This window comes from Periophthalmus magnuspinnatus, chromosome 11 (assembly GCF_009829125.3).
Source record: "Periophthalmus magnuspinnatus isolate fPerMag1 chromosome 11, fPerMag1.2.pri, whole genome shotgun sequence".
NCBI classification, from domain to species: domain Eukaryota; kingdom Metazoa; phylum Chordata; class Actinopteri; order Gobiiformes; family Gobiidae; genus Periophthalmus; species Periophthalmus magnuspinnatus.
The window spans coordinates 27821136-27893224 of NC_047136.2; positions in this window are offsets into that span (position 1 = coordinate 27821136).

Consider the following 72089-nt stretch of genomic DNA (forward strand, 5'->3'; position numbering starts at 1 on the left):
TAAAACTCTAAAAGTCTGTGTTGCTTAATATAGGCCATTTAATTCTTAACAACATATTGATATAATTGATGCTTGCTGGGCTAATGCATTGCAAACACTTTGTAACCGGAGCACTTGTGATATGTTTGTTCTCGCGAGTTGCATTTCACTGTCAGAGGGGAAAGCTTTTGTATCAAGTGGTCCTTCTGCTACAAGAGCCCCCTGTCTCCCAATGTCGTGCTAATGGCCATTTCTAAGACAACCTAAGTAACCCTCCAAACGTGTGGGAGACCCAAAGTGGAATAAATTGTTCTCTAAAAGCCATTCAGGATGTTTTGTCGGAAAATATATCTCTCCCCTAACTGATATTTTCATCTCGCCGATCTGCCACATGAAACATGGTCAGTGGTTTGTATCCAAGCTTTTAGATACAGTAACTGAAAGTGAAAGAGAAAAATAAATACATGAAAAGTCATAATTTTAAGAAAAACATGAAGGGAAAAGAGACTAAATTATGATTGGTCATAACAGTAGCAGGGAGGTTTTTCTGTATAAGCAGATGAGGCACACGCACAGCCCTGTAATATGTGCACTTCACTATGGGAATCAGTGAGGCGCAGGTCTCTGTTTTGTGCTGCTCTGACCTACCTCAGCCTGCCCCACGACATCGAGGTACCTATTTGTTCAGCCTTGTATCCTTTGAAATGCAGCCTAATTAAATGGACAATGGTTTTGATTGAGTAAACTGGTAAAATATAACACTTTATGCAATAAAGCATTTTATGAGTTCATAGAGTAATGTAGACCAATAATCCTTTAAAATGAAATGAGTTAGCAATACAGAGGTGTGCAGGGGGCAGAGCGGACTCAAATGGAAAGCAAAATCAGAGCACACAGAGAGACCATCCACTGCACAAATGTGTTCTCTGTAAGTTCAGTGCCTAAATGTGAAGATGCATGTTTGTACCACGATGATGCGGCAACGTTTCAGATGACAAGCAATACATTCTTCTCAATCTCCGAGTCTTATAAATAGCATGAATATATGGTATGCATTATTAGATCCGAACACCAAAAGTTGGCGAAGGGCTCTTAGTATTGTAAAGCTGTGCAAAACGCAAAGTTTACACGCTGACGAGCTCGCCATTCACCATCTCATCGGGGTCACCGACCTCCCACTGACTTTCATTCACTTTAGCAGTTATAAATATGGTCCATGTCTTCGGCATGGGTGCTTGGATACTACCTTTAAGGCTGGAGACAACTGAAAGGACGAAGTTGACAAAGATGAGTGAATGGAAGAAACCCACAGGCCCTACGCCCTGTAGGGGCTCAGGCCTAAACACAATTCCAGATATGCTTTGATGGGAGAACACTGTTATAACATGGAGAAAAAATGTGCATAAGTATCCTTTAAAAAGAAAATGATCCTTGGTTTGGTCTATGAAACCAAGGATCATTTAAAAGTTTAGAAAAATATATGGTTTTTTTTTAAGTTTTATTACTTTACTCTTAAACCTTGTGTTGAATACTGTGTGTTACAAACATTGAGCTGTGAACTTGTTTCTCTGTAAGAATGCGACACATACTTATTTTAAGATGTCTACACTGGAACCTGCTACTTTGGTTACATGATATGGATTGTCATTTTCAGGCTGACAAGAAGTCTTGTAACACATCTTTTCAGTGACTGCAAACATCTTTTTAGTGACGTATCCTGCCTTCATGTAAACAGTTGACTGTATATCCATTTATGCACATGCACTGACAGTTTGTAAAATCAGTTAAGTCCTTATAGAAACAGCGATGTATAGATAGTACTGGATGGCTGCTTTGTAAACACACACTCTCAGTCCCACTCACACACAGACTCATTCACAAACACAGACTCCCTCACAAACACTCACACACACACACATGTGCCTGCTGTGTGTGACTTCATTCAGCTCATAAGTTAAACTTCTTTCAACTCTCTTCCTGGTCTGCAATCTCTTCCTTCACAATTACAGTCTACTTTAATGAAAGGTCTGACCACCAATTACTCACACAGCGCATCCACACATTGCATCCACGAACCGCATCCGCACACTGCATCCACACATTGCATCCACACACAGCATCCACACACTGCATCCACACACTGCATTCGCACACTGCATTCACACACTGCATCTGCATTCACACACTGCATCCACACACTGCATCCACACACAGCATCCACACACTGCATTCGCACACTGCATCCGCACACTGCATCTGCATTCACACACTGCATCCACACACTGCATCCGCACACTGCATTCGCACACTGCATCCGCACACTGCATTCACACACTGCATCCACACACTGCATCTGCATTCACACACTGCATCCGCACACTGCATTTGCACACTGCATCCACACACAGCATCCACACACTGCATCCGCACACTGCATCCGCACACTGCATCCGCACACTGCATCCGCACACTGCATCCGCACACTGCATCCGCACACTGCATTTGCACACTGCATCCACACACTGCATCCGCACACTGCATCCGCACACTGCATCCGCACACTGCATTCGCACACTGCATTCACACACTGCATCCACACACTGCATCCGCACACTGCATCCGCACACTGCATTCGCACACTGCATTCACACACTGCATCCACACACTGCATCCACACACAGCATCCACACACTGCATCCGCACACTGCACTCGCACACTGCATCCGCACACTGCATCTACACACCGCATTCACACACCACATCCACACACTGCATCCACACCCAGCATCTACACACTGCATCTGCATTTGCACACTGCATCCGCACACTGCATCCGCACACTGCATTCACACGCTGCATCCACACACAGCATCCACACACTGCATCCGCACACTGCACTTGCACACTGCATCCGCACACTGCATCCACACACTGCATCTACACACCGCATTCACACACCGCATCCACACATTGCATCCACACACCGCATCCACACACTGCATTCACACATTGCATCCACACACCGCATCCACACACTGCATTCACACATTGCATCCACACACTGCATCCACACACAACATCCACACACAGCATCCACGCACAACATCCACACACAGCATCCACGCACCGCATCCACACACTGCATCCACACACAGCATCCACACAGGCAATGTGTGCCAGCGTCAGTGTTTTTGCTAAACTCTCAAATGGAGAGTTGTTGGAGATGCAGTTTGTCGTTAAAATGTTTTTTTCTTTTTTTTGTGTGTCTTTTATGCTTGATGTGACAGAAGGTGGGACTGCATTTGCAAAAGTAAAAACTGTGCAAAGATAAATCAGCCTTATGTTGGAATCAAGTTGGAGAATATGGTCAACTTTGAATCCAAATTCCTAGCATCCCTCTGGATTTTGTGCGTTTTCATCCAATTTCCAAACTCATCATATCTCAAAATTACTACTCATTTTGGGGATTAAGCGAACATATTTGCTTTCATTTCATTTCTATTACTTACAGTGGAATAGTATTGAGCTTCCTTGGTAACCGTCCAACTTAAGAGAAAGTCTTGGCTGGAGCAAATCTCTTTTCCATTTTGTAATAAATCTTCAGGCCATGGAGTGAAACCATCTGGAAATTGCCTTGCTCTGAATAAGTGATGAAGAGATGAGTGTACTGTCAGTGGTAATAATGTGTCTGTTTTAAATGCACTGGCACCATTGCTTGTGTAATTGCAGTGATGGGATCAGAACATGTACTGCGGATTGGCTCAGTCTTTTCACAAGTCGTGTAGCTGTCTGTTAGGGCGCTCTGTTATGGTATTAGTGTCAGACAGATGTGATGTGGATAAGTATTCATGAGGTAGTAGTTACACCACTGTGATATCTGGACAGTAGTTGCGAAATTAGGTTTAGTTTCTGACAAATTTGATGTTTATAGTATTTTGACATTAGTGGTCAATAATTATTGAAAGACAGATGCAAAGTTGGCAATTATGGTCTTTTAATGTTATAATTGTTTTATCTCAGCGTAAACGTACATGGAGTTGTATAACTGCTTATTTGTGAACCACAGTTCTTCTGATTTGTTTTTACAAGTTTCTGTTATAAAGTGTGTTAAACTATCCCATTTCTCAAAACTCTCTTTTGTCATAGATCAAAATACTCAAAAGTATGTCTTTTTACAAAAGTCATTTTAAAAATATTTTAAAAGTAGTCTTGTAATTGTTAAAGCACGAACGTTCTGGAGGTTGCACGTCACCTGCATGATTCCATTGAAAACTAGACATTTTGTGATGTACTGTGGAATATTATAGCCAATGGAAGGCAAGGCAAGTTTATTCGTACAACACAGTTCGTACACAAGGTAATTCAAAGTGTTTTACAGAATAAGAAGGACATTAAAATCACAATACAACAAATCAAAACATAAATAATCACAAATAATCATCATAAAATTAACATTAGAAGAGAAAAATGCAGAATAAAACCCTTTCAGTCATATGCACAGATAAAGAGAACTGTTTTGAGCATGAGATTTAAACATTGTCACAGTAGAGGCCTGTCTCACATTTTCAACAAGGTTTTAGCTGCATTTTAAAGTCCATTCTCTGAGCCACAAGAGTCAGAGACCTGAGCACAGGACACATGTGTAAAGTACTTCCTGGTTCTAGTCAGGACTCGAGCAGCAGTGTTCTGGACACATGCATGCATAAGTCTCTCTAAGTCTGGTTTTGACAGTATACCTTTGATTTTTGCAATGTTTTAGGTGGTAAAAAGCTGCAGATGTTATTGATTTGATGTGGCTGTAAAAGTGAGTCCATTATTACCTCTAGATTTCTAGATGTTTCTAGGGGGGGGAAGACTATGACTTTAGTCTTGTCTGAGTTTATCTGGAGGAAGTTGTTTTGCATCCACACACTGATCTGTTGGATGCAGTGGCAGAGTGAATCCACTGGTTCATATTCACCTGCTGCAGTGAAACAGATCTGAGTGTCATCTGCAGAGTGGTAGGACACATTATTGCTGTGTATTAACAGACGTAACGGCAACATGTAGAGATTGAGCAACAGGGGTTCTAGGACTGACGCCTGGGGCACCCCACAGGTCAGGGACATTTTATCTGAGACAAATTTTCCAATTTCAACAAAGTACTCCCTGTTTTCTAGATAGAATTTGAACTAGTTTAGTGCAGTATCAGACGAAACACATTTCCATGTGTGGAGACAAGCAGGACGAGGCCCTCCTCCAAATGGAGATTCAAGCCCACTCACAGTAAGTACACATGTTTTTCAGTGCAATGAAAACATCCAAAGTTAAAAAAATAAAATTAAATTAAAGAAATAGAAAAAATGCAGTGCAGCTTCAGGTTAACATGTTAGCATTGATAATTACATTAGTTTGATATTGCATTTCCATACAAAACATACCTGATCAGACTCCTTTTGTTCACAGTGTTTTAAACCTATGACACCGGAGCCCTTTAGAGACGAGTGTTCCGTCCAGGTGCAAACGGCCTCCTGGAGCGCTCATAACCTTTGGGCTGATTATCCCAATTAGAGCCACAGCGGGGGGAGAACATTCATTCCGCTCCACGCCATTTTGTTTGTTTATTTACCTCTGTGTGCGCACCGCAATGAGGTAAACAGAGCCGCTATCACAATAGGGTCATTGTTTTAGCTCAGAGCCTAATGGAACTAGTGCGTGTGTGGGCATAATGAAGGCAAGTGGGCTAACTGGTATGCAACATGGATTATCTGATAACAATGGTGATGAATAATGCACACATTTCACAGTTTTTAACAAGTTTTTTTTTTTCTTTTTTTTCTGAAAATAAACAAGATTATATTGATTTAATTCATAATTGCCTGGGATCCATAATATACAGGTCTTGAATACTTCATGAAGCTCTCTGAATCACTGAAATAAACATATCTGAATGCATTACATAACTGCAAATGAATCTAAATGTTTTAAAAATATTTCTACTTATCCATCTCCATGGAGTCAAGAGGGCAAGGTCACTAGAACAAATTACAGGTTAGATCTGTGGAGAGGTGAGCCAGCACACAGTAACAATGCACAAGGTATTTTTGGGCAATACAAACACCTGTAATGAATGAAATGTATATACAGATGTCTCAATTGTTGCTTTTACATTTCATTTCTTATTATATATTACCAGGCTATGATTATAGCAATATGATTATAATTTATACACTGTGCATAACAAAGCACATTCCTTCAGTCTTTAGTGTTCTTGTTTTGAATAAACTTCACATGGCTGCAAGGCATGTTTCCACCCCACAAGGTACTTCTTCATAAACAACACAACTCCCTTATGCAATTACAATCGAATTAACTCACTTGATGTGTTTGAGTGTGGCTCAAGGTGCGTCAGGGGGAGTGGTGACCTGACAAATATCCCTCTATATTAATTATGCTGCCAATCTGTGCCATCTTCCCCTCCAACCACTACCAATCACACACTACATTCTTACTAGGTAAACTGGGTGAAGTGTCTTGCCTAAGGACACAACTGCAGTTTGTATTAGAGCCACTGCTGCCCCACTGTGCCTTCTGGTATTCCCAGTATCTCCTATCCAATTGAACTAACCATTACAATTCCTCTGTGGTCTAACCCTTCTATTCAAATATATATCCAGACACTTTTTCTTTAAAATGATTGTTCTTTTTGTGTTGCTTTTGTGTGTGTACAGTTGGCAAAAAAGTCACTCACAGTCTTTATTGGTTTTGAATCTCCGTATTACCAATCACTATTCATCATCAATACGTGGCATGGAATTTCCCTGTCCTCTGTTGAATTCACTACAAATTCCGACACTCAACCCACAAAAAATGTATGCTCCCCTGCCGCCACTCCTCACTCCCCTCCGCACTACTGCCAAGAAAACAATACCAGTTTGTCACCGGTAGCCGACTGGAGCCTTTCTTTCTGCACCCAGACATCTGAGAGAGGAAATGTTGCTTTCCCATTCTCTGCGGCCATAATGCAGTCTTCCTGTGAACCCATGTAATTCCCTTCCCGACGGACCCACAGTGTTCCACATGAGCTGGCCTTCTAATAACCAGCGCGGGCCTCCCAGTGAAAAATCCATTAGGCTCCAGTCATGCATAGTTGATTGAACATCTCGTGTGGTGGTCCACTAAGGAGTGCCCAGAGTGCGAGAATACGGCATTAATCAGAGACAAAATGTTTTTATGCTTATAGGTCTCTACGCCATCTTTAGGGGACTCTGCGCCACATTCGTATCATTAGCGGCGGGTTGATCGAAAGCCGCAGATTTCCTGGCTGTGACCGCAATGTAAACAATGGAGAGGTTGTTTAGGGTTGGTTGTTTTTTATCAAGACCTGGGTGTAAAGTCTGACTGGGGACCTCCGCGAAGGCATTGGCTCTCTATTGGAATGAACAAACACCACTTGGTCACAGAATGCTTCTCCCAATGTGGCACAAGAAGTGTGGATTTTAAATTGCTTTTTGTGAGTTTTATATTGGTGTGGTCTGATTGGAAGGAGTGCTGAGGTTCACCAAGGCACTGACTGAGCCCTGAAGAGTCCCTGCCTACAATGAGAATAGCGTTCAACCTGTTTTTAAAGTAGCTGTAGTTGCTGGTGACCTTCTGCTCTTTGCTCTTTGGTTGGAGGCCTAAACAGAGGACACACAAAGACTGGATGATGAATCTGACCTCCTGCACTGTATTGTTTCATTAGAACGTTTACCTTTGATTACTGTTGACAATTTTAGTATATATTTCTATCTAGTTTTAGCTATTTTTAATTTTATTTATGGGATATTGGGGAAATCAAAGATACAGACTTGGAGTAGAAGTTTGACAGTTTATTACAAAAAGGGAAATGTGAATGTTGGTTGACGGAGCCGGTAGTACGAAGCGGGAGTGTAGGATGACGTCTTCAAACTGGTCATAGGAAGTTGGGTCGGAGGCTGAGGTGTTTGTACCGGTCGTGGAGAGCTGGGTCGAAGGCGGAGGTGCAGTGTGGGTCCAAGAACTGGGATCACGGAGGATACACGGACGATCAAACTGAAGGATGACATGTAGAAACACAGAAAGATGACATGACGATCTTGCGGAGTGTGTATCAATTCTCAGCCCCCTTGTGCTCCTGAGGTGCAGGGTTGATCGCTCATGGGCTACAGGTGTGTAGTGGGTGGTGCCAGAGTCTCCGCACAACTCCAGGTACAGGAGTGATGGGGGAAGACGGCACAGAAAACACAAACAGACTGAGATCTTGACAGTTCACAGAAAACACACACAACAAAACAAATCCTGACAGATATTTGATCATTTTACTATTGCTTTTATTTATTTAACTAATTTTATGGGGACTTACACAGCATTTATAACTCCATCCTCAGACCTAAATCAAAACAAGGAAATTAATAGTGCTAACCAGTATGCTAATAGATGTGAGGACACCCATTAGGGGCCTGAATGATTATGCTAAATATGATTCAGGCACAGTGCACACTTAGTGTAGCTCATTCGGCCTAACCTACAAACAGAAACTGTAAACGATAGGTGTGTTAGCTTCAGTTTAGTTAGCTCCTCTCTGCAGACAATTCTAAGACAGTGTCCTCCAGCGATCTGACCTGAACTGAAGAAGCGGGTTGGATGAGTAGCGAAACGCCTTCAAAACTACAACTTTTTATCCAGTTGACAGAACTAAACTAATTTTACCATTTTATCTCTGAGTTTTATTGTTTGTACCACATACGTCTCACTTCAGTTTTATTTTACAACAGCTTATTCTTTTAATTCGCCCACTCCATATTCCAACCCCTCAATAATCAGCTTTTCACTTTTGACACAGTTGATCCTTTAATAATGTAAAACAAATTAAACCTCTTAACATTAGAATAAATGGTTTAAAAAAAAAAAAAAAGTAATTTCATTATTTCCTGGCCATACATTTTGGAGACAATAGCATTAGCATTTACTGACTGATTATAGTAACTCTTATCTTAAGCCATGACAGATACTTACATTATTATATCTCCATGGAAACAAGAACTTAACGCCCCCAGTCCAAGTTACAGATCAAATCTTTGGAGATACAAGCCTGCTCACGGTAAGAATGCATGTTTTTCAAGGTAATTTTGAGCAATATCACTTTTAATTAATTGTCGAGGAGAAAGGCATTCCAGGCAAAGCAATAACATTCCCATGAAAGCCCGAAAAGTTACATAGACTCCTCAGTAACGGTGCCAATGAACGCTCACCACTCTGCCACTGCTTATCCCTGATACCTATTACTGTTATACCTCCCAAATATAACCTCTACTACTTTATGTCACAACTGTATTCCTTTTCCACCAGTTCCTAAAAAACACCCAATTTGTCATCTCTTTCGGCAGTATTTCAAAAAACACTCCCCAAACCCACTTTCCCACTTCCCACCATCGCTGCTAATGACCTCCTAGCTTGGTAACACACATTCTGTGCTAAATTGCCTCATGGAACAGTCTAAAGGGAGCCTCCTCTCTCTGGGTAGCGCCTGCAGCTAGCACCAGTAAATTTTCCTCTTGACAATTGCACTCTCCCAAAAGCAAAAAAAAAAAAAAAAATCCCCATTCCCGCTACGACAGTTAGCTTGTGTTGTGCCGTACCAAAGAACGCATTCAAGAGCACCCTGATTTCTCCTCCACCTCCTTCTATTCGCAGCTACGCCGTCCGCCCTGCTCCATTAGTTCAGACGGAGCATCCAGAGCACGAGGGAGTCACGGGCAAGGACGTCACTATCGGCATTGTGGGTGTACGTTGAGTATAGCAGTAAGCTAACGGTGTAGCCAAGCGTGAAATCACCTCTTCAGCTCTAAAGGGCTAACATGGATTTTAATGATGAGGCCCTATCTCTTTATATGGCAAATATGCTCAATGACTGCGTTCTCCATAATGCATATTTAACAATAGGAACGAGATGGGCTGAGGTGATTAATGGGAGAAGCACAAAGACGTCATCAGTGTCTTTATGTTGAAAGGTCATTGTTGCAGATATATACATATGAATAGTGTAGGAGGCATTCTCAGTAGTAAAAAATATTTGAAAATCCTAAATGTGTGAGAAATGTTTTGTCTTAGCTCCGACTTTGATTTATTTGTTAAAGCAGACATATTCTGCTTGTGTTACGTCCCAAGAATGGATCAAAACATATTAAGAAGGGCACAGGAGAACAGAGGTAAGAGGTTCAAAGCTGTTTATTATTTTCGTAACTTCTGGTTCTTCTTAAGTTTTTAAAGCTGTTTAAGGAAAAAACTAAACTTATCAAACCCCCTGCCCCCCCCAATAGAACAAAGTAACAATGGAAAGAGACCATGGGGAGCCGGCCAACATAAAATAAGGACAGTGCGCTGGTCAACCTGATGCAGAGCTGTAGGAGCTGCCAGCACACCGCTGTCACTACCCTAAGGAAAAAAAACAATCCAAACTTTCCCTACGCAAAATAAAGAATGAAAACCGGACGTCCGGACTCACCAGGCAAAACAAAAGAAGCTAAGCTAACTAAAGCTACGGCATGGAGACACCAGCAGGGGGCAGCGCTGGAGTGCGTGGAGTAATGTGCATGCAAAATATACTCACAAAAACAAGGCAAGAATTCTCAGCTAACTAGTAACTAAGTAAAAAAAAAATAAAATAAAATAAAAACAAAACAAAAAAATACAAAATATACAGAAAAAATAGGAATAACTTCTTATGAATTAAAACTTGGGGAAAAATGTAGGAAGGTGAACCATGATATAGAATCAGGTCGTCTGCAAGTGATTTAGCACCAGGTTCTCCACAAACATGAGGTGTGAGATTTATTTATCTATTTGAAGGACAGTGTGAAGATACATTAAAAACATGGCTGCACCAGATTTAGCAAAATGCTAATTTCCAGATTGGAAAGGGGCGACCCGTTTTGCCCCAGCCCTGTCGCGATCGGCTCTGCACACTGACCCCTGCGGGCCCGCTATCGTTGACTCCACTCAAAGATCCACAGCGCTACGGTATCATCACGTTTAGAGGTGCTCAGTCATAATCCCACAGATGGTAGCTTCGCCCTACTGTATACACCTGTGGATAATTATGTTACATTTTGCACATTTTAAATTGCAGCATTCATCTAAAACGACTCAGTAAAAAAAAAAAAAAAGCCTGTTGACTTCCACATTCAAAAACTGAGGTGCCCAATGGGAGCTGACAATGTGATTAAAGATGGCTCCAAACATGTACAAATTACTCCAAATACAACTTTGGGTGAGTAAATAGTGAAGGGAAACAACTATAACAAGGTTAAAAGCTCTGAAACGTCGATTTTGCATAATAGGTCTGCTTTAATAATGCATTTGCCCAGTGTTCATTACTCAGAGCAAAAGCAGAGCTGTGGCACTGGTAACATGATAATAATAAGTGACAATTAAAAATGACTGAATCTCGATCCCGATTAAAATGTGATTAAAAGGCCCTAAGAGCAAGTCTTGTTTTATTTTAATCAGTGCAATAGTGATTCATGACTTTTAATATTAATTGGATTCTTTAAAATAAAATTATAAGAGCTGGAGAATCACAGTGACCTAAATCCTGATGTTTGAAGCTCTTTGTGACTTAATGTGCAGGTTTTTATTTTGTACAGCCCCTTGACATGTGCCATCAAATCTTCAAAGGAGTCCAAAGAGTTATAAGGGACTTTTTTTCCAGGTCAGAAGTATGTATTCCCTGTAAGAATCTTCAAGTTATTTGGAGCAATAAAAATATCTGTAGCCTAATGAAAATTGAATGCTTTACTATACTACTACACTCAAGTAAAAAATACTGGCATGGAGACAAGCAGGTGGCAGGTCCCCCACCAGAAAAGTACCATACAATAGGCCGTGTGCACAACAGCGCCTCCAACCTCACTGTTAGTGCCACTACTTCCAGTTAAATTGTCTGTATGAGTTTTTGCAGAGTCACGCTAAAATGAATAAATATTTAAAGATCAGACAGTGGACAGGGAGCTGTGTTTGGAGGTCACTGACAACATGTTAAAAATTACACAGATACAATTAATACATCACCCAAGGACACAATGAAAATTTTGAGGCATAATAAATATTAAAACAACGCCACAACCTGAAGTATTCTATGTTTAAAAACAATTGTGTAGTCTTTGTTTGAATTAGTTAGAATTTTAAAAGGATACAAGTGGCTGAAATGGGTTTCCTCCTCAGGGTGGCTGGGCGCTCCCTCAGAGATAGGGCGAGGAGCTCGGTCATATGGGAGGAGCTCAGAGTAGAGCCACTGGTCCTTCACATTGAGATTAGCCAGTTGAGGTGGCTCGGGCATCTGCTCAGGATGCCTCCTGGACGCCTCCCTGGAGAGGTGTTCTGGGCATGTCCCACTGGGAGGAGGCCCTGGGGAAGACCCAGGACACACTGGAGGGACTATGTCTCTCGGCTGGGCTCTGAACGCCTCGGGGTTCCACCAGAGGAGCAGGAGGACGTGTCTGAGGTGAGGGAAGTCTGATAGTCCTTGCTTAGACTGCTGCCCCTGCAACCTGGCCCCAGATAAGTGGAAGAAAATGGATGGGTAGAGAATTTTAAAAGGTTGTTTATTTTTATGCTTTTAATAAAAGTTAGCATACACTTTGAGACACATCGAGCTAGCCAGCCTGTTGCTTTGCACAGACCCTATTACTGAACACTGAAATCTCTAGTTTTCTAAAACACAACAGACAGTGAACAACTGTAAAAAATAGATAAAGATACAGTTGTCATTGTAACTTACTAAAGATCACACTGCGTTTTACCAGGCATCATACAGTTATAATGTAAACACTGTGCAGAGCAAATCCCCTTTTAATCTTCACCGCTCCTGTTTGGAATAAACTTCACATGGCCACGGGGCATGTTTCCATCCCACAAGACACCTCTTCACAAACACAACTCCCTTATGCAATTACAATGAACTTAACTCACTTCACTTATTGTGATTATATGTATGTGGGGCGTATCACTGTTTAAATTATGCACCCTTCCACCTTGTTACATTATTGTTTTGTTTATCCAAGCAGGGAGAAGGCACGACAATGAGCGCGCATTAGGCAGCACAGAGGTAAAATTACACTTTTAAACAGCGTCAGGGGGAGGCAGCGTTCCCATCTGCTTATCACAGGCAAAAGGAGCACGCCGGAGGGAACAACCAATCATATTAATCACTTACCCTCCACCCCGGGGACGAGCTGTGTGAACCAACTGTATGCATAATAGTGCGCGACCCGCCACTAAGTGAATGTCTTAATTATTAGGAGGCAGGAGTTGCTTGCGGCAGTATCGGAACTCAACAATCACAAATCCTTGGAAATTACAATGAGATTTTGAGGGTATTATAACGGTAATGGGCAGCTATTGGAATGACAGAGCCGCGGGAGCTAATTGTGTCAAGAAGAGATGGAGGACAATGGCTAACAGTGTCCTATTTTCACTGTGGAATTTAGCATGCAATGGTAGTTTGTAGAAATAGCTCCTGCATTGGGCAATAACTGAGTAAACAACAAAACAAACTGAAAAAATCATATACACTCACCTAAAGGATTATTAGGAACACCTGTTCAATTTCTACTTAATGGAATTATCTAATCAACCAATCACATGACAGTTGCTTCAATGCATTTAGGGGTGTGGTCCTGGTCAAGACAATCTCCTGAACTCCAAACTGAATGTCAGAATGGGAAAGAAAGGTGATTTAAGCAATTTTGAGCGTGGCATGGTTGTTGGTGCCAGACGGGCCGGTCTGAGTATTTCACAATCTGCTCAGTTACTGGGATTTTCACGCACAACCATCTCTAGGGTTTACAAAGAATGGTGTGAAAAGGGAAAAACATCTAGTATGCGGCAGTGCTGTGGGCAAAAATGCCTTGTTGATGCTAGAGGTCAGAGGAGAATGGGCCAAGTGATTCAAGCTGATAGAAGAGCAACGTTGACTGAAATAACCACTCGTTACAACCGAGGAATGCAGCAAAGCATTTGTGAAGCCACAACACGCACAACCTTGAGGCGGATGGGCTACAACAGCAGAAGACCCCACCGGGTACCACTCATCTCCACTACAAATAGGAAAAAGAGACTACAATTTGCACAAGCTCACCAACATTGGACAGTTGAAGACTGGAAAAATGTTGCCTGGTCTGATGAGTCTGGATTTCTGTTGAGACATTCAAATGGTAGAGTCAGAATTTGGTGTAAACAGAATGAGAACATGGATCCATCATGCCTTGTTACCACTGTGCAGGCTGGTGGTGGTGGTGTAATGGTGTGGGGGATGTTTTCTTGGCACACTTTAGGTCCCTTAGTGCCAATTGGGCATCGTTTAAATGCCACGGGCTACCTGAACATTGTTTCTGACCATGTCCATCCCTTCATGACCACCATGTACCCATCCTCTGATGGCTACTTCCAGCAGGATAATGCACCATGTCATAAAGCTCCAATCATTTCAGATTGGTTTCTTGAACATGACAATGAGTTCACTGTACTACAATGGCCCCCACAGTCACCAGATCTCAACCCCATAGAGCATCTTTGGGATGTGGTGGAATGGGAGCTTCGTGCCCTGGATGTGCATCCCACAAATCTCCATCAGCTGCAAGATACTCCTATCAATATGGGCCAACATTTCTAAAGAATGAATCAGCACCTTGTTGAATCAATGCCACGTAGAATTAAGGCAGTTCTTAAGGCGAAAGGGGGTCAAACACCGTATTAGTATGGTGTTCCTAATAATCCTTCAGGTGAGTGTATACCGTAAATTTCGGACTACAGAGCGCACCTGAATATAAGCCACCCCAGCTAAACTTGAAGAGAAAATCAATTTTGTACATATATACGCCGCACCTGAATATAAGCCGCAGGTTTTCATATTGTAACATGAGATATTTACACAGAAAGACGGTGCACCGACACACTTTTTTTAAAACTGTGCCTGAAAATTGGCACCAACACGACAACAACACGGGATGAACACATCTGCAGGTTTAGAAAATAAAGCTGCACCAACACGGAAAATCTGCTTTTATTTCCTCTGAAAACTTTTGTCGTCTTTTTACATTGACCAAGTTGGATTCATTGATGTCGAGCTTACGTGCAGTGGCTCTATTTCAGGAGTCGGCAACTCGCGGCTCCGGAGCCGCATGCTCCTCTTTCAGCCTTATACTGCGGCTCTGCGTGGCTGAAGTGTATTTTATTTGTGTTAGCTCTTTTTTGTTGTAGTTTAAAATGGAAGATTATTATGATCTTAAAATAAAATTATATTTTCTTATTTTTCGTTGCTCAAAATAAGCGTCACACTCGCGGAACAATGTTTAAAACAAACACGGCTCACGGCTCACAGACACAGACACAGCTCACAGTCCTGCGTAAAGAGCCCTGATTTTCAGACGCTGTGCGCACAGGAGTCAGGAGCAACTTTCGCCCGTCCCTAATGACACACTAATAAGCTCGTCCGTAGATGTATCATGAAAATCCTGCTGGAAATCGCCACAGAAATCTATTTGATGTAGTAGCAAGTATATTATCTGCTCTTGTCTCCGCGGTGACGTATCACGTATAACACATCAGACACGTCGCCCAAAAGTAGAGCCACAACTGAGTGAAAATGAGCCAAAACAAAAGTCTTTGGAGAGCTTTTAACAAAGGGGAAAATGACAACTGAGGAGCCGGAAGAGGAGACTACGACCTCCAAGAAAAAGAAAGATAAATTTAACAGACAATACCTACTTAAAATCTGGATTTGTCGCTACAGGTGACTCTCACGCCCAGAGTCCGCTCTGCGTAATATGCGGGAAAAGCAAATGAGGCAATGAAGCCTTCAAAACTGCTTTGGCACATGGAGAATAAGCACCTGGGATTAAACGATATGCCTTTAGAGTTTTTTTGTTGTTGTTGTTTTTTTAAGAAACTGCGGAGCAGAGTACACATAATCACATAATCAGCGCGATGCATGATGCAGCGGTTTGGTGAGTTGTATTTTTTTAATGCACTTAAATTATTTTTGCCATATTTATCTGCCACGTGTAAAAGGCTTGTCCGTGAAAATAAAACCTACATTATTCCGTTATATTATTATTATACACAGTGTTATCTTCATTTTAGATGTCAAAAAGTATTTGCGGCTCCCAGTGTTTTATTTTACGTGGAAAGTGGGTCCAAATGGCTCTTTGCGTGTTAAAGGCCGACCCCTGCTCTATTTCCTTCTTTATCTTAAAAACTGCATCATATCCATTTCATGATGCGCAAAATGATCATTCAAAATCAAAACTAGTGAATTCTTCAGAGCAGAATCTTTCCCCACGTCTGTCTCACTTTTACGTTTACAGCTAGAGAGCGCCCCCCAGGGGCCGTTATCCAGTAAAAATTCCATAAATAAGCCGCACTGCTGTATAGGCCGCAGGGTTCAAAGCGTGGAAAAAAAGTAGCGGCTTATAATCCGAAATTTACGGTATATATCAAGGGTTGAGAGCAGCAGTAAGATTATACATTTAACAACACATTTTTTTCAGTTTTGGTGGACAAATTCAAAATTTTGTGACAGTAATGGCAATAATCTGATAAAACACTGCTAAACATAAATCATTTAAATTATGCTATCCCAAGATTATGTTTATTGAAAAAAGAAAAGTAAATACAGTAAGTTCATTGGAAATACATAAGTCGACATCTTGAACTCGCACAAATTGTTGAACAAGAAAATGCTTTTCCTTAAATGTTTTTTCTGACACTGGGGGTGGGTTAAAATAAATTGTACTTCTCCCCACTCCATTTTCAGCATTAATGTTTCATTTTGTAAGCTTCCTTTTCTTAGGACTTGACCTGTGTGGATTATATTCCGTCTGTACAAGTTTCTCGTTGCTCTGCTTGGGGCATAACTAGTGTGAAATAAAGATACAGCAAATATGCAAAAAAAAAAAAAAAAAAAAAAAAACTCCAAACAAACAAACATTAGAATTAGATAATTGAATAAAAAGGATAACATATTAACTGTATAACTATGGGGGAAGATCTTAAGCAACAGTAACATCTCCAAGGCTAAATATTCGAAAACATGTAGCTGTTTTACAAAACCCAACTCAAACACAACATAGTAATTGTCTGTTAATATTTGCATACTATTTTGAAACCTGTACTCTCTGCACAGCTCAGGGCATTGTGGGTAATGCGGTCCCATGTTATGTCTCTCTCTCCTCCCCTGGTACATACTTCAGGTCACATCCGCGCTGTGAGCTTGTATGCTAATGTAACCTTCACTCAAGACGCTCATTGCAATTTAGAGCTGATCGTTCAATTATTTCTGAGACTCAATAATTGTTTGACCTGGTGAACTGTAAGCCACTCCTACTGAAGAATATTAACCATCACGTCACTACACCCCCATGTTTAACTACCACACCATGTGGGATTTTATGTACCCTTCACTTAAAGTGGAGCCTCCTTTGCCACAAATGATGCAGCATCACAGGCTTCAACAGCCTGATGTACTGAAGGTCATACAAAATAATATATATGGAGAATGTTCTATAGCAGAGGTGGGAAAACTTTTTGACACATGGCCACAGTGGGTTCTAAAATTTGACAGGGGGGACGGGCCAAGATATATATATATATATATATTACATTAGATATTTGGCCTATAACATGCCACAAGGCATGTTATAGGCCGAATTCTTTTCCAAATGTATTAATTCAATTAATAATTAATTTATTAAATTTCAGTTAAATAAACATAGCAGAAAAACTCTGAATAAGGTTTACCCTTACCTATTGTAATATAAGTTGGTCACGTTCGGCGGCTGTAGTTTGCCCATGTCTGTTCTATAGTGTGGTTTTCACATTCTATTTCCATGAATTTCCCTGCAGCTCACCTCAAGAAAATTACATAATGTTGCTTTAAGGGTATTTTTATTCAGTTTTAATAAATACAGAACTTCAACCCAGACCTATCCAGACATTTGAAAATGTACCAATCGGCCCACTTGTAAATGCATTCATTATGCACTTGTGTTTGACCCCACAGTCAGATCATCATGTGTGGGAGCAGCTACTGGCTGTAAAACATTTCATAGCAACTGCCTGAAAAGTTGGTCAAATGTTAGTTCAGTTTGACAGAAGTTTGGCTGTCAATGGAGTGAAGCCTGTGTGGGAGGCTGGTATCAAGCAGATCGACTCAATATGATTTATGACCTATGAAAGGCCCTACATCAACACTAGTCTCTGTAAACACTGTCATGACATGCTTTGGTTAGATACAATGTTATTTAACAGTTCTACAATAATATGTTTGCATTCCACTAAAAAGAAAAAAGATAACTCCAGGGGAAACAGTGGATGCATTTGTTTACTACTTTTAAATATTACCTGTAAAATCGATGTCTGAAAAAAGATCTTAACGTTAGTGCTTAGGAAAAAAAGTACTCTAATTCCTCCACACAGTGATCTAGTTCTGCTTGTTTTAGGCAGATCAAAAGAACAGTGGAAATGACAAAACAATCCACCTATTTCAGAGTTCAAATGGCCTTATCTATAGACAGCCAACTATTTCAAATGCTACAGATAATTTGAATTGCTTAACTCGTCAGTGTGCCAGTTCTTGGACCATCTGCTGATCTTTTGTACACATCATGGCTCTGGAAATACAAAGGTCTGAAATATGGAGTGAATACAAAGTAGTGAAAGTAATGAGTCCAAAACTAGGACCTTTAACTAATCTTTTAATACTTCTTTTGCAGTTCTGGTGGGATTGTTGTGTTTTTGCCAAACTGTAAATGACTGAATAAACTACTACTACTACTACTACTAGTACTACTACTACTACTACTAGCAATACTACTACCAATACGACCAATACGACTACTACTACTACTACTACTACTACTACTACTACTACTACTACTACTACTACTACTACCAATACTACTACTACTACTACTGCTACCAATACTACTACTAGTGATGTTTTCTTAAGGGCAGACCAGACCATATAAACATCTGCTTCCTTTCAAGGACAGATAAATCTGGTGCAAAAATCTCAACCAAAGCAGCTATAATTACCCATATACACTGGAACTGGCAAACACAGGAACACACTTGAGTCTGTTGTTTTGGTCTGAACAAGCCTTTAGTGCACTTGACTCCTGTACATCATGCAGACCGTGACAGTTAAAGAGCACATATTATGCAGAATTAACCTTTTTGACCTTTCCCATAATGTTGTCCCACCTGTACTTGTATTTACCCTTGTTTCACTGATCCACTGATCCAAAGTCATATTCCATGAACACTCAAAAATGCTCTGCTCACACATTGGCTTATTTTGTTGCGTCGTAGATAAAACAGCAGACTTCTCCTGCACAGTTTTATGCCCATAAGAAATTTCTTAAATGTTGATTCCACTTCTCCAGTGCGTAAAGGTTTCAACAGAGGAAGCAGAGGTGAAGTTTATAAAGTACATTGTCCAAACACTGACATTACAACTTAAAAAACTGAAATACTTATCCCAAGGTGACCGAAAGCATACTAAAAAAAATTAAAGCCAGAACAATGCATAATATGGGCTCTTTGAGATTGACTATGGCACACGGGCTTTCTTCTGGCTACAGTGTAAATGAGAAACTAGTGTTCTGTCTGCAGCACACATGAGATGGTGCTAAATAATGTATATTAAATATATGCATGTTCTCACGGCATTCTATTTGCAAGAGGATAAACTGAGTTCACACCTAACACCTAACCCATACACTTTGCTAATGTGTAATTTATAATGCCGGCCTTGCATGCATGAGTTGAACTAATGGTTTTATATATATATATATATATATATATATATATATATATATATATATATATATATATATATATATATATATATATATATATATATATATATATATATATATATATATATATATGTTTATGTAGCTATAGACAATGTTAGAAAAAATTTTGACAAGAAATTTGACAGCTCAGAGCAGCACAACATGTGTGACAAAGAAGCTGGGACTTGTTTACAATATATACACAAACAGAGTACCTCAGGGTGCAGCTCGCAAAATCTGACTTTAGACCAGTGGAGTCTATGTATTATCTTAACTAACACACTGAGGCGCTGTGTGTGTGTGTGTGTGTGGGTGTGCGTGTGTAGGGGTGTGTGGGTGTGTGTGTGTGTGTGCAGACAAGGGCTTGCTCCCATTGTTCCTCTGAGATAGCAGTGCCAAGTTCTTCCTCCCAGGCGTGCCTTAAGTATTGCACAGTATTATGGCCATTAAGATGGGACAGTTTATTGTGTAGGATTGATATGCCCCCTCCAGCAGCAGGGTTATTCAAAAATAATGAATGGATGGCTGTTTGTGCTGGAACCCTTGGGTAATTTACATCATTATGTTTAACATACTTTCAGGCTGGCAAATATTTTTAAAAAGGGAGAATTTGGTAAATTGAATTTTTCTTTGAGCAGTTCAAGCCATCAATGAAAAAGTCCATACAATCACAAAGGCCTAATCTAAAGCGGCAAAGGTGTCATTTCCGAGAGAGGCTGATTTTTTACAATAGGTCCCAGCAGTGGAGTGTTGGCCAAAATGCCGTACAGTTTGTTTTCATATTCAAAGTGAATGAGACTACAACATCATTTGTGCTTCTATCCGATATTGAAGTAATTACTGCAAAAACAAATGCTCTAAGAGAAGAAGGGCACAGCCATTTTGTTCCATCTCCATCCAGCATGGAAAATTCTTCTGAATCCAATACGACACATTTTTTAGATTGCAAACCCAATAACAGTATTGCAAATGAGGTAACTCCATTCACCCTGAAGATTTCGTGTCTGTAACAAATTCCTTTCTTCTTGTTCAAGCAATTTTCTTGTTCCAAACAAATTCAAGAATTATCCTATTTTTTTTAAGAAACATTTTTTCAAACAGAAGGGGAAGCTTTGAAACAAAAAGACATTTAGGAAGTACTGTCATTTTTACTATGTTTACACAAGCTGCTAATGAAAGGGGCAGAAAAGACCATCTTTCACAATCTGCAACAGTTTGTTCCACCAAATTCGAAAAATTTTGATTGTAGAGTTTTTAAAGGGACGATGAGATGGTCATTCCTGCTTATTCAGGTGCTTAAACTGATCTTCAGGGGTAAATGAAAACCACTGATTGGTGATTGATCATATTATACTTTTGTCACTGTTTAATTTATAACCAAATATTTTAGCACTGATATCAGTGGATTTAAGATTTACAGTTGAACATCAACATAGCGTGACACTCGATGTTCAAGTCTAATAATGCCTGTGTAATCATGCACGTAGTGAAATGAAAGTGGCTCAATGGCAATCACAAAAAGCAATGGTGACAAAGGACAGCCCTGCTCTGTGGACCTGGAGGAGAGGACACCAAGAATTCACATTTCGCACTGTTGGATCTTAAGAAGATTCTAAGTAGTGGTTCAAAATGCAAAAGGAAGAAATGAGTGTGACACAAAAAAAATTGAGTAAGCAATTTATTGCAAACAACCATTAAACTGAAATAGGCTGTTGATCAGCTGATCAAAAGTTTAAAACCACAGCCTTTAAAAGCCCAAATCTTTGCAAAAATGTGGATTCACTGTCATTCTCTGTCAGGTATCCAAACTGTATCCACACACAACCTCCTGCTGGCAAAGGCAAAAAAGCTTTCTCTCTTTGAATGTGCTCGGATTGTTGAGCTGCATCAGGTGTCTTGCAGTGTGACATTGCTGCTGAGGTTGGACGCAGTAAGACATCTTTCATTTTAAACTTCTTAAAAGATCCTGAGGGATATGGGAAAAGAAGTCAAGAAAAATTTTCACCGGCCCTGAGCCGGCTGTCTGTCAAGACACAGGACGATCCTCAGCCCAAATTAAGCTTGTCACTTGTGCCAACTGCAGTCCCATAACCATTAGACGGCATCTGCGAGGGAAGGGTTTTAAGAACAAAAAACCTCTTCAAAGATCTCATCTCCTTCAGCAACACAAAACTGCCCGTTTGGAGCACCAAACATGAGACATTGAAAGGTGGAAGAAAGGTTTATTCTCTGATGAGAAAAAATGTAACCTTGATGGCCCTGATGGCTTGCAACGTTACTGGCATGACAAGGAGATCCCACCTGAGAGGTTTTCTACACGGCACAGTGGAGGGGGTGCCATCATGATCTGTGGGGCTTTTTGCTTTCATGGAACAATGGAGCTTCAGGTTGTGTAGAGGCGTAAAAAAGCAGCTGGCTGTGGAGATGTTGCAGCATCCCTCATGACTGAAGGCCATCACCTGTGTGGTAATGACTGGGTTTTTCAACAACGCTGTAGTTCACAATGCCTGCCTGACAAAGGACCTCTTCCAGACAAATAACATCAACATCACCATCCTGCATGTTCCCCTGATCTAAATCCAATTGAGAAAATTTGGGGTTGGATGGCAAGAGAAGTTTACAAAAATGGACACCAGTTCCAGACAGTGGATGCCCTCCATGAAGCCATCTTCACCACTTGGAGCAACATTCCTTTTAGCCTCCTGGAAACACAAGCATCAAGCAGCCCAAACTAATTTTTAAGATGATTAACAAGAATGGCGCATCTACTCATTACTGAGTCCTATTTTGAAAAATCTATTTCTATTTTAGGGTAAGGTTTTTTATTTTATTATTATTTTATTTAAGGTTTTGAGTTTTTTTGAGATGCAGTCTTAAACGTTTGATCAGCTGATGATTAGTTTGAACTGAAGTGACAGGAGAAACATACAGTAACTTAAGCCAGGAGGCAAAACCATCTCCAAATCCAAAGCTTGACAGGATGGAGGAGAGGTAAGACCACTTCACCCTGACAAAAGCCTTCTCTGCATCCACAGAGATAAGCAGTTTGGTTGAGACTTTGAATTACGTGCATAAATAATATTAAAAACAGTGGAACAACTGTCTGTTTTTTATAAATCCATTTTGGTCTTCATGTATGTCTGTTGATATAAGAATTTCTAATCTGTGACTAGATCTACATTTAAACAGCTAATTGGCCTGTATGCAGAAAAATCTTGTTGCTCTTGTTGCTTTTTCTCTTTTTTATGGATCAAAAATATTGTTGCTTGATAAAATGTTGGGGGAAGTTTATCAAAGCTAACTGATTCTGAAACTAGACCCATGTAACAGCATGGGGCTAATTTGTTAATGAACATTTATAAAATTCGGTTGTGTAACTGTCTGGACCTATATACAGGACTTTAAAGAGCTCTTAAAGTCCTGTATATAGGATTTAAGAGATCGTATGACCTCTTTCGGAGCAATTAGATTATCCTCACTATTTTTCTGACAAATTAAAGGAATGTGTACATCTTTAAAAAGATATTTAAAAGATTAGGATCCATTCTATTTCAGCAGAGCACATTTTAAAATTTTTAATTCATTGTTTATTTGCTAGTTGGACGTCAATTTACCCGTTTTGTGAATATTTCAGAAATTTGGTTTCTTTCTTCCATTCCTTTTCCAATTTCCTTCTGATGAGCCAAGAGTCTGTCAGGTTTTTCTCCATGTCCATAAAATTGTTGTTTACTTCATTAAATTTATTTGATTGCTTCAGCATTAGAGATTAGATTGAATTTGGTGTGCACCAAGATGCATTTAGCTAAAATTTCAGGATCTGGACTTGTGTTGTGCTGTGCATGTTGCTGATTTCTAGTTAATATTTGTTGGATTATTGATTGTTTCACTTGTGTTTGCCAGTATGAGGTGTGTTTCTTATTCTGTGGATCTCATTACATTTTAGTGCACCATTCAGGCCATTACAATTTCAAAATATAATAATGATATATATATATAAAAAAAAAAAAAAGAAACAAAGGTGGTCCACTTAGTCCACAAATACTTAACATTAAGCAACAGCATTTGAACTGAGCTAAAGTCTGTGTGATCAACACTAGAACAAAAACATTTGCTACAGCTATTTCTTTCATAAGTTAATGGATAAGATGTGAATAAAGCAGTTGGATACCTACTAATATATGTTTAAAAAGTATTTACTCGTCTTAAATTGCTGCTGGAATGACATATACTAATAATAATATGTATTAATGACATTTGCAATACTGCTGCAAGTAACACAAATTGTACAGATTAGAAAACAGATTCATGTTATGAATATATTAGGGCTGAAGTCGACTAAAGACAGTAAGACACAACTAAAAAGGGACATGGCAAAAACTCTAAATACCAACAAACAAAACAAATAAAACAAACAAAACTAAAATACCAACAAACAAAACAAATAAAACAAACAAAACAAAAATACCAACAAACAAAATAACTAAAACAAAAACACCAACAAGGAAAACAAAAATACCAACAAAAAACAAACCAAATAAAACAAATAAAACAAAACTGCCAACAAACAAAACAAATAAAACAAAACCACCAACAAACAAAACAAAAACACCAACAAACAAAACAAACACACCAACAAACAAAACAAATAAAACTAAAATACCAACAAACAAAACAACTAAAACAAAAACACCAACAAGGAAAACAAAAATACCAACACACAAAACAAAAATACCAACAAACAAAACAACAACATCAACGAACAAAACAAATAAAACTAAAACACCAACAAACAAAACAAAAATACCTACAAACAAAACAAACAAAACAAAAACACCAACAAACAAAACAAAGAGCAAAAAACAAAACAAACAAACATAGCAATAACACCAACACACAAAACAAAAACACCAACAAACAAAACAAAAATACCAACAAACAAAACAAGAAGACCAAGAAATGAAACAAAAAACAAATAAAAACAACACATAAACCAACAAACATACAACAACTTGCAATGCATTTCAATGCTACATTCTCTGGACCTTTTCCACTATTATAAATAAAGTAGCTGCCATTTTACCTGCCATTTTGAACGTCAGAATGTAGAACACAAGAAAAGAAAACACAAACATTGCTTGTATATAAAGCTACCACATCTAGACACCATCTTGTTTATTTTGCACACATTTTATTACATATTCACCTCCTCTTGCTTTCGCTCCACTCAATGTCAACTTTGTGTTCAAAATGCCACCTCTGCGGTTACACATGCTTGCAGTCTGGTCGGTGTCTTGCTGCAGAAATAACAGTTTTTGATGGAGCTCTTGTAGACTGTGGAGCTGTCAGGGTCTTGTGTCAGATGTGCGCTGAGGTCTGGGAGAGTAGTGTCAGCCATGGCTTGTTTTCCTCCATCTTTGTGTTGTCTCATCCCTATGTTAAAATGAACTGGATTTAATTAAACAGTGTTGGCATCCACAGGGAAATCAATATGCAATACTGTAAAAGACAGAAGCTGCTTCTAGAGCATTATCGCAAAAATATACAACACTTTGATTGAACAAATGTAATTCCTCACAAATTACACTGGGGATTTGTTGAGGGAAAAGGAAGGAAGAATAATGGTATGTCATCTCAAATCAGTTTTAGGGAAACAAATTGTAGCGCTTTTTATCATTAGTTTCTGAATAAAATAAAATAAAAATTATTCCCTGTACCTTTTTACTAATTTTAAGCTATGAAAACCAATCAAATTCATTTTAACTATTAACTATCCGGGTTTACATAATGATAAATCTGTATGTTTTTATAAAGGAGATTATAAATTTAGTCAGTGACACATGAAATGAAAGAGCTCGTGGTTATCTATCATTTTACAACAAAATAAAATGTATTTTGTGTTGTTTTTTTTCCCTTTCTTTATTCCTTGTAAGCATCCTTTTCATTGTAAGCAGCCATTCTGGCTAATCCACCTGTCAATCATGCCCATCTGACCTCGCTGACATTCACAAGTGATGAGACTATTATTTTCGTAAAGTAATTGTAGCTGCTTTTATATGTGACACTTGGTTGCTATGGCGACAAGTTGATGTGAAGATTCTATTGGTCAGTGACTGGTCTGTTTTGGAGACTGGCTCTAGTGAGTTGAGACGGCTGTTGTTTTGCTCTTGTCTTGGCGTAGGTTACAGTCTACAGTAGCCCTTGTGTTTAGAAAATAAACAACCAAAAGAAATTTTGCGTGTTTCCTTACACGAAAACACTACAGTATTATTGGTGAAGTATGTATTCTGGATCCCAGGATACAGGGGAGTTGACATGGGGGATAAAGGGTCTGTTGCCCAGGGCCCCTCCATGGTCTTAGGGGCCCAGAATTGGACTCTCTTCCTATTCCTTTTTATTACACCGGGCCCCGGGCCCCCAAATTTCAGTCGAGGGGCCTGACTGCAGCACATGTTACTACATGAACAAATCAGTACTTGGAATTAAATAGATTAGCTTCAAAACTATCACTCGTGCAATGAAAAATGGTACGTCCCGACTGGACTTGTAACTTGTGACAGACTCAGGCCAAGGTGACCCACAGACCTGGCACCCGTCCTTGTACAGATCCGCTGTATTATGCACATAACTTCTGGTCCAAGGATCTATGTATATTTGTCTCCTCACCTCCCATTTGTCCCATGTGTTCTATGTGTAAAAGCCAGGGTCAGACGCATGCTTTCAGGTCACGGCAGACACTACAGCTCATATCCATAATCCTTACCACACAGTGCCCTCTACTAATGTACTAATGTTACCATTCCTGAAACAGAAGTGTGGTAGTTTTTGTTGTACTTTTGGAGACAGGAAACTTTTGTAGTGATGCATGGAAATATTTGATCCAATGGAACAAACCTTTAAGAGCATTTAGATAAAAAAAAAATAATGTGGTTGGAACATTTTGTGTTTATTGGCCCATATGATATTTGAGATGAAAAATAAACAAAACAAAAAGCTTTAGAATATACTTGTTACTGTTGCTTGTTCTTGTACTTTATAATAAGTGCACTTTAATTAGCCTTATTACCTTATTAAAGCATAAACAAAAGCTTAATCCATGATGATCAAATAGCTTTTAATAGTTTATTTTAATTAAGAGCTTAGAGTTAGGAGTTAGAATATTAATTAAGTGCTTAATCATTCTTAATAAACTATTTGTTCATTATTATAAATGTTAAATATGTACAAAACAATTAAATAAACTATTTTCACTGCTTTATTTGCTCATAGTTGTTGAAGGCGCTTTATGTATCGCAGTATCGTTTACCCATAGCATTTCTGACAGATAAATACACAGACACTTTTGAACGCCATGTTTTCAGTAACAAATGTGGTTGTTTATTTCAGAAAAGGTAAAAATAATAATCCCCTAAAGACATGTTGTGTTTTATATCTAGTCTTCGGGGCGTTGATTTTGAACATGTGCTGTTTAAGTGGTCCCTAGCCCGAGCACAAGGACCCCCCGGAGAAAAGGAATCACAAGTCAGGGATCACTTAACTGTCTACTGCGGCAAGATGAGTAATACGTACATTGGAAGAATAGGTTTAGAAGGATTTTCAAGGACATGTAGAGGTCTTTCAAATGTTCTGAATTATACAGTATTTCCATGTGTAGGCCTGGCAAACTCTATATAAGTGCATATAGAGTTAATCTAAGTATGTACAATGGCTGAGAATTTCTTTCTTACTTTCTCGAGCTAAACTCAGACAAGACTGAAGTCATCATCTTTGGCCCACAGAAACAAAGAGAAAGTGTCAGCAGTCACCTCCAGTCTCTCTCTCTAAAACCTTCAACTCAGGCTAGAAATCTAGGGGTAATAATGGACTCAGACTTGAACTTTAACAGCCACATCAAATCAGTAACATCTGCAGTTTTTTACCATCTAAAAAACATTGCAAAAATCAAAGGTAAACTGTCAAAACAAGACTTAAAGAGACTTATCCATACATTTGTCTCCAGTAGGTTAGACTACTGTAGTGTCCTGCTCACTGGCCTCACCAAATTGTACTGTTCTGTAGGTTCAAGACAGAACAGTACATCCAGAACACTGCTGCTCGGGTCCTGACGAGAATCAGGAAGTACGAGCACATAAGTCTTGTGCTCAGGTCTCTGGCTCCTGTGGCTCAGAGAATAGACTTTAAAGGAGCTCTGTTTGTGAACAAGTCTCTCCTAAAGTCTTCCAGAAGATGTCGACAGGCCTCTGCTTTGACAATGTTTAAATGCAGGCTCAAAACAGTTCTGTTTATCTGTGCATGTGACTGAAAGGTTTTTATTCTGCACTTTTCTCTTTTAATGTTAATTTTATGATGATTATTTGTGATTATTTATGTTTTGATTTGTTGTATTGTGATTTTAAATGTCCTTCTTATTCTGTAAAGCACTTTGAATTACCTTGTGTACGGATTGTGCTGTACAAATAAACTTGCCTTGCCACATAACTGCAAGGCATTCTCCTCAACAAACTTACTTTTACCTTTAAGTTAAAGGGGGCATACAGAAAATACGTTTATGATGTTTATGAGGTTTTATATAACAGTATTCCATCATCATTAGCAAGTACAAAGTTATATTTCAATTGATTCATGCATGTTTGAGTAATCCTGCATCGTCTTGTCTTTTCAGTTCTCAGAAAATAGCTGTTTTTACCTACCCCCTATCTCTGCGTCCACCCTGGTGCTTATTTGCGATTATTAAACAAAATCAAAAAAAAGTCTACTCTTTGTTGTGCATGTGGGGATGAAAATTGTCACATAGCTGCACAGATGTTGCTAAACCAGTGAGAGAAACCATTTTGTGGATTAATGCAGATATAAAGTGGACCACCGTGGAACTCTGTTGACCCCAGAAGTCCAACCCCCTCGAGAAAGTACCAAGACGTCTGCTCAGCTCCTTACCGTGTGTCAGAGGAGAATTAATAGACCCATCTTTGGATAATCCTGTAGTCCTCGGGCAGCAGAAGCTAAAACTACTGTCCACATATCTCATTATCCACAGCCAGGAGGTCAGCCGCAGGTTTGGCCTTTGTGCCGCTGACATTTTAATCACAAGTCCTCCCAAGTCCCCACTATTAGAGTAATGGAGATGATAATAACACGGCTTGTAATGATGTCTCTTTGCACAGTGTGGTGCTGTGTCAGTCCACCTGGAAAGGACGTTTACACAATTACTGCTATAACTGAGAGAGAGGGTGGTTTATGTTATGTTTTGTTGTTCTTTTCTATACAAGTCACATCAAAATTCTTCATATATAAGAAGAAAACGCTGAAAAGCAACAAAAAGAGTTGAGTACAAAAAAGGAGCTGAACCTAAACCAAGGCAAGAAGCACTTTTAAAGGATTGCAAAAATCAAATCTAATACCTGTCAATATTGGGAAAATCCATACTATTAAATCAATAAATATAAAAATATATATAATAAAGTGTGAAGAAAGACATAGATCAGACTGGCTCAGTAATTACTTAACAGCCTATCCCCCTAACCCTTAATGAAATCAGAATCAGAAGACTTTTATTGCCATAGTCTGTGAACACAGTTCACAAACTAGGAACTTGCTTTGGTGAAAAAGTGCAACATAAACACACTGAATAAATACAAATACAAATAAGGGCATGCACAAAGTTAAAAAGATATGCTTAAAATATCAAATGAAATACTTAAAGGGAGAAAATATGTACAACAGCAGCATCAGAACAACAGTGCAAACATGACTTATTAAAGTGACCGGTGTTATTAAGTGTCCAGTTTAGTGCAAATATTATAAAGTGTTCATGAGACAAACAGCAGAGGGGAAGAAACTGTTCTTATGGCGAGAGGTAGTAGTTAGAAGAAATAGTAGTAGTAGAGAAATAGTTACTAAGCTTCATAATGAACAAATAAACAGTTGGGTCATTATGAATTAAGTCTTTGTTCATGCTTTATAGGACTGTCACTATAATATATTACCAAAATAATGGAGATGTAACAGCAGATGTGATGGACATACTGCAGCGTCAGGGAACTGGGTGGAATGTTTAGTCAGTTAATCATTGGGCCTTTTCCTGCTGGATTGTTTCTTTGGTTGGGAGTGTGTTCTTCTCCTGGGTTTCAGTCTTCTTCAGCTTCGACTTGTCAATATCTCATGCCATCATCAGTATCAGAAATAGTTTAGTTAGCCTAATTCTATTTGAGTTGTTTTATTTCACATTTTATTGCCCGTATATGTCTGACATTTAACAGTACCCCTCACTGAGAACACACACAGAAAATGCCAACTTATCCTGATGAAAGCCTCAGACTCTCTTTTTCATGGGCACCCTGATTAAAATACATAAAAATACACACATCCATTTAAACCATTAAAAACAGGTGCAGGTGTAATTATGAATGTTTATCACTGGATTATTAAAGTGCACCAATATCCACTTTTACATGTCCTTGAAATGTATTCCATTTTTGGGAAATAAAATAACCAAAAGCCTTTTTAACCATTTCAGTTCTAGTGCTACCAGGTTTTAGACATAGACAATCATGAAATCTTGTATTAAAAGTTCAATAAACAAGTGATATATTGTGGCATTCTTCTCGTAATCCCTTATAAATACATTTTATACAGTGTTTTTCTTCTGACAGACAGAGATGGCCAAACTACTTTTCCATAGAGTGAACAGTGATGGTTTTTAAACTCATCACCTGTTAAGAAACGAAGAGCTAAAGGTTTCAAAATAGAGGTTGAAGTCTGTAGATATATCTCCATAATCTAGCACAGAAAGAAAGAGATGACAGATGATATTGTCATTTAATGTTGCAATTAGTTTTAGCGAAGCAAGAGTCTTTCTCACAACTGTCCTTTAAAACATCATGAAACAAATAAATGTGATTCAAATAATAGGTTTTCATATCCGTCCTTTGAAACTGTGCCTGAATGCACCAGGAAGTGTACTCCCCCCTCATGACCTTGACACCCACTCTAATACTTTGTACCAGGTAACACCAGAGAACTGAGAAATCTCCCTTCACTTCAGACGTGATCACACCATCATCTCCCCAGTAGCTACAAAAACGTCCTTGTGGAGAAAGTCAAAGCGCACGCTCCAGCCTGCAGGATGAGCGGCCTCCTGGTGTGGGCACTCTGATGTTCTGGAGGAGGCCTGGAGCACTTCTTTGCACCTCGGGCACTGCCTCTTCACTAGAAACGGTCTGGTTTTTACATTCAAGCTCTGTGTGCCCTACAGAGCTTACTATAAGACACTTCCATTCATCCTCTGCTCTGTCACAGCTTTGGTTGAGGATGACTGGAGATTGTTTCTATGATATGTTTCCTTTGGTTTTACAGTTTATGTACACACACCAGATTCAATTCAGTTTATTTCTTGACGAGCTTCATTTGACTGCGGTTACACTATGCAGTTAGTTTAGTACATTTATGTGTTTGGATGATGAGAAGCGAGTAGTGGAGAGTTATACCGAAGTAACCCCACTGCAGTGAAGAGTTTGTACCACTGACTCCTGCGCCGCCTCCGTCAAAGTGATGTTATTCAAATGCTTACTGCAACCAAAAATCTTATTGTCATGTTATATCACAGTATTGAAGGATTAATTTCACACATTCAGTGAGTTCATTAGCAGCATCAGTGTGAGACTACCTTCACCCTCACTCCAATGCCTTGTGGGAACTGCTAATAGAAAGAGTCTGTGAAGAAGTGGAAAATTATGCGTTTGTAAGGAAGTAGGACTCAGTTGGGACCCATCTGTGGAGAATAACAGTGAAAAAAGACATCCTGGTGTCTGGAGCTTTTAATTAACCCGAGATAATCCCCCTGTGTGCAAATGAGTCATCTGCAACTGTCTAAAGGAGGGAGCAGGTAGAGGACAGATGATCAGAATCACTTTGTTCATCCTCAAAGGGAAGTTCTTTTTGTTACAGACGTACAGACAACCCACAGAAGAATAGACACATCAAAAATATGATCAAAACTTGCATTCTACATACATTAAATGGTAAATGGTCACATTTTTATATATTTTTTTCCATTCACACCAGGGGCAGGATAAGTTCTTGCCTTTGGATCAGTGGACAAACGGTTTATCAGCTGAGCTACTGTCGGCCCTTTACTTTATTATTCAACATAACACAGTAAAACTTATTTTTTTTAGTGTTATTCATTATGCACATTATAATAGCAAGTGCAGAAAAAGTTCAAAACTGAAGCTGATTGGTTAAAACACCAGTCCAATGGAACTAGAGCCAAAACAGAGCCAAAAGGTTCCATTGAGCTGTGTGGGTGAACTTGTCAAAAGTTAGCATTAGATATTTATTGTGTTGGGGAACATTTTGCAGACTTTGACAGGATTTCCAAGTCTAGGAAGCAAGAAAACAACCTGACCATCTTTCACACAGTCAAGACATGTAGACTTGTGCTTTTAAAATGTCAACCAAAGCTCTTCATTTTTCTGACATGTTTAGAGAAGGAAGCAACACATTTCGTCCTTATTTTTTAGAGTTTTCCACTAGCAACAAATAAATACATAAATAAATACATTTATTTTAATGGTTATTCTGCTAAATTAACCTTTTAGAGCTTTTAAACATGTTATAGTTTTTCCCTTCACTATTTACTTGCCTGAAGTTGTATCTAGTGTGATTCGTGCATGTTTGAGCAATCTTTAATCGATTATTTTTAAGAAGCTTTCACCCCCACCAGCATACGCCCACTGCTCTGTACTTACTTCGTTCTCCAGTTTTATTTTATTAAATGGTGAAACACATAATATTCTGCAACATCGTGTAGTCATTTTGGTACAAATGAACAAAATCCACAGCTCGCTAGTGTGATCGGCAGCTATCCATCGGAGGTGCGACTCTTTGTTGTGATGATGTTTACGATGACATCAGCTCCCATTGTTCACCATAGTTTTCGCAGTAGTCGGCAGGCATGATTCTTTTTTTTTTTTTTAAGTCGTTTTAGATGAATATTGTTATTGTTTTAAAATGTGCAGATTATAACATAACGATTCAGGGCTGTCATAGATTATAGCTGTAGAGCGGACACAAGCACAATATGTCTGCTTTAAAGTTAACCCTTTCATGCATAGTGGTCACTACAGTGGACAGCTATAGAATTGTTGTTTTCTCCTATATAAGTGAGTCTGAATATCACAGTTGCACATCAGTCACTACAGTGGACACTTATGTGTCATACAATACACTGCCACCCACTGGTGAACTTTTGCAAGAGTAAAAAAAAAAATCTCTAAAACAAGATGGCCGACAGAAGAGCACATGTGCCTTGCAGGGGAAGAATTTCTGTCAATTCCTTCTATTCTAGGAGACTCTTGCAGGAAAAAAAAAAAATGAGGACATCAAGCAACAACTAAGGAACAATATAATTGTTAAAATATCCAAGTTTTGATTTTGTGATTTGAGGAAATTGTGATTAATCATGTGTCCACTCAATTGGACATCATGCATCGCTAGCTATATTTAGACTACAATACATAGTATTGCTGTCACTGTTGTTTTTCTTTTTCTTTTTTTAAATTCACCATTTGCAGTAATGTTTTGGATGAAAATCAATTTAATTTATATTATAGCAATAATTTGTGGGTATTAGTTCTAGCATGAGAGTAATTATCTTTGTCCTTGTGTTTATGTAGAGGTCAGGTGCAGATCATGCTACCAAAACCTACAGGATAGTCCAGCAAATGCCATCTGACTCAAGTGAAGATGATGTTAGTGGCAGTGATGATGAATGGCTACCAGAGAAAAGAGAACTGGCAAATGGCAGCAGTAGTGAGAGTGAAGTTGAGGATGTGGAAGGAGCAGAGGATGCCGAGGAAGTTCAGGCTGAGGAAGAAGCTGAGGGTGCTCACCTGACAGACCTCAAGAACACAAAAAAGCAGACATGTCTAGAAAACCAAAGATAATGAGTTTGAGGAAGACTTGCCTCCTTTTTAGGAGAGTGGAAGATGAATATTGAAGGAACAAAACCAATAGATTTCTTCTTGCATCTATTTCCTGAGGAGCTGATAGATGAAATAGTGCTCAGATCAAACCTCTATGCATTGCAAAAAGGCAAAGAAAATCTGGCCACTACAAATGGTCAAATGAAGCAGTTTCTAGGGATCAGTTTGGTCATGTCATACCTCAGACACCCAAGATCAAGAATGTACTGGTCATCAGAGGAAGGGTTGCGTCTTGATTGCAAATGCCATGCCACTGAATCGATTTGAGCAGATTCTGAGATACATTCACTTTGTTGATAACTTCTCACAGGAGCAGCGAAATAGTGATAAGCTATTCAAAATCAGGCCAGTGTTGGATACACTAAAAAGAACTTTCCATTTAGCTGTGGATCCCAAAGAATTCTGTTAACCAATTGATGAACAGATCATTCCATTCAAGGGACTTTTATCTCCGAAGCAGTGCATCCCAAAGAAACCCAAACCCTGGGGTGTGAAAGTGTGGGTTAGAGCAGGAAGCTCTGGATACATGCTCAGATTTGAAGTGTATCAGGCCTGGTGTGGCCAGTGGGTTGGGAATGACTGCAGATGTTGTCATGCACCTTTGTGATGACATACAGCAAAATAATCACAAGGTGTTTTTTGACAATTTCTTTTGCACCATTCCACTTATTCAGGCTCAAATATATGAACACAGTGTTAGGGAGCACACAATAACATGTTTTATAGTGTTTTCAGTATTTCTTTTTTAATATTTGTTTTCTCAAACACATATTTCATTCATTGTTCAAATGCGCGTTGTCCACCCTAGTGGACACGTCACCAACTCCTTGAAGAATGCATGTTTGAAAAAAAATAAGATGAATATTTCTTTTTTATACCTAACGAGTAATTAAAAACACTTTGGAAAAAAATCCTGAAGTAGCCTATCATAATTCATGCATGAAAGGGTTTAAAGATACAGGACGGTAGTGTGCATTTTACCCAGTTTTAAAAATATGTACAGTGATCCCTCGTTTATTGCGCGGGTTACGTTTTAAAAATAACCCCCAACAGGTGAAATCCACGAAGTATCAGCTTTATTTTGTACAATTATTCTCTATGTTTTTTGCTGTAAAACCCCTCACCACACACTTTATACACTTTTCTCACACAGGCATTAACTTTTTCTCACATTTCTCTCTCGTTTAAACTCTCTCAAAGTTCAAACCTTCGTAGGCGCCTTTGTCGGTGCAGAATGTTTCATCGACATTGTGGGTTTTGTCGGGGAGAAAACAAATTGCAAACACACAGCACTTCAGAGTCACACTGCGATCCAACATTTATGTAAATTTGTCTGAACACATTCTGTACTGTACAGGAGACACGGCACGGAGGAGACTGATGGACAATGGTCTACAGTCCAACAGCCAATCAGGACGCACAACACAATGCACGTTCATAAAATTGCACAAAAAAAATCTGCAAAACAGCGAAACCAGGAAAGGTGAACCACGATATAGCGAGGGACCACTGTTTATTGCAATCCATCATTTTCTATTAGGAAGAAGCCAGAAAAGGTGATTGGTACCATCTGTTTCATTTAATATTGTGAAATAACGTCACATGAAAATGACTGTAAAAATGTGCTCATATAAAACGCAAAATCCTTCAGTACTCGGGCAAACTCCTCAGCCTTAAGAGCAGTTGTTTTGGCGCGGGGCTCGTTCAGGTCTCCATGCTGTGAGCCAGTCCTCGACCAGGTGAGGCAGCTGTCTTCTCTCATTCTCCTAATCTGAGTGATGGGACTCAGCAGTGTGAACCTGCAGCCCACAGGGGACCGCACACGCCCTCACCAAAATCTGCTCCTCCATCGAAACTAACTCTGTGGCAAACTACATGAAAAGATGAACAATGAATGGACTTGACAAAAAAATATTAAAATGAAGCGTTTGGCAGTGGGGATATTTTTGAGACATGACACCTGAATGTGGATGAATGGGTTTGACTCCCGCTGAGGACAAAAGTTAATGATTTTTAAAACTGCAGCTGGAAAGTCGATATTAGATTCGACAGTGAAGCATGCTCTGCTAAAAGGTATTGGAGGAATTCATCGGGTCTGTTCAGACTAAATTACTTGTTAATATTTCAATTAGCCGCTGTCAAGAAGCAGTGCTACAACGATTTACACTGGTACGAATTATGCTTCTATTCTATTGTTCACAGAGACTCGGCGACTGTAAGATGATGCAAACTGTGAGAGCGAGACTTTAAGAGGCAAAGTGGGGGAAGTGTTTTGCTCAAGAACACAACAACAACCTGTACTGGTGAGAGATTAGGCTGAACAACAAGAACACTGCTCCCATACTTCCCATCTTCCTCCTTCCATCTCGGCAACTTTGAACTTTTGGCAGGATCGTGGACAAAATAAGTAAGAGTTTGTGGTTTGTGGTGGTTTTTAAGCTTTTCACAGTTCAATTCATTTCAATTCATTTTATTTTTGTAATGCCCAAAATCACAACAACAGTTGTCTCGAAGGGCGTTCATGTTTTGGTTGATGGGGAAAACCGGAGTACCCGGAGGAAACCCATCCAGACACGGGGAGAAACATGCAAAACTCCACACAGAAAGGCCTGGTGACCCGGGGATCGAACCAAACCTTCTTGCTGTGAGGCATGAGCCACTCAGCCACCGTGCTGCCTACACACAAAAACAAACAGGAAAATCAGGAAGTTCTTTTCTCAAACAGAAAACAGTCTGTTCCACCTTGTGATGTCATCATGTGGCAATACAGGAAGTGCTCCACTGTGTTTTAAACTCTATACGCCTTCACTAGAATCATTTGGATGATTTCAGCTCGGGAATTCCCAATCCGTACTGAACTAAAGGTGAAAGGTAACTGTTAACTTGAAAACTACCACTTCATGACATCACAAGGTGGAACAGAGCATTTTGAGCTTTGGAGATGTAGACAGACTAATAATAAAGTGTTACTCAAACATGTGTGAATGAAACAAAACACAACTCCAGGTCTGTTTTTGAGGAGATAACAGCGTTATAACGTAGCTCAAAGCTCACAAGAGTCAATGTTGCGTAATAAAGGACCTTTAAAACTAAATACAAGACAAAAACTGATAGATTTCGCTAAAATTATAAGTCTTTTGACAATGCATGGACTATTAAAGCATGAGAATGTGAACCTCATGATAAAATAGTGTTCCTGGTCTGCTTTAAACTAAATTCCAACATGATCAAAATCAAAAACTCAAGTAAGCAATTTCAAGTTTGGATTTGGATTTGTCATCTTAGAATATATTAGTAATTTTCATCTTTTCTTAAACACAAAAGACAAACTAAAACGATTCAAAACACCCAAGGACATGGCGGAACATACTGGCTCAGAACGCGTTGGATAAAGTGACACACAGGGATGTATTGTGTTTATTTGATTATTCACAGCAATGGCCTGGCTCAATAGCAGGGCACAGTGAGCTCACATAAATGGCTCGTCCCACAGCAGAGGCCTGGTGGAGGGGAGCCAAGACCCACAATGCCCAGCGCATGTAAAGCAGCCCTGACACCCCCTCTGGAAGACAGCAACCGCTCAAGCAATTATCCAATCCCTATTAACGATTAGCACTAACTAAACAAGACCGGAATACACTTTTTACAGGTTTGGCAGTCAGTGCAATAACAAAACTGGAATGATGCCAAAGAGAATCCAATATGAGAATTCACAAAAGGAATTACAAGGTCAGAATAATCCCACAGTGGAGGGGTTATTTGTTCAGGTATTAAGAACAGTGAGCTGGGAAATAAACCGATGATTTAAGCAGGAAAAATAATGTAGTGACAGTGACGGTCGTGTTGCTGCGTCACTGTGCAGTACTTTTGTCTGTCAGCATGTCTCTGTCTGGTCCATCATGTTATCGCTCTGTATCTCTGTTTTTTTGTCTGGTCACCACTCCCTCCGTAGACCCAGACTCAAACGCAGCCATGCAGTCAGATTTGTTTATTTCAGTGACACATGAAACGAAGAAGCTCATTGGTCACCCATCATTTTGGACAAAGTCAAAATTTTCTCACCTCAGATTTTTGCGCTTCACTGATGTTTTTCAGTCCCCTTTGACATTCTTTCCCCTTTCTTTTTTCCTTGTGAGCAGCCATGTTTGTTTTGATAATAATACACCATGCACGCTCCTAATTCTCCTATTAGTCCTGTCCATCTGAACTCAGGGAGCTGTAGACCTGAGTCATGTCTTCATAAACTATTAGACAAGTGTGCCTTCTGGATCACTGGTGATATCTGTGGTTAAATTCCTGGTCAATCTTTGCTTCAGGTTTTAATTCCATTTCAGCAGGTCCAATTCCAGTCCTCCAACAGAGTGAGCACAGCCAAACTCTTGTGCTCTTTATTGCCCCAATAGGGGAATTTGCCCTTTGCATTTGACCTATTCTTCAATCACTTTCTCTGGGCAACCTGAACTATACCTGGGGACCCATCTTCAGATCTTTAGCTAGAATCTTAAAGGTTAAAGGATTTGCTTACTCTGCATGTTTTAGGGAGATGGGGAAGAGCGTACAGGACCTTAGCTGCTGCTAGAAGAAGAAGAGTTCCTGGATTCTGGTGGTGTAAATTCCCTTTCAAACATGCTTTGGTCACCTTGAGATCATTATTTTACATTTTCTAACAATGTCAAAATTTGGAAAACATACTTTTAAAATTTCATCTCCATTTCCAACTTTATCTCTCCAAAGTATTTAGGATTTGGAGTGCCCTCTGCTGTCAGCAACAGGAATGAACAATGCAAAACATAAATAGCCTAAATGAAGGCTAGGCCAAGAGAGCCATGTGTTTGATACAAGCCCCGGGGCCTAAACATGGCCCAGTGACTTCAGTGGCCTGTGTTCAATGGCACATGTCACTAGTTTAGCCTTTAGCAGCAAGGTACATCCTGTCCTGTCCTGCCCATCGACCATGAGCCAAAGGAGGCATGAGAATAAGAAATAAATTAGAAATTAGAAATTAGAAATTATAATGTTTGTGCTTCCAGGAGCTTCTGAACCATGTTCTAAACCTGCGGCTCATTCATGACAGTTGGCCTCATTCACCTCACTCACAGGCTCGTTCATGTCGTACCATGTGACCGCTCTAACCAATCAGAGCTTGAGGTTAGCTAGAGCGGACATAGAGTGTAGTCAAAGCTAACAATGCATTTGGGCTGAGAAAATGTTTATGATCTGAAAATAGGTTAAAAATCACCACATAATTTGACATTTGTGAAAGTTGTAGGTGCCCTGTCAGTCCCTGTCAGTCCCTTTCAGCCGAACACAAGCAGTTAGAGATAGCTCTAAGCTAGCAATACCATATCCAGTTATTTTAATAGATTCACAGTATGTTGACTGCAGTTTGACAGCACAACAATTAGAGCTCATTGAGTTATATTATATATATTAGTAAAAGTGCACATCATTTGCAAATTGACACATTAATAATGTGTTGTTTTTAAGGTTGTGTTTTGTGTAATCCAAAAAAGAGAACTTCAACTAGAATAATAAATAACAAATGCTTTGAACATTCCCGGACCATGGGATGGGCGGATTACTGCTCCGTGTTGTTTAATCCTCTCTTAAATGTTTAAAGGTTAGGCTACTGATGTAAATATTGCAGAACAAATTCAGTCAAACTCATCCTGTTTTATTTTTTTAAGGGCAGAGCATCAAATGGCTGCAGTGCTGTTGCTAAAAGCTCATTTCATAGTTGTTTGATAAAAATAAGCGGTGCAGTTGTTCAGTTTGTACTAATATATAGACCCTAAGTTGATAAATATACACCTTGAGTATATTTCTTCTTACCTCATCTGAGCTGTAGAGTCTCGGAGAATTCTAGTTTGCGTCGGCTGACCAAATGCACCCCTCTGCATTTATACAATCTGTAACTATTTTAAAGAGCCCATAATATTATTACTGATCTGTGATAGTGATCAGATACTGATCTACTCCAGAATTCACAGATACTGACCCACGTGTGGGTAAATGGTAAATGGTCACATTCAGCATTTTTCTACCTTCCAGGCTCAAAGCTTTACATCAAAGAACCAATCACCCATTTACACACACCCATACATCAGTGTACACAGACACTGAGGAGCAGGAATCACACCGCCAACCTTCAGTGAAGAAACACTTTACCAACAGAGCTACAGAATAGTCTAGTCCTCAGGCTGAAGGGAGGACCTCAGGTCAGAAGCTGTTCTCGCTCAGTGACAGTGTGTGCCTGTAGTTTTAACAGCAGGGAAGAAGTTTGAGCGTCACAAACACTGGTGTAAGTAGCAGTCTGGTCCTCAGAATAAAGGCTGGAGTCCAGGTCAGGCACCACTGGTGGGTCAGCAGCAGCGTGTGTCTGTGGAACCTGAAGTCCTCCTGTCAGTGTGAGGTCAGAAGTGGGTGCTGGTGGGTGCTGGTGGGTGTCAGTGTGTGCCTTGGGAGCTCAGATCTCTGTAGCTGTGGCTCTGATCACAAATATGAGCAGGTCTGTGGAAAAGCTGTTCAGACGAGTCTGCAGCTCATGTCCAGGAAACATGTCCCAGACTCTGTGGAGACAGTCTGCTCCTGTTTGTCTCAGTTTGTCTCAGTTTGTCTCAGACAGATCCACAGACAGAGAGCTGCACCTGCTCTTTGCACAGACTTTAGACTCTGTCCACACAGGGAGCACTCAGCCCAATGAGGACATGGATGAGGTGCAGTTTAGAGAGGACTGCAAGAAAATAACAGTTTAGTGACCACCTCCATCAAATCCAACATCACCTCATCACCACCTCCAACATCACCTCCAACACCACCTCCAACACCACCTCCAACGTCACCTCCAAGACCACCTCAATCACCACCTCCAACACCACCTGCAACACCACCTCCAACATCACCTCTATCGCCACCTCCAACACCACCTCATCACCACCTCCCAGATCACCTCCAACACCACCTCCAACATCACCTCCATCACCACCTCCAACACCACCTCCAACGTCACCTCCAAGACCACCTCCAACATCACCTCCAGCACCACCTCCAACATCACCTCCATTGCCACCGCCAACACCACCTCCATCACCACCTCCAAAACCACCTCCATCACCACCTCCAAAACCACCTCCATCACCACCTCCAACACCACCTCCAATACCACCTCCAACATCACCTCCAACACCACCTCCAACATCACCTTCAACACCACCTCCATCACCACCTCCAACACCACCTCCAACGTCACCTCCAAGACCACCTCCAACATCACCTCAATCACCACCTCCAACACCACCTGCAACACCACCTCCAACATCACCTCTATCGCCACCTCCAACACCACCTCATCACCACCTCCCAGATCACCTCCAACACCACCTCCAACGTCACCTCCAAGACCACCTCCAACATCACCTCAATCACCACCTCCAACATCACTTCCAACACCACCTCCAACATCATCTCCAACATCACCTCTAACACCACATCCAACACCACCTCCAACACCACCTCCAACATCACCTCCAACGTCACCTCCAAGACCACCTCCAACATCACCTCCAGCACCACCTCCAACATCACCTCCATTGCCACCGCCAACACCACCTCCATCACCACCTCCAAAACCACCTCCATCACCACCTCCAAAACCACCTCCATCACCACCTCCAACACCACCTCCAATACCACCTCCAACATCACCTCCAACACCACCTCCAACATCACCTTCAACACCACCTCCATCACCACCTCCAACACCACCTCCAACGTCACCTCCAAGACCACCTCCAACATCACCTCAATCACCACCTCCAACACCACCTGCAACACCACCTCCAACATCACCTCTATCGCCACCTCCAACACCACCTCATCACCACCTCCCAGATCACCTCCAACACCACCTCCAACGTCACCTCCAAGACCACCTCCAACATCACCTCAATCACCACCTCCAACATCACTTCCAACACCACCTCCAACATCATCTCCAACATCACCTCTAACACCACATCCAACACCACCTCCAACACCACCTCCAACATCACCTCCAACATCACCTCCAAGACCACCTCCAACATCACTTCCATCACCACCTGCATCACCACCTCCATCACTACCTCCATCACCACCTCTCTGGGTGTCAGGTGTCAAGGAGGGTCCAGACGCAGCTGTGACAGGGTGGAGGTGCAGGAATGAATCAGGTCAATGAGTTTGTGATGTGTAGAGTTACAGAGCAAGATTGTGTGTAACAACACACAAAGACTAGCATAAAGTGAAACAGTACAATCTCAATGACAAACAGCTGCAACCAGCACAGACGATATTCATAGGTCCTGGCTACAGGCACCCAAAAATAAATAAATAAATCAAAATAATACCTTTTCTTGCATTTTGACCATATTTGGTGCTTATTGTATGAACATTTGAGGCGGAGATATTAAAAGTCTGAGGTGTATGTTTTCTTAGGAAACATCTGCATTGAAGTTCCAAGACATGGTGTATTTATAAAAGTGTGATTGAAGTCAGAACCAAGATCATATTGACTCCTGCACCGATTAAAAACACACTGGCGGGTTACGACCTCAACAGTTCAATAGACATCCTCACAAAGCACACAGCTCCACACAGCTCCACACAGCTCCACACAGCTCCACACAGCTCCGAACAGAGCAGCACATCTCAGGGCAGGTCACCGGAGCTTTAAACACAATTTGAGGAGACGTCAACGCCGCCTTTCTGTCTGACGATTGATTATAAATGTCACAACATGACACAAGATGGAGTCAGTGGAGCATTTGGCTGGGAGGAGGCCGGTGCCGGAGTTAAGAGGTGAATAATAATACAGATGAGATATGATTTTATAGAGAGCAGATCTGCAGAGGCTTGTCACTGTGAGATATGGCCATTATAATAGCTGCTAAAATGAGAGGACGCTCATATTTCACTCCCAAAAGCTGTAAATTATTGATATCAGGATATGAAATGTCATTTAGCTCAGTGCCATATAGTTACCAGACGATTCCAGCCCCCAATGGTTCCATTATGAGAGTGTTATTTAGGACAGCGCAATGTGAAGGGAAAGAGATAAGTATTGTATTAAAAATGTGTAGCTTGTCTATACTTTTACGTGGAATGTCCTATTTGTACGGCACCAAGTTAAAATGAGTAACTGAGCATGCATCGAGCAAGGTTGGGTTATGGTGACAGATAGAAGACATATTTCTCTTTCTTTTGATGTTTAAAGGGCCCGCATTACGCTATTTATACACTGTGTTATAATGTTGTTGACTCATCAGAAATATACCTAGAGTTGTGTTTTGTTTCATTCTCACATGTTTAACACATAAACTCTGCATATTTAGACCGAGTTCTTCTCTCAAACAGAAAACACTCAGTTCCACCTTGTGATGTCATCATGTGGTAATACCGGAAGTGCTCCACTGTGTTTTTAAACTCCATACACCTTCACTAGAATCATTTGGATCATTTCAAGCCTAGAATTGCCCATTTCTACTGAACAAAACATAAAAAGGAGCTGTTGAAACCTTGAAAACTACCACTTCATGACATCACAAGGTGGAACAGAGCATTTGGAGCTTTGGAGATGTAGAGAGACTAATAATAAAGTGTTACTTAAACATGTGTGAATGAAACAAAACACAACTCCAGGTTTGTTTTTAATGAGGTAACAACATTAGAACATGGCTAAAAGTTCACACACATTTTACATAATATCGGACATTTAAAATTGACCAAAAAATACATTATTATTGAATTCAAATATTCAACAGTATGAGATGGTCTGAGCCTTGTGAAACAACGCCCTTGTCCATTTTCTTCTAGCTAAGTCATTTTTAATTAAACTATTTGTTCATGATTTTTTAAATTTGTTTTTTAATTGAGCCAAAATAGTTTCAAATCTGCTGCCCTCGCGACCCGGCCCCGGATAAGCGGAAGAAAATGGATGGATGGATGGATAGTTTCAAATTTTCAAAATCTGCAAAATAATTTTTAAACAGGCACACACGATTGTGGTTAGGACTGTAATAACAATGAGCTTCTGTGCTTCTTCTTCTGCTTCTGTGGATTTTTGTTTTGATACAATACCAAATAATACTATGGCAAGTATAGTGATATCAATCCAGTATCAATACCAGTGACTTTAGTTTTAAAATGCACTAAAACTCCTCTACGTGTTTGACCCTGTAGTACAAAGGATACTCTCACTGTATTAAATATAAATATAAAAAATATAAATAACAAATGAAAAGTTTCAGAGTGAAGACGTTTCCAAGCCGTTTCTTCAGTTCTGGTCAGATCACTGCTGGACACTGCCTTATATCTGTCTGAAAGGAGGAACTAACTACACTGAAACTAACACACCTAATTGTTTACAGTTGCTGTTAGTGTAGTTCAATAGACCTAGCTAACAAAGTGTGAATTGTTCCTGAGTTGTATTTAGCATAATCGTTCAGGCCCCTAATGAGTGTTTTCACACCTATTAACATACTGGCATCACTATTGTTCCCCTTGTTTAGATTTAGGTCTGAGGATGGAGTTATAAATAGTAGATAAACGATGTCCAAGCCTCCCATTCCTTTTCAAAGATGAGACAAAACTCATCAGCTTTTGTTTTTTTCTTTGCTATGGATCACACCTGGACGACTGAGGTATTACACAGACATGAAAATATAAATAATGTATTTAAAAAAATAATTTAAAAAAAAGTGTTTAAAAAAATGTTGGTATTGGGGTGTTCTGGTGTGAGGAAACATGCCAAAGTTCTTGTTTATTTTGTGAACACAAGGACTACAGTAGGCCGTAACCCACGCCAAAACAACAACCAAACAAGCACAAAACAACAGCAAGAGCCGGTCCTTTAACTGCCCTGTAACTGACAACTAAACCTTCACATCAACTTAGCAACACAACAACCAAGTGTCACATACAGTTACATGTCAAGATCTCAGTCTGTCCCAATGTTTCTGTGCTGTCTTTCCCCCTCCAATCTGTGTCTGTACCGGGAGCTGGGCGGAGACTCTGACACCACCCACTACACACCTGCAGCCCATGAGCATTCAACAAAAAGACTGAGGATCCTACACACTGACCGATCGTCAGTGTATTCTCTGCGCTATAGTTTCGCTCGGCTTAGTCTAGTTTTTCTGATTATGGTCATAGCACTCAGCTGTTTTTTTCTCGTTTTTGGACAGATCCCGCTTCTTGGACCCACCCTGCACTTCCGCCTCCGACCCAGCTTCCTACGACCGGTTCTAAGACGTCAGCCTACGACCCCGGTCTCTACTACCTGCCCCGTCAACCAACATTCACATTTCCTTCGTTGTAATAAACTGTGTCAAACTTTTACCTCGAGTCTGTACCTTTGATCCCCCAGACATTTCGACACAGTTACAAAAACAACAAAAGCTGTCAAACCTGAACTAAACACAAAATATCAGATTACTACAGTATCATTGCATAAAAATCAATACTTTTCCATAGTTAAGTCATATCAGTATTTTGGTATTTTGACATGCCCATTATGTAACTTTATAGCCAAAAAATAGTTGTAAAAGTTAAAGCAGGTTTTTTGTTGTCATTGTTGTTGTTTTATTGCACTGAAAAAGCATGTCCTTTCTGTGAGCAGGCTTGCATCTCCACAAACCTGACTTGTTTTTCTCTTTTATTTGGCCTGCAGAAGGGCCTATAATCTTCCACAGTATAATAGTATTATCTAGGTCCACAGACAATGCTCCATGGAGGACTGTGCCTATGAAAAACATTATAACAGTTTTGTCATGACATTGTATCTAAAATAGCATAGATTTCACACCATCACTGTGACTGTGAAGCATCAGCCATATTTCTATATAGCTGCACTTCCTCGTAGCCACTTCATAAATTAGCTAATTGTCTCGTCTCACCATCTCCCTCTCTAATGCTTCCATACATCAAACCTGTCAGTACACCAGATCTCCATCTTAAACGAACTGTCACAACACAAACGCGGGTGGGTGTCTTTTTTAGTAGTGCAGGGTGCCTTTAATAACAATTACGATCTGATGTCATTTGTTCTTTCATTCAGGCAAAAAAGCTACTGGAGATTTTCCCCACAACGTGCGCCCGGGTGCTTCGGATGGGTGCTGCCATGTAATTAGGGAGTCACCGGTATCAATCACCCGCACTGGCAGGCTCATTTTTTCAGCATCAATTACCTCGGAACATTTTGGACGCTGATCAGACGCGCGGTGTCTTAAAGCCGGCGCGCAGCTGTCAATGACACTAATGGAATTTTAAATCTTCACCCCCTCCTCTCCCTCTCGCACTGTGCAGCTCTGCTTAAGTGCAAGTCCCAATTATGGAGAGGGTAATTTAGCTAATCTGCCTGAAAAGCGGCAACAGGCTGTAATCAATATCAAAAGCGTGCAGCGCGGTGAAGAGCAGGGTGTCGGTGCACAATCGGTACTTTGAAGTTAGGGAATGTAAAGCTTGTATTTATTCTAAAGGAAACATATTGCCCTGTGTTTTACTGTCTGCATTGTGCTGTAAACATTAGATTGAACTATTCATATTTTATTTATACTGTTCTTATCACGTATTCTGGCTCATTCCAAATACAGTCATGAGTAGGGTTTGTTTGTTGTGTGTTCAGGTTACTAATTATTTTATTTTAAGACTTTTTTTACAATTTGTATTTCCAAAATTCTATGCTACTTTCATAAAATAACAAAATAATAATAATAATAATATTTGTCCTACAGTACAGAAATTCCAGTGTTGCAACACACCTAAACTCACCTAAACCCAGTGTAATAAGGTGAGGGATACAGATAAGAAGCATCAAAAATATAGAAGTCAAATGATTTTCTGCGCTCCTACGTTTCACTATTCACTGTCTAAGCATAAACAGTAGCTGTGTTTTTTTTTTTTTTTCTACTCAGTTGCTGGGTTACAGCTGTTGGGTCATTTTTTTTTTTTTTTTTTTTTTTTTTTTTTTGAGTTATTTTTAATAAGAATTGTTTGGCTAAACCCAATAGCTGGATTAAGAGTTGGATCATTTCAAGTAGAATGCTTGGTCAAAAACTGTCACATTGTTCATTCAACCCAGCAAATTGGGTGAATTCACAACAAACAGCCATTGAAGTGACTCCTGCTCCACTGATCAAGGCCCAGTTGGTGCAGCTGATCCTTGTGCGTTTATGACAACACAATATTAAAAAAAAAAATAAATAAATAAAAAAAAGATCTTGATACTTTTTTCATTTATCTGTGCTTTTGTTTAATATAAAATAAGATTTTTGTATTGCTGTTGTCAATATCTAATGTTTCCCACTGTTATTAAGCATTAATACAGTATATAATCAAACCACCAAAAATAGCAGCTATATAAAAGTCAAAATGTCTAAATTCTGAGCTCATTCGATTTCTTTGTGGTAATAAATGTGCAATATCCTATGTGTAACTGTGACATAAAATCACATTTGTGGCTGTTTTGGGTCAAAGTCAAACATAAAATAGTAACAGTGCTTCATTTTTCACTGTTTGATCATTAGTATGTGAAAAACGCTGTACCCCACCACAGAGATGCTTAAGAAAAAATATGACCAGAAGTAATTTGTTAGTTAACTTTGCTGATAATTAGAGACATTTAGTGAATTTATATTACGCAATGTGGGGGAGCGTGTCATTTAGTAAAACACTTGTTGTGTCCATAGAATGTGCTTGTGTAACAGACACTATACCACAGACCATGTCACATGTGACTCTCTGCCTGATAGAGCTGTTCTTTCATCCAGGGAAAAAACATACCAGATCCATCTCCAGTTATTGCTCCGCTTCATGTTCCTTCTAATTTCTCTGTTTTCATACAGCTAGCAAGGCTCAAACTCATTTTGACTGACAGCCCAAAGAATAGATTTAAAGGGGTGTGTTGATTTAAGTCCCCCCTGTATGGGCCCTGGCCAACTGGGAGACTTTAAGCAACAAATGGGAAATGAAATGTGCTCTTGTAGGCAGGATTATGATTAGCTAAACAATCGCTTGGACACCAGGATGCCACTAAAGGACAGATTACAACTCGAAAAGATGCCACACAGTGTGCCTGTGAATATGCCCAAAGTGAACAGTGTGTGGCAAGACATAACAAAACATCACGTAAAACTGTAAACAGAAGATTCATGGAACAACACGATAAACAGCTGAGTGACTAAATGCATTTATTAGATTGAGTATAGTGTGAAATTACTTTGAATGAACTCTAAGTACATGATCTTCTTGAAAGAGACCTGTGTTCTTCTGCTGCTGTACAATGATAACTGAAATTGTGAATCTCCTTGGTTCTAAGACAAGTTTGCACAAGCTGGGGTACCTTTACTTCATTTTGAAGAGCTTGTCTCATTCAGTTCAGTTTCAGGCTTGAAAACCTTGTGGCCTTGATGCAGTGTTGCAGCCCATTATTGATGAAATCAAATCCCTGGTGAGCAATGGCATCAGTGTAAACTCACCTGACTTTAGTGATGTGGTCAAGTTTACCATTTTTGAGGCGATTGGTGACAACCTTAGTTTAAATGCTATAGTTGGTTACACAGAATGCTTTTGGAAATCATGTGTGTCGATGGTGCAAGGCAAAAAAAGATTTGAGATTCTAACCACAAGGAGATCCATCATTGTTGTGCAACATCAGAAGGCATGAAGCAGACCTCCACATGGCACACCTCTCCAAGACCGGTGTAAAAAGAGACAGCAAACTAAACACGTCTTTTTTCATATCACAGACAGCACTGCTCATCGTACATAGCATCCTGGAAGGGGGTAGGGGGGTGGGGCCATATTAATTCACTGACTGAGCAAAAACATCTCACACTCGACAAGCTCAGCTATCGAATCACAAGTTTAGGATACAGATTCTGTGACAACGAACCATCATTGATCACAAGGAATGATTTGAAAAATCCTGGAAGCTCAGTCCATCAGTCAGTCATTTCATCAGCTCAGCTCAGTGCCTACTGCCATTGACTTCCACCAACAATGACCGGAGACCTTATCCCTGAAGGAAATCGGGACTGGAGGCTTCTTTTGCTTCTCTCATCCCTTACCATCGCAGCAACACTATACTTAGAAAAGGTTATTGAAGAGCTGTCATGATCCCTGTCGGTCATTTTTTTTTTTTTTGTACTTTCTCCCCTCCCTTCTGTGTCTGGGCCTGGAGTTGGGGAGGAGATTTTGGCTCCTCCCGTGCATACCTGAAGCTAGTCTGAAATCGGCTGCACCTGGGGAGGATAAGAGGAGCCAGGACCTGATACTCAGTGCCAGATTGTCCACATATCTCTGTGGTACTTCCTGCTTGGACCCACTCAGCTCTCCCACCTCTGACCCTGCTCTTCTCTACCGGTACTGTCCATCCGGTTTCAGACTCTGCTACTCCCGCTTCTACCCCTGGACCACGGCAAACACCCCGCTCTCGACTCACAGATTGATCTACCGTCATTTTGCACTTTGCACTTCTGTAAATAAACACTGTTAAACCTTTCCCTGAGTTCTGTCTTTTTGGTCCCTCCTGTCAGACGTTACAAGAGCATCACTCCATCTTTTTGGAGCTCTACCGTCACCTTCATCTCCGACCAAAGCATCATTACATACTGAGTTATTTGAAGACATTCAAAAATTGTGTCCACTACTGCAGTTTTGGACAATGTGCTTCAAAGGGAAACATGTCAGTCATGTCACATGCATTTTCAGAAGCATCTAAAGACTAAGGCTTTTGGACAGCAGACGCTGCAGTGCTACAGTCTCCTGTGTGGTGATGTTTAACTCATAATATTGAAGTTGGTCGGAGACACGCTACTTTGCTTTCGCACTTGGACGGAGTGAAGAAGATACCGAGTGGTTTAACAGGAATTTGTCTGTACGAGTGTTTGTGCCAACCTGGGTAAACTTTCAGGGCACTGCTAATCCACCTGGCATGACAGTGTTCATGTCCTATGATGCCGATTGAGAACCTCAATTTGGCCTAATAAAAACAATTCTGGTTCTAGAGCAAACAACACAGACACCCACTCCCTCACCAAAGCTTCTGCTAAACAAGTGGGAAACAACAGGATCTGAATGGTATGTTTTTGCATATATAATATACTATTATTCTATACATAATATAATACAATATTTTATAGATAGACAGATAGATAGATAGCACAAGTCTTATCTATTTTGCATGGAGACGCTGCATCCAAACAGTTTGAAACTTTGTTGCCTTTTTATGCATCTGGCACTTGTTGACTACAGGCCTGTAAGATCAGTTTTGTAGAATGGAAAACTCTGGACAAATTCAGTCATCTTGTTTGCAAGAGCTGTCTTATAACAAAAACTAAAGGATAGGGGTCAAAGATGAGGAAAGACGTCAGGACTAACAAGAGAGGACAGAAGAGAGGACAGGAGAGAGGACAGGAGAGAGGAGAGAGCAGAGGAAAGGGGAGAGGAGAGAGGAGAGGTCAGAGAAGAGGAGAGGGGAGATGAGAGAGCAGAGGGCAGAGGACAGGTCAGAGGAGAGGGGTGAGGTCAGAGGAGAGGGGAGAGGTCAGAGGAGAGGGGAGATGAGAGAGCAGAGGAGAGGTCAGAGGAGAGGGCAGAGGAGAGGGCAGAGGAGAGGAGAGGGGAGGAGAGAGGGCAGAGACGTAGGCAGAGGAGAGGGGGGGAGAGAGGAGAGGGCAGAGGAGAGAAGAGAGGGCAGAGGGAGAGGGGAGCGGGGAGGGCAGAGGAGAGGGGAGTGGGGAGGGCAGAGGAGAGAAGAGAGGGCAGAGGGAGAGGAGAGGGCAGAGGAGAGGGGAGTGGAGAGGGCAGAGGAGAGGGGAGTGGAGAGGGCAGAGGAGAGAGCAGAGGAGAGGGGAGTGGAGAGGGCAGAGGAGAGAGGAGAGAGCAGAGGAGAGGTCAGAGGAGAGGGGAGAGGGCAGAGAGCAGAGGAGAGGTCAGAGGAGAGGGGAGAGGGCAGAGAGCAGAGGAGAGGGGAGGAGAGAGGGCAGAGAAGTAGGCAGAGGAGAGGGGGGGAGAGAGGAGAGGGCAGAGGAGATGGCAGAGGAGAGGGGAGGGGAGAGGGCAGAGGAGAGGGGAGGGGAGAGGGCAGAGGAGAGGAGAAGGCCAATGAGGGAGGAGAGGGTAGAGGGGAGGGGAGAGGGGAGAGAGCAGAAGAGAGGAGACAGGAGACAGAAGAGAGAGGAACTAGCAGGCAGGAGGCAGGCAGGTCCTACACACAGAACAAAGACATTCACTAACTGGAGAAGCATCAACAACAAACTGGTGAGGAGTGGATGAAAAAACAGACTTCTTATATTGCAGGTAAAGAGGGAGATTGGACCCCGATGTGCTGCTGTCAGATCAAGTAAACCGACGTCCAGGTGGGAGGAGACACAGACAACAGAAGAGAGAGGGAGACAACAGGGAAAACAGCCCAAAAGACAATCCTGACTTGTTTTTTTACTTTTACTGGATATAAAATTCACACTCTATTTGTTTTCTTTATTAAGATCTAAAAAATATTAAAAACATACTAATTGTATTTATTCAAAGTTGTTTATTTATTTGTTTATTTTATTAAGAGTGACTTTTCTTTAAGTTAAAACAGAAAGAGTTGAATAATAATAAAAACCTATTAAATAAATATTGGCTTTACAAACTAGTCAGACTGTGAGGTCATTATTTTAAAGGATCTTTACTGTTCACTGTAGTAAGTGCAGTGTGAGATCTCTTACTTTCAATTTCAATAGTTGATCTTTATGTCTAGTTTTATTTTCTTTTTCACTTTGTGCAACGACAGCCTCATTTAAGTAACTAAACACAGTGTGGAGGACATGCAGGTTTGACGCTGCTCTTTTAAAGTAAATACATTGTCTCTTTTAGATGAAAAAAAGCCAAAACTCATGAGCTCCGGAGCGTTTAGCTCTGTGTGCCAGATTGTGACCTGAGTGCACTGGTCTCAGCAGCTCAGACTGGCTTTAGCATCAGGTCAGAGGTAAGGGCAAAGTGAGTGAATTAACACATTTTTCTTTTAGCTGTCAAGTAAAAAATGCATTAAAGTGTGGCCTCTTATAGTCATCCTGCAGTGAGGAATCTTGGGCTGATTCTATGTCCAAACTGGACAAGTTCTGTCATTAAGTCCAGTTTCTTTCAGATGAGTCTCCTTGCTAAAGACTTACCTTACCATGCATTTGGAACATTTTGTCTAAACTATTGTAATTATTTGTTTGTGAGGCTGGACCAGGATTCCCTACAGCAATTACAGCACTGATTGCAATTCAAAATGTTACTGATTGTGTTTAAATGTGTGCACTCTATGGGTCCTCTTTATTGGAGGGAGTTACTGTAGCCCTATACTTTACCCACAGCCCTGAGGTCAGAGGTCAGCTGACCAGCTTCTGCTGCTGTGCCCAAAGCCAGGTTCAAGACCAGAGGAGACAGAGTGTTTCTGTGGCAGCGCCCAGACTATAGAACAGCGCCCTCTGCCTGTCAGATCCTCTCAGTCTTTAACACAGTTTAAGTCTATTCAATTCAATTCAATTCATTTATTTTTGTAACGCCCAAAATCACAACAACAGTTGTCTCGAAGGGCGTTCATGTTTTGGTTGATGGGGGAAACCGGAGTACCCGGAGGAAACCCATCCAGACACGGGGAGAAACATGAAAAACTCCACACAGAAAGGCCTGGTGACCCGGGGATCGAACCAACCTTCTTGCTGTGAGACATGAGTGATGGCACTCAGTCACCGTGCCGCCAAGACACAAAAAACAAAACAACAGGAAGAATCAGACACAACAAGAAAAATCAGACACAACAGGAAAAATCAGACACAACAGGAAAAATCAGACAACATAAGAAATCGGCCAGGAGACCAGACGAGGAGGAGGAGAGCCGGGCGAGGAGGAGGAGAGCCAGGCAAGGAGGAGGTCCAACTGTCATCGGGGCATCTGAAAGAGATACACTCCACAGGGGGAGTGGGACAGGGGACAACATGTGAATAGCATTGCTGATGAGAAAATAGGGCAAAGTAGAGGATAGTGCTCAGGTTGCCATACTTCCCCCAGCTAGTTACTCCTACTGCAGCTTATCTTATCCCGGGTTTTAATAACCCTAACTCCCTCACTAAGTAACCTGGTCATACGCTATACCGAAGAGGAAGGTTTTAAGCCTGGTCTTAAATACAGAGACTGTGGGGGCCTGTTTAACATCAGCAGGGAGTTGATTCCATAGCACAGGAGCTTGGTAACTGAATGCTCTCCCTCCCACTGTACTTTTGGACACTCTAGGAACCACTAATAGTCCTGCATTCTGAGAGCGGAGTGCTCTGTTTGGCTGGTACGGGACAATAGCATCTTGCAGATAGGATGGGGCCATACCGTTTAGGGCTTTGTATGTCAGGAGGAGGACTTTGAATTTGATTCTAAGCTCGACAGGAAGCCAGTGCAGATATTTTAGTACAGGACTGATGTGGTCTCTTCTTTTAGTTCCTGTTAGGACTCTGGCCGCTGCATTTTGGACCAACTGGAGGCTCCTTATAGTACTTTTGGGGCAGGCGGCAAGCAGGGAATTACAGTAATCAACCTTCATCAATCAACAAGTCTAGACTGAAAACCCACCTCTTCTCCCTGGCATTTAATACTATCTAGAAAAAAAAACACAAAAAAAAAACAATAAAAGAATCCTATGTGAGAGGGGATGTGATGAGAGAGGGTCAGATGAGAGGGGGTCAGATGAGAGGGGGTGTGATGAGACTGTCAGGTGCACTGAAGTGCCCAAGGAAAATTTGTAGTTGCACCGGACAACGCATGTGCACCTAAATTTGTCACGCTCTGGAGCCCTGATTGAAAACTTCAAAAGATGGATGTATCAATGTGCCTTAGGCTCTCCACATAATGTTAACATGAAGTTGATCAGAAGACTTTTGCCTCATTGTCAGGTACTACCCCCTCGCATAAAAACAGGGGTTGGAGGCCTTCCCAGGATATTAATGTTGTGGAAAAAGGTCCACAACTGTTGCAACACCCATAATAACAACCATTACCATTGACGACCCCCCAAGGTTACCTGCAAAATGAGTATAAAAAGTGTCATATGTCTAATGGTGTGTTGAGAGGGGGTGTGATGAGAGGATGAGAATGGGTGTGATGAGAGGATGAGAGTGGATGTGATGAGAGTGGGTGTGATGAGAGGATGAGAGTGGATGTGATGAGAGGAGGTGTAATGAGAATGGATGTAATGAGAGGGGATGTTATGAGAGGGGGTGTGTTGAGAGGATGAGAGTGGATGTGATGAGAGAAGGTGTGATGAGAATGGATGTAATGAGAGGGGATGTGATGAGAGGGGGTGTGTTGAGAGGATGAGAGTGGATGTGATGAGAGAAGGTGTGATGAGAATGGATGTAATGAGAGGGGGTGTGTTGAGAGGATGAGAGTGGATGTGATGAGAGAAAGTGTGATGAGAATGGATGTAATGACAGGGGATGTAATGAGAGGGGTGTGTTGAGAGGGGATGTAATGAGAGGATGAGAGGGGGATGGGAACAGATGGGGATGTGAAGAAAGGATGTGTGATGAGAGGGGATGTGACGAAAGGACATGTGATTAGAAGCGATGTGATGAGAGAATGAGAGGGGATGTGACGAGAGGGGATGTGATGAGAAGGGATGTGATGAGAGGATGAGAGGGGATGAAAAGAGATGGGGTGTGATGAGAGGGGATGTGATGAGAACATGTCACACCTTCGTGAGGATAATCCATCCGTGGACACATAATCCTTATTTACTCTGACATTAGTTTCATGTCCGAGATCATCTTAGAGCCAGTACAGACTGTCCTGATGTGTTTAATCTGCAGGAAAACAAATAAATGAATAAGCAACGCTAAAATAGCAGTGCTAAACTCTGCTAGCTTCAGTCTCTTACAGTAAAAGTTCACCACACCTCTTCTTGTACACAAATCCCTTTCTCCTGCTGTAAGGCGTAAGTGTGAGGCTGTTCTTGTGGCCTGTGGAGTCTGTCTTTGTCATGTGATTCTGGACTTGAGCGTGGGGGGTTGGGGGACACTCCTCAGGTGTTTACAGTGGGAACTGGGCTCACTGCTGCTCTGTGCTGCAATAATACGTTCACTATGGGCTGTTGAACTGACCTCCCCAGTGGGCAGTTATAAGCACTATTGTTGCAGGCCTGTGTGGTGCTTGGAGGTGGTGAGAGCACCTGCTTAGCAAGCGAATGCTAAAAGACTGGAGCTAACGAGCTGAATTTTCTTTAATTATGTTTTCAGGCTGAAAAACTTCCATCAGCTCTCAAAATATGTGCAAAACAAATCTCCTAATGTTTACTTGTTTCCACCAAAAAAAATTTCAGACACATTTCTTTTTTCCTCTCAATACTCACTTCCAGTTCAACATTAATAAAGTAAAAGGCCAGCAGTACACCCGCATAGCACTTCCTGTAGATTTGCAAAATAGAAAGAAATAAAATGCATTGACTGCAACAACATTGTAAAGCTTTTAAACTTATTTCCAGGTACTTTTAACAGTTTAATCATATTTCTTCATAACCATTTTCAGCTATAGCTTATATTGTGAACTTATGTTACTATATTGTGACTATTTATATTTATATGTAGGTTACAGATAACTGATTATTTTTTTTTTTTAATACCTGTAAAACACAATAATAAAAGTGTGTTACATTGATCATTCAGAAGGTGTCAGTTAAAAATATTTCTAAAATGAAATGAAAAAAGTTTTGCTTTATTTTGGAGCTGGCTGTGGTGACGGTGGCCACTCAGACAGCGTCCTGAGCACCATGTGAATGTTAGGTAAATGCCCATTGTTACAGTATAATTGATTAGCGTTGTTTAATATCATTCAGTAAGTTAACTCCATGATTGCCTGTATACACTGCCACTCATAATTTTGCTCGCTATTATGATTTATTGTCAGCGCTAGTTCTGACTGACTGATACCGACTGACTGACTACTACAGACTGACTGACTGGCTGATAGACTGACTAATACAGACTGATTGAGTGTGTGACACAGACTAACCGACTGATGCAGACTGACCGATACTGACTGACTGATATGAACTGACAGATTGATTGATTCACACTGATAGACTGACAGACTGATACACATGGACAGACTCACTGATACACACAGGAGGACTTACTGATACACACTGACAAACTGACTGATACAGATTAACTGATACACACAGATACTTATGCACATTGGCTGACTGATATGAACTGACAGATTGATTGATACCCACTGACAGACTGACTGATACACACTGACAGACTGACTCAGACTGACTGATACTGACTTACTGATACAGACAGACTGATACTGACTGACAGACTGATTAATATACAATGACTGAAGTACTGATGGATATACACTGATAGACTGACTTACTGACTGATTCATACAGACTGACTGATACAGACTGACAGACAGACTGATATAAACTAAATAACTGATACAGACTGTCGGTGGTGAATAAATAACAGAGCAAAGCTGTTGTGGTGGACATTGCAATATCAAGTGATGGGAACATCAGGAAAAATGAACATGAGAAACTCGAGAAGTACCAGGGGTCAAAGGAGAGCTGGAGAAGGCCTGGAAGATGAATGCTGGTGTTCAAAGTACAGTAAATAAGAATTATATGTTAGTAATGATACTGTTACAATAGCAATTGACGGACCGATGCCCATGAGTACACATAATCTGAACTATCAAAGAGAAAAGGAAAGAAAAATGTGATATACATTTGTTCAGTGCTGCCATAGCCACTACCTGCTCCCACACCTCTCCCTCACTATCTCACCTCTCCCCCTTAGAACAAGCTCCGTGCTGCTGCTTTATTTCACACTCCAGTTGGCTTATTCTTCAGTGACGAGACCTCCAACTCATCAGTGCTCACTCCACAAATGTTATGCAAATTCTCTGTTCTTCTTTTCAGTCAAGTCATCCATGTTTTTCCTCATTCACTTTTTCTGTTCAAAGAGCCAAGCCATAACTGAGGTCTTAAAGCTACCATCTTTATGTGTATTTGTTTTGGGGTTTTTTGTCCCCCGGTTGATGGTAGATGTGAAACCTGGCCTTTGTTGATGCTCATTTGTGCTCTCTGGTCTTCTGTTAGGGCAAAGCTAGCACACTATCAGACAGGAGTAATGTATATAGCATCTAGTGGTGAAGTGTGAGAGTACAACAGGGCTGGATAGGGCAAATACAAATGGTAGCTTTAAAGTGCATATGGCAGACTACCCATTTCACTAAAATATAGTTCACATCATTATATTTAAGATCTACTATTCTAGTTTTTCTCTCTGTTAATTTTGGTGAGGTTTATGATTTTACTTCCTGGTTGGACACAGGCAGAAGACATGACAAACATAATGGTAATTCCGTACCTGTTACCTATAGCAACCTGTTAATGAGGTTAATTAAACAGCCACTCCATAAGAGAATGTACCAACAGCAGCGTGAGAGCTCCTCTGGACTACAGTCTGCCATTCATCTCCATCTCAAAGACACAAACCACTCCTTTGAAGATAGTGGGGTTCAGATCTGAGCCAGAGAAAATAAATGGTTTGAGAGGAAAGTGAAAGAAGCTATTTTTTGTTAACAAAGACAATCCTTCCTTAAACAGGAATGGAGACCTGAGAGATAAACTCTCACTGATCGCTACAATTCAATTCAATTCATTTATTTTTGTAATGCCCAAAATCACAACAACAGTTGTCTCGAAGGGCGTTCATGTTTTGGTTGATGGGGGAAACCGGAGTACCCGGAGGAAACCCATCCAGACATGGGGAGAAACATGCAAAACTCCACACAGAAAGGCCTGGGCGACCCGGGGATCGAACCAAACACTCTTGCTGTGAGGCACGAGTGTTGCCACTCAGCCACCGTGCTGCCTACACACAAAAACAAAACAACAGGAAAAATCCAGGGCCAGGCGGGGAGGAGGAGAGGGTCCAGCTGTCATCAGGGCATCTGAAAGAGTTACACTCCACAGGGGGAGTGGGACAGGGGACAACATGTGAATAGCATTGCTGATGAGAAAATAGGACAAAGCAGAGGATAGTGCTCAGGTCGCCATACTTCCCCCAGCTAGTTATCTCCTACTGCAGCCTATCTTATCCCGGGTTTTAATGTCCCTAACTACCTCACTAAGCAACCTGGTCATAAGCTATACCGAAGAGGAAGGTTTTAAGCCTGGTCTTAAATACAGAGACTGTGGGGGCCTGTTTAACATCAGCAGGGAGTTGATTCCATAGCACAGGAGCTTGGTAACTGAATGCTCTCCCTCCCACTGTACTTTTGGACACTCTAGGAACCACTAATAGTCCTGCATTCTGAGAGCGGAGTGCTCTGTTTGGCTGGTACGGGACAATAGCATCTTGCAGATAGGATGGGGCCATACTGTTTAGGGCTTTGTATGTCAGGAGGAGGACTTTGAATTTGATTCTAAGCTCGACAGGACGCCAGTGCAGATATTTTAGTACAGGACTGATGTGGTCTCTTCTTTTAGTTCCTGTTAGTACTCTGGCCGCTGCATTTTGGACCAACTGGAGGCTCCTTATAGTACTTTTGGGGCAGGCGGCGAGCAGAGAATTACAGTAATCAAGTATGGAAGTAACAAATGCATGGATGAGTTTTTCAGCATCGTTTTTAGGTAAAATATTTCTAATTTTAGTTATATTTCGCAGGTGAAAATCTGCGGTTTTACAAGCTAGGTTTATATGGGCTGTGAATGAGAGATTTTGATCAAATAGGACTCCAAGATTAGAGGCTAGAAGCTATACTCACATTGTCGAGTGAGATTATCTGGTCCGACAGAGAATCTCTTTGGGACCAATGACAATGACCTCTGTTTTTTCAGGATTTAAGAGCAGGTAATTCAAGGTCATCCAGGTTTTGATGTCCTTCACACAGGCACTGAGTTTATCTATTTGATCAGTCTGATTTGGTTTCATTGATAAGTACAGCTGAGTGTCATCAGCATAGCAGTGAAAATTAATGCCATGTTTTCTGATAATGTTACCCAATGGCAACATATACAGAGTAAATAGGATTGGACCAAGCACAGATCCTTGTGGAACACCACCGGCTACTTAGGTGCTCTGGTTTATACTAACAAACTGGTACCTATCTGATAGATAGGATTTAAACCATTTGAGGGCGGTCCCTCTGATTCCAATGTCACATTCTAACCTCTGCAGTAGAATGTTGTGATCAATGCTGTCAAACGCTGCACTGAGGTCCAGTAGGACCAGGACTGAAGCCAGCCCGTTATCAGCAGCTAGTAGTAAGTCATTTGTTACTTTAAGCAGTGCAGTCTCTGTGCTGTGGTGAGCTCTGAATCCAGATTGAAATTTTTCAAATATATTATTGTCCTGCAGGTGGCGGCAGAGCTGTTTCACCACCACTCGTTCTAGAATTTTTGAGAGGAAGGGAAGATTAGAGATAGGTCTATAGTTGGCTAGTTCATCAGGATTTAGGTTAGGTTTTTCCAAAAGGGGTTTAATCACAGCATTCTTAAAGGACTGAGGAACGTAGCCATTTTCTAACGACATATTTATTATGTTATGGATGGAATCTATTATTAGACCCACAACAAAGACAACAGTAGCAGAGTCGTTACAGGTTAAATAGGGTTGTTTAAGATTAAACTGAAGACAATAGCTGCTTACAGCGTCAGTGTAGATAGCTCCTCTTTTCAGATAGTTATAAGGCAGTGTCCAGCAGTAATCTGACCAGAACTGAAGAAGTGGCTTGGATGAGCAGACAAATGTCTTCACTCTTACAATGATTTGTCCAGTTGACAGATTTAATTTCGTCTTTTGCTATGGATCAGACCTGGACGACGGGGGATTACACAGAGGAGCTAATTAGCACAATAGTTATGCTTAGACTATTAAAAGTAAACAACACCTTTATTTTCTTAAATTGGCATTTAAACTGACAGAAATCTGTGCATAAAATGTTGTGCGTCAATTGCATTTTGAACTGAATATTTGGTGTTAAAGACAAAGGTAGATGACAAGATATTTTTGGACTCACTGCTACTTCCTTATTTTTGTAATTTTCTTCTTAACTGTTTTCCAACAAAGTGCCACTTAACTGATTTATTATGACACCTATTTAACTGATACTTACCCACCAAACCAACTAACACTTAGAAAAACATGAAAACCTGTCATAAGCACTTTAATGAGAAATCTACTGTAACTCTTTAATTTGCTTTGGAAATATTTCAAAAATCCATTTATGTCTGCATCAAGGCAGTGGCAGGAAAGTGTTGGATAAATATTGAATTTGTCTAAGAAGAAAAACTAGGTCCCCGCTGCCTGTGCCCTGCAATTCAACCCAGTCATGAGGTGAGCTGCTAAAACATACCCGTGCTGCACCTGTAACACTTTTATCAATAAAATATACAGAGCTGGAGTAAAAGGTTTTATGAAATAGTAAGAGGGGCGTAGGGCACATTCCAACCAGCAATCGTCAAATCACTGAAAGAGATACTGGTCAAAATATATTCTTCATGTACAATTGCTTGGAAAAATGAACTTGAAATGTCATGTTAGTTTTACAATTTCAACATTGCAATTTTACTTAAAGGGCCCATATTACGCTGTTTTCTGATCTGTGTTATAATATTTCCTCATCACAAACAGACCTGGAGTTGTGTTTTGTTTCATTCACACAGGTTTAACACACAAACTCTGCAGATTTACACTGAGTTCTTCTCTCAAACAGAAAACACTCTTTTCCACCTTGTGATGTCATCATGTGGTAATACAGGAAGTACTCTACTGTGTTTTTAAACTCCACACACCTTCACTAGAATCATTTGGATCATTTCAGCCATGGAATTGTCAGTCTCTACTGGACAAAAGCTAAAAGGAGCTGTTAACTTGAAAACTACCACTTCATGACATCACAAAGTGGAACAGAGCATTTTGAGCTTTGGAGATATGCACAGAGGTCGTGTCCCAATTTGCCAAAATGCCCTTAGACGCACCATTCCAAGTGTGCGTCGAAGGGCAGTTATGTAACTTCCAACGAGGCAAGGGCTGTCCCATTTCAATGCACCCGACTGAATGCGGCCGACAAACCTGCCCTGCCCTTTCCGGTGTTTCCACGGAGATCGGCCATAACCGAAGTGTGCATGCATGCACACTTTACATACGGCTATATCCCATCATGCACCGCGCCTATGCAAAAAAGAGAAGAAAATGGAGTCCGCTGCGCAATGCATATTCAAATGTTCGTACTGGTTTACCTCATCTACAACAGTGCGACATGAAACTGTTAAATCTGAATAAAGATAAGAACAGGCCGAGTGTTTCAGGATTAAAAAGGAGGAGTTACATTGACTCTCCGGGTGGGTGGTGAGTCTCTGTCCCAAGTGGAGGAGTTCAAGTATCTCGGGGTCTTGTTCACGAGTGAGGGAAGGATGGAGCGTGAGATTGACAGGCGGATCGGTGCAGCGTCTGCAGTGATGCAGTCGCTGTATCGGTCCTTTGTGGTGAAGAAGGAGCTGAGCCGGAAAGCGAAGCTCTCGATTTACCGGTCAATCTACGTTCCTACCCTCACCTATGGTCATGAGCTCTGGGTAATGACCGAAAGGACAAGATCGCAGATACAAGCGGCCGAAATGGGTTTCCTCCGCAGGGTGGCCAGGCGCACCCTTAGGGATAGGGTGAGGAGCTCAGTCACAAGGGAGGAGCTCGGAGTAGAGCCGCTGCTCCTACACGTCGAGAGGAGCCAGTTGAGGTGGCTCGGGCATCTGCTCAGGATGCCTCCTGAACGCCTCCCTAGGGAGGTGTTCAGGGCATGTCCCACCGGGAGGAGGCTTCGGGGAAGACCTAGGACACGCTGGAGGGACTATGTCTCTCGGCTGGCCTGGGAACGCCTTGGGATCCCACCGGAGGAGCTGGAGGACGTGTCCGGGGTGAGAGAAGTTTGGGAGTCCCTGCTTAGACTGCTGCCCCCGCCACCCGGCTCCGGATAAGCGGAAGAAAATGGATGGATGGATGGATGGAGTTACATTGAATAAAGGAATGTGCAGTTATTCCTAGACAATAAGAAGACATTATTATCATAAGAAACTATTACTGCAATAAGAATAATGTAAGAATGTCCGTTTCTATTGTAAGTGTCAAAGACCAAGAGACTGAAACATAAAGTCAGAAGGTTTAATGTAAAGTAAACCATGAAGCCACGGACTCTCAGGAAAGGATAGAAGAGAGTCCTGAGATGTACAAAACATCTTCATGAATTCAGGTACATTCCATAGGTCCACGCCCCCTGGTGGGCACGTGTCATTTACCTTTGTGTAAGTAAATCAAGATACTAGCTTGATGTAGCGCTGGACTGCTAGAAAATACTTTACAATAATAAGATGAAAAGAACTGGCACAGGGCATAGAAGGTAAACAGCGCCCTCTACTGTTATTAAAGTGGTTTAGCAACAGATCAAATTAAACCTGGCCCAAATACCGAATCGTTAAACTACAATATACCACTTTATGTACAACTAATCAGTGTTCTCTGGTTTATAGATTATGAATGTCAAAATGATATTGTTACCTCTGTCTCTGTTATTACGTTTTCACAAGGTATATTTTGTTAAAGTTATGAAGTAGCTACAATTGAGAAAAAATCACCTTGAAAGTTATATTTGCCTATTGATATTCAATCTAAATAGAAAGAAACAGCTGCGACAACGACATCTTGACTTTTTTTAAATTAAATAATAAATAATTACGTAAGTATCGTACACGCTAGTATGGTCTGTGCTGTAGGCCTGTCCCATTTCGGCAAGATGGAGGCTACACTGAGGAGTACACATTCTCAGCCGGGTACTTCGAACGATACTTAGGGGAGTACTTCGAAGGGTACCTTCGAACTGTGCATTTGGCGAATTGGGACACGGCCAAAGACACTGTGGAAGTGCGGTCCGTGGTGTAGGCCTGTCCCATTTCGGCAAGATGGCGGCTACACTGAGGAGTACACATTTTTGGCCGGGTACTTCGATGAGTACTTGGAAGATTATGCATTTGGCGAATTGGGACAGGGCCACTGTCTGTGCACTTACATTACGTAGCTTATGTTACGTCGCTTACGTTACGTCACTTATTTTACGTCACCCAGCAACCGTGACGGTTGTTAACTCATGACCAAAAACATGCAAAATGTACACTGAAATAATTACAGTTTTATTTTTTCAAGGTGTCATCACAGCAGGTGTTTATTTTTGTTTATATTGAAGGAAATAAGGAATTAATCTTTCCCTTTGAAAATCAATAGGTAAATATAATGTTATATGTGATTTCTTCCTAACTGTAGCTAGTATTACATAACTTTAAGAAAATATACATTGTTTCTCCCGTAGAAGAAGACACATGCAGTATATCCCAAAGCCTGCTCGGACGCATGCTTTGTTCCTGGTTGATGTCCATGGAAACGCAGGGCATCGGGTGCATGAAATGGGAAAGGCCTTGTCACGCCGAAAGTGACATAAGTGCCCTTCGATGCAAGCGCATGTCTTGTCCACCTGTCATCCACACCCATCTGAAAACAGAGACTCAGCAGTGTTCAGTCACATCTTCATGAAGGTTTGGGAAGTGTGTCTTCTGGATCACAGGCAATTTTTTAAAAACAATTTCTAAAAATATTCAAAATACCCTAATAGCCCTATGTCAACAAAATAAAGGGATAAATTTAAATCAGGATCTTTATTATTATTTTTTTTTTTTTTATTTAGGATTATTGGGATTATTTATGTAGCCTATATATTTTATGGGAAAATATTAACTGATGAAAAATGTGTAATTATGTAGGCTTAAGTAAACAAGTTTCAAACTGATATAGCAAACTTCAAGATTTTTTTTTTCCACATTTACCTCACCTTGTTTTAGTTTTTGTTTTAGTTTTTATCTATTTAATCAAACTTAAATATATTCAAAGGCAATATATTCCATGCCTCTTTTTTCTTCCTAATTATTTTGGTGCATTATGGGTAATGTAACATATGCACCCTTGGTAAATTAACCACCTTCTAACCAAACAGAGGACACATGCCAGAGTAGTGGGTGATGACCTCAAGGGTGTTGCAGACTATGGAATTACTATTAACTAGTCACCTGGAAAAATCTACACCATACAACTCTGTATTTTTAAACAGGGTATCGGTCTGGGCACCATTCTCTCGTCGTGCCTCGAGCCAGACAGTAGACTACTGTGCAATCAGATTTGTTTATTCCAGTAAGGGTGAAACAAAGTTGCTCACTGGTCACCTGTCATATTGAACACAAGGAAAATTCTCTCACCTCAAACTTTCATGTGTTGAAACCCACCAGGACACAGGGAGAAACATGCAAACTCCACACATAAAGGTCCTATGTGCAGTGTACACAAATGATACAATAGGAAAACCAGGTAATGGAAGTTAATGTAGTTTCTATATATTTTACAAGAAATACTCCACTGAACAAAGTGCATTGAACACAAAGGACAAAAACTGTGAACTTTATTTTAAGTATCTTTATTTATTCTCTCAATTGGCATTTGGCAAAACTCCCAAAAACAATAAAAACAGCTTCAAGAATTTTATTTAAAAGATGAACTTGTTTGTTCTCTTTAGCTTGGTTAGTGAATCATCAGAACATATTCTTTTGAACACGTTTGGGAGGGGGTAGCAAAAGGCATGTTAATTTAGCTCAGTGCTTCTCAAATAATCAAATTAATTATCAAATTAAATTTCATTTAAATTTAAATTTCATTTAAATGTATTAATTTGATATGTATTTCATTTTATTATGAGGATTACATTTTTTATGAATTTCAGGGAAATTGATGCCTTTTACATATTTTCTGTTACAGATAAAAAAAAAATAATGTTATTAAAGTAATTTTTTGTTGTAAGTTGATCTATATTGCGTTCTTTTTTGTTTTTGGAATTTTTTATTTTTTTTTGAGGGGTGGCACTGGTCTATATGCATCCATCTTTCTCCATCTCTGCATGGGGGAGCTTGGTCTGGTTTGCTGCAGGAGGAGCCCTCGTCACCACCAGCTCTGCAGGAACAAACACAACAAGAGGGGGAGCAGAAAACAAAATATCTGATCCCTAACATTCTATTTATATGTTTTTTTGTTTGTTTCACACAAAAGCACAAGAACCACACTATTTACATGCTATTTACAACAGAAAAAACACAATGATGACTAATACACACAGCACAACAGATTTTTTTTTTCTTCACACTAAAACACAAAAAACACACTTTTTTTTTTTCTTTTCACGCCTATTTACAATATGATACAATGTCAGTCAGTCAGTTGGGACCTGTGGAGTGCCAGGTCAGAAATGACAGAATACGGGAGATGAATGGTCTGAAGGCCCTTGCAATAGCAGCCGGGAGCATAGCAAGAGGAGCAAAGAGGGCCTTAGTAGGAGGAGCAGAGAGGGCCCGGGGTTTAGCAAAAGGTACAGGGTGACGAATAGAAAGGGACTTAGCAAGAGGAGCAGGGCAGAGCTTAGCAAGAGGAGCAAGGTGGGGTTTAGCAGGAGGAGCAGAGAGAGGCTTAGCAAGAGGAGTAGGGTGGGGCTTAGCAGGAGGAGCAAAGAGGGACACAGCAGGAGGAGCAGAGGGTAGCTTTGCACGCCTAGCGATAGAGGGAAAGAGGGGCATAGGAAGAGGATCCAAGAAAGGCTTCGGAGGAGGAGGGGGAGGAACTCAACAAGAGGAGCAGCGAGAGAATTTACATGAGGAGGAATGATGAGCTTAGGAAGAGGAGCAGAGAGGTACTTTGGACTCAGAGTAGGACAAAGTAGGAGGAGCAGGGTCAGAGAGAGAATGAGAAGGCAGAGGCAGGAGTGGCAAAGCAGGAGCATCAGAGGTGGGCAGAGCAGGAGCAGCAGGGAGGGGCATAGCAGGAGCAGCAGGGAAAGGCTTAGCAAGAGGAGCAGGGCGGGACTTAGGAGGAAGAGCAGGCAGAGGCTTAGCAAGAGGAGCAGGGCGGGACTTAGGAGGAGGAGCAGGGAGAGGCTTAGCAAGAGGAGCAGGGTGGGGCTTAGGAGAAGGAGCTGGGAGAGGCTTAGCAAGAGGAGCAAGGCGGGGCTTAGGAGGAGGAGCAGGGAGAGGCTTAGCAAGAGGAGCAGGGTGGGGCTTAGGAGGAGGAGCTGGGAGAGGCTTAGCAAGAGGAGCAGGGTGGGGCTTAGCAGGAGCAGGGAGAGGCTTAGCAAGAGGAGAAAACATGGGCATAGCAGCAGAAGCAGAGAGGAGCATAGCAGAGGCAGCAGGGAGGGGCATAGCAAGAGTAGCTGGAGGAGCAGTGTGGGGCTTGACAAAAGGAATAGGGCAGGCCTAGGCAAGACGAATAGGGATAGCAAGAGGACCAGTAGGAGAAAAGTAGCAGGAGCAGCAGAGGTGGGCATAGCAGGAGCAGCAGAGGTGGGCATAGCAAGAGTAGGAGAGGTGGGCATAGCAGGAGCAGCAGGGAGCAGCAGGGAGGGGCATAGCAGGAGCAACAGGGAGAGGCATAGAGGGAGAAGCAGGGAGGGGTATAGCAGGTACAGCAGGGAGGGGGACAGCAGGAGCTACAGGGAGAGGCATAGCAGGAGTAGCAGACAGAGGCATAGCAGGAGCAGCAGAGGTGGGAATACCAGGAGCAACAGGGAGGGGAATAGCAGGAGTAGCAGGGTGGGGGATAGCAGGAGTAGCAGGGAGGGGCATAGCAAGAGTAGCAGGGTGGGGCATAGCAGGAGTAGCAGGGAGGGGCATAGCAGGACTAGCAAGGAGGGGCATAGCAAGAGCAGGAGAAATGGGCATAGCAGGAGCAGCAGGGAGGGGCATAGCAGGAGCAGCAGGGAGGGGCATAGCAGGAGCAGCAGGGAGGGGCATAGCAAAAGTAGCAGGGAGGGGCATAGCAGGAGCAAGAGAGAAAGTCATAGCGGGAGTAGCAGAGGTGGGCATAGCAGGAGAAGCAGGGAAGGGCACAGCAGGAGCAGCAGAGGTGGGAATAGCAGGAGTAGCAGGGAGGGGGATAGCATAAGCAGGAGGGAAAGTCATAGCAGGAGAAGCAGGGAGGGGCATAGCAGGAGCAGGAGGGAGATGCATAGCATGAGCAGTGAGAGAGGGAAGGAGTGTGTGTGTTTGCATGAGTGGGTGAGTGTATGTCTGTGTGATGGGTGTATATCTGTGTGTTTGTGTAAATGTGTATAGGAGGGTGTCCATGAGTGTGTGAGGACTTAGCTCCAGATGTGAGAACGTGTGCAGAAGGTCTGGACGTGTGCAGGAGGTCTGGACGTGTAAAGGAGGTCTGGACGTGTACAGGAGGTCTGGACGTGTGCAGGAGGTCTGTAAGTTCGGAGCAGAGCTGGGCTTTGGTTCACACAGATCTGTGGAGAGAAACATTTGTGTCAGACACTGATGCTGCAAACAGGGCTCACATACAAGAATACAGCAAACCCAGAGAGGACAAACAAAGGGGCCTAAACGACACAACTGTAGAGACTAAAATGCTTCTCACATCTGTTTCTAAAATTTAAGTTTATGTCAAAAGCTAAATTCACATGGCAAAGCAGCAGTTGTTGACCAGTGAAGTTCATTACTATTAAAACTTCAAAGTCAGCACTTCAAAGCAGCTCTTTGCATACAGGTGTGGGAATATGGCCTATGTTTTGCATGTTGTGTTTGGTATTTTGTATAATTGACTGCCTGTTGTCCTGATTTCTAGTTGCCCTTTGTTGCATGTTATGATTTTGAACTGTTCTATTTTGATTGGACGAGTTTTGGGGTGTGGCCCCACCTTTTTGCCAAATATGGGAGAGGGACATTGGTGGTGTGCACCTGTTCCCAATTGACTGCAGGTGTGGAGTTCAGCAAGGGCCTGATAAAATGGACCAGAGAGACAGTAGCAGGCAGGGACAGGGAGAAGGAAGGACACACGGGAGAACGAGAGATGAGCCACAGGCTGGAAGTGTGGCTGACGGCAGCCCGAGCATAGGGTGCGAGTTATAGGGAGAAGCTGGGACCAGGTGAGACGGCATCAGGGTGATCCGGAGGAGTAGTTATGGGAAAATGGGTTGTAGTCGTGGCAGAAAGCACTGAGCTTATTGAGGATTGTGACAATTTCCAGTGGTAATTACAGGCACAGGCCAATGATATAATGGAGCGTGGCGGCAAGTGCAAGCTTTCAGAGATGTGGCAGTACTTTGACATGATATCTGACACAAAGGTTAATATTGACATGATATATTATATTTGTATTTATAAGTAAGCCAGCACCAGTATCTACCCTAGGCTACATTCTGCTGATATATTGGGGAAATATTTTAATACATTTATATAGTACAGTTTGTTGTAACTTTTAGCCATGCTTCTACAACAGTATTTTAGTGTATTTTGCATCTCATATGTCTTATTCTTCTCAGGTTAAATGCTTGATTTGCTCAGCTGAACTGGCTTATAATATAACATCTTCCTCAATGCAGAGGCACTATTGTGCAAAGCACTGCACTGAGCAAGCCAGCAGCGGTAGCCTACCATTTTCACAATTCCTGCTTTAATCTAAGTACTTGGACGCTGCACTGTTTCTGCAAAGTTTTTATGTAACTGTAAATTCACAGTTTGAGATTACTTTCTTTTAAACATGGGCCTTTGTCTTTCCTATTATTGCGTGATCTATTCACTATATACATGTTGATTGAGGGCAGCATTAATGGGTGAATATTGCCTCAGTCAGATTTAGGCTTCATACCATAAAGATTTGTGTACTGGACCCACATGCATCCATGTCCTACATAGGCCTTCATTGAATAGTGCACATTATACATTATTAGTAATATTTAATTTCTGTTTTTGCTCTACAGAACTTGCCAAGGAGGCTCTGGATGCATGCTTGGTGGACATGATCATTAAGGACTGCCAGCCATTTTCAGTGGTGGATGGTGTGGGCTTCAGGGGAGTTTGTAGAACTCGCTGCTCCATCATATGTCCTTCCATCAAGAAAGTCTTTAAAAGCCATGGTGGAAAGGAGATATCTGGAGGAGAGCCAGGGCGGATGTGAGAGAGGCCACAGCAGTCGGCCTTACATCAGACATGTGGACCTCTTTGCACATGGATGCCTATTTAGCAGTGACATGCCATTTTGTTATATCTGTTGGGTCCCCACGAACAGTTCTGTTGGGAGTGGGTCATTTTCTGCAGTCACATACTGCAGTTAGCATCACTGCCATGAAGACCTCGCTCATGGAAGACTGGGGCATTTAAGAAAAAGTGAATTGCCTTGTCACGGATGGTGCACAAAATATGATTGCGTGTGATAGGGAATTGCAAATGTGGCACACCTTTTGTATTGCACATGGTCTCAACCTGGTAGTAAAGAAAGCCAGTGACCAAACAGAAGGGCTGGCAGAAATTCGAGAAAAAGACAGAAAGACTGTGGCTACTTTCGAAGCAGTACCCTGGCTAAAGAACAGCTCACCACCTGTCAGACCATGATGTCAAAGCCTCAGCACAAGCTAATCCAAGAGGTTGAGATGCGATGGAACAGCTTCTATGATATGATGGCAAGGCTATATGAACAGCAGGAACCAGTTGGTGCATCACTGGCTACACTCCACACCATTTTATTGCCCCTTTCCCCTGCTGACTACAACACAATTCAGGAGTGCCTGATTGTCTTGTCACCCATAAAGGCAGCTACTGAGGAGTTGTCTGCAGAAAGAACTGAGTGGATCCAAAATCATCCCCCTTGTTCGCATGCTCAGGCATAATCTGACATCAGCAAGTGTTAAAGTGAGAGAAAACAAGGCAGCACATCTCTGCAGACGCTTGCTTGATTTGATGACCAAGAAGCTCAGCTTCTATGAGGTAGCTACTCAGACATCTCTAGCCACACTCCTGGATCCAAGATTCAGATTCCAATCGGGTTCTGCAATCCCATCAATGCACAAAATGCTATAAAGACACTCACAGCTGAATGTGCAGCCAAAATTAAGAGCTATGTCCCACCACCAGCGCCCACAACATCTGTGCCATCTGCTCCTAGAACCCCTAGAACACCTGTGTCAACTACAGCTGTGCCCACAACACCTGTGACAACTACTCCTACAACCCCTGTGCAAAGTACATCTGCGCTGTCTATCCCAGAACACCTGTGCCCACAACACCTGTGCAAAGTACATCTGCACTGTCTACCCCAGAACACCTGTGCCATCTTCTCCTAGAACCCCTAAAACATCTGTGCTGTCTACCCCCAGAACACCTGTGCCAACTACATCTGTGCCTACCATGCCTGTGCCTCCAGCCTGTGGTATGTTAAGTAGTATTGCATTATCGGCGCTATATTTGACAAATAATGTAATTAACTGTAATGCCTCTGTTTCAGGGTCTGGACTTTGGGATCTACTGGATCAACAGGTGTCGGATAAAAAAAAAGTAAGGAATGCCACAGCCAGTGCAACAGTGGAGGTGCAGAGATATGAGTGAAACAAATGTGGCCCGCTCAGAAGACCCTCTGCTGTACTGGGGCCAAAACAAGGATCTGTACCCACATCTGTATTAGCTGGCACTCAAATATTTGTGTATCCCAGCATTATCTGTTCCTTGTGAATGTGTTTTTCAAAGGCTGGGGAAATTATTGATAAAAAAACAAAATCATCTGAATCCTAAAACTGTGGAAAAGATATTATTTCTGAATAAAAATGAGCCATAAAAAAACTTGTCTTGTGTATTCTGTTGACATGTAGGAATATCAGCTAAATAGCAGTTTATATTCCCCAATTTTGTTACACTGGCCTAAGTAAAAGTATTATACAAAGCATATGATTTATGCTTCTAGACTTTTTATGTGTATGTTTTTGTTTGCTCAGAGTCCAGACTTGAACTTAAACATTTGGCAGAAAGAAAGTGGTAAAATGTAACTCCTAAAACCAAGTAGAAAGTATACATTTTACTTTTCAGTCAGTTAAAATGAAGTGGTGTAAAAACTACCTATCGAATATCAAATGCAATTACGTAAAGTACATATACATACAATTGTTTTACCTTCCACCACTGATAACAGATGGTCTGTAAAAGGTTGAAAATCAAACAGGGAGCGAATGCATAGAGGTTATTGTAAAAGGTAGTTTTACAAATGTACAACCTGGTGAATTTTCTATTACTGACTAGACACAATAATGTATTACTGTATTACAATAATATTAGCACTACTAAATGATACATTTAAACAATACTAATTTTAGCTGCTCTCCTAAATTAAATTGGCCTATAGAATGTTGTGATGTCATGTGATTAATTTTCCTACTTCAGTTGTTTTTGTGTTATTTGAATTTGCTAGACGATTTGATTAAAACACACATAATAAATATATTGGTTGAAGTCTAGGCCTATAATTTGAAATACATGCTTATTTTTTCTAATGTACCCTTAGACTTGCCTTTATAAACTATGGAGTCCAAAATGCTCCTTGCGCATCATGATCCTTTGCTTTTAACACAGCGCTGCCAATACGAACCACTTTCTGAACCACCCGACCACCCCTCCTGCATCTAGTGCTTCATGAACTACTGATACTGAAAACAACACACGCTCCGATACGCGCTTCGTGAACCAGGATCTGGAAAAGCTCGAGGCGCGTGTGGAAGTGCCGTTTCATTTCGTCCATCACTACGGAGGAGCCGGGAGCGTATACCCGGAGCGACGCAGCGCGGCGGCTGGAGGAGGCAAGGGACTGGAGGACACACTGATTCTACTACAGGCGTGCATTACTACTGGACGGCTCTACCGCCGTCCAGCACGGTGAGTTGGCGACGCCTGGGGTGGGCTGATGAAAAGCACCGTCTATACTCCCTACTGGTACCTGTTCTGTGCCCTTCCCCCCAGGGTCCGCACGGCGGTGCAGACTGGAGGAGACAGGAGCAAGCTGGGAACCCCGTAAGCCATCTTGAACCCCTGGGTTACGGACATTTGGCTCTTGCCTGTGAACATTGTTTTTATAGAAAGTGTTTTATTGTGTTTTTTAACCCTCGTTGTAATAAATGTTTGTAATAATTGCAGTCTCTCGGTTTGAACTCACTGCTCATCCCTGTGGTCTACCTGCGCTTTAAAATCGAGCTCTAGACTCCTTAATTCTAGGTGGCGTTGCTGGGTTTAAATTGGGGATAGTGCAGGTGAATTCTTATCTTCCTAAAAGGGGGGGTCCCCTCTTAGCATACAAACGTTATATTAGAAGAT